The 72,089-nt window shown below is 31.2% G+C and overlaps 2 protein-coding genes across 3 annotated transcripts; both read left to right on the top strand.

The window, feature by feature from the left end:
- Nucleotides 1-818: 818 nt before the first annotated feature.
- Nucleotides 819-9,724, top strand: LOC107899038 (mRNA-capping enzyme). Its single transcript, XM_016824635.2, has 18 exons — nt 819-1,266; nt 1,642-1,802; nt 2,739-2,877; nt 3,296-3,447; nt 3,837-3,920; nt 4,004-4,066; nt 4,445-4,573; nt 4,658-4,861; nt 5,879-5,998; nt 6,395-6,444; nt 7,135-7,297; nt 7,406-7,543; nt 8,066-8,188; nt 8,277-8,375; nt 8,598-8,687; nt 8,797-8,881; nt 8,984-9,117; nt 9,207-9,724. The coding sequence occupies exons 2-18, from the start codon at nt 1,674-1,676 to the stop codon at nt 9,348-9,350; spliced, it is 2,046 nt and encodes a 681-aa protein (XP_016680124.2). The 5' UTR covers nt 819-1,266; nt 1,642-1,673; the 3' UTR covers nt 9,351-9,724.
- A 131-nt stretch (nt 9,725-9,855) lies between these two features.
- On the top strand, nt 9,856-14,953 carry LOC107899039 (protein DEFECTIVE IN EXINE FORMATION 1). 2 transcript variants are annotated; one of them, XM_016824636.2, is made up of 13 exons: nt 9,856-10,422; nt 10,544-10,654; nt 10,819-10,901; nt 11,019-11,136; nt 11,241-11,401; nt 11,637-12,133; nt 12,242-12,312; nt 12,530-12,786; nt 13,137-13,318; nt 13,625-13,908; nt 14,001-14,118; nt 14,202-14,384; nt 14,479-14,953. In XM_016824636.2, the coding sequence occupies exons 1-13, from the start codon at nt 10,286-10,288 to the stop codon at nt 14,794-14,796; spliced, it is 2,520 nt and encodes an 839-aa protein (XP_016680125.2). In that variant the 5' UTR covers nt 9,856-10,285; the 3' UTR covers nt 14,797-14,953. The 2 variants fall into 2 exon arrangements, with proteins under 2 accessions (XP_016680125.2, XP_016680126.2); XM_016824637.2 differs by lacking the exon at nt 9,856-10,422 and having other exon boundaries at nt 10,795-10,901.
- Nucleotides 14,954-72,089: the final 57,136 nt, after the last annotated feature.

Raw genomic sequence — 72,089 nt, forward strand, 5'->3', positions numbered from 1 at the left:
TCTGTCTATTTGTTCTGTAAACTTTGATAATGCTCCGTAACCTTGTTCCGGAGATGGATACAAGTTAGGAGTGTTACAACAAATGCATAAAATAAAGAAAATTCACTAAAAAGATAAATAAATGCAAATTAGATTCAAAACAAGCAATCGAAATTAAAATGCAATATTTTATCTAAGTATCATGTAAAATGCTAAATGTTTGGGTCTAAAATATGTAAAATATATGTACTTATCAAAGCAGAGTTTAAAATATTTTTAATGTATAACAATTTTGACTTATACAAAGCGACTAAATTCACACTAGTATTGTAGTAATAAAAAGGTTAAAATTTGTTGTTGTTGTTTGTAGTTTTATAAAATTTGAAATTTAATTTATGTACTTAAAAATTTAAAAATTAAGTTTTACTTTTTTGTTTAAAAATTTCAGTCTAGTCGTTAAAATCATAAGTATTTTTTTATTAAAATTTATTAACTTAAAATTTTGATTAGTATATCTTAATATGACATGACATATGATTAACATAAAATAAATATGTTAAATTAATAAATTTTGACAGAAATAAATAATTTTTAAATTGAAAAAATAAAAAAAAAATTGAATTTTTAAAATTTTAAAATAAAGAAATCAATACAAATCCATAACATATTTAACCTAATAATAGATTTCATATCCTATCTTTGACATCGGTCGACCACACCAGTAATTATTTAATTTAATTCAAGTGAAAAATATAAATTTAATGACGATATTACCCCTTACCAAATTTTCCATTCCCATCCCAATAATGCCTCTCCCTGGGCATTTCCCTGAATAATTATTTTTTTCATATATTTCTCTAAATTATTTTATAATTTTTTTGAGTAGAATGTTTTATAACAATTTAATTTATCCTCTATATTTATTTGATTTCTTCCAAACTGGAATCTTGACACATTGGTCTTCTCCTCGGTGCATCTTTGTCTCTCACAGCTGACATGGGAGCGATTTTTTTAAATTATTGATCACTACTCTTTCAAAATAACCAACGACTTTCTCTCTCTAGGGTTTCGAAGGGATACTTTCACAGATACATTTCTCTTCTCCTCCGTGTATCTTTGTCTCTCACACCCCATTCTGTACCGTCCCTACAGCTTACAGAACAAGTTTCCGAGTTTATTGGATTCCGTAGGTGACGGAGAAAAGAGGACATCAGTTTATTTTAACCGCTTCAATGGCCTGTTTGATCTTCTTTTAGCTGTAATTTCACCGTAGATTACATGTTTCCGGTGAGTTTGAAGCTAATTTCGTGTTCCATTATTTATTTATTTATTTTGCTGGTCGACGGTTTCGTTTTTTCTGCCTGAAGGATGGCGTTATTTGCGTATAATTAATTTTTTGGTTAGGGTATTTCAAATTGTTTTCTTACTTCGCTCACCAGTTAGACGTAGTTTGTATTTAAAAAAAAATTAAGCACGAGGCAAATAAGAAAAAGAGAAGGGAGGAAAGTCTGAGAGAAAAGAGCAAAAGCTGTTAGGTAGGTTTTGTTCTTAATTTGACGAAGTAGCCATTGTATTTGTGTTTAGCATTATTGATTAGTGAATTTGTTTGCTCAAGAGTGTATAACTTTCACTTGTTTTCATTTTATTTACCTTTTGGTATAGGTTCAAAATTCATGGTGTTTGGTAGATGCTGAATGATTGCTAGTATGGACTTAAATGCTTCCCCATTACCTGAAGATGATGAAGAAATATATGAAAGACATATAGAACATTACTCCGTACCAGAAGAACACGTAGAATCTGCAGTTGAAATTTCAAGGAGGGTACGTCTGGAATTTTCTCTTCTGGCTTTCTTTTGCTTTCTATGTAAAGGATGCATTTAATTGCTCTTGATATGTATCACTGATTGGAAATAATGCCTCCCTATTTATTTTCTCAATCCTGGTGAAATGATGTAGGCACTTCCTGAATGAATTTTTTTAAGGCATTGAGGGATAGACGAGATAGGCTGTAGCTAAGACAAATATTATTGGATTCATGTGCATATGGTGTGTTGAAGTTGTCTGTGTTAATGTAGTTGATTGTCTGGGTAATAGCTACTTATTGGCAAGGTAACATGGATGACTGATAACACACTGAGGCATTATCTCTTGTATATTCATTATACTAGAAAGTGTTTTCTCTTGTGCAAGGCAATTGTTTAGATCTTCTTATATTTAGCAGATTTGTGAGCAATTGTTCCTTGCTTTTTTAAAAAATAGTTGTGTTCATAATTTTCATTGTTATTATACATGCACATTGAGGGATAGACGAGGTAGTGCTGTAGCTAAGACAAATGTTATTGGATTCATGTGCATATGATTTGTTGAAGTTTTCTGTGTTAATGTAGTTGATATTCTGGGTAATAGCTACTTATTGGCTAGGTAACATGGATTACTGATAACACACTGAGGCATTATATCTTGTATATTCATGATACTAGGAAACTTTTTCTCTTGTGCAAGGCAATTGTTTAGATCTTCTTATATTTAGCAGAGTTGTGAGCAATTGTTTCTTGCATTTATGAAAAATCAGTGTGTTCATATTATTATACATGCACATTTGCTTCCTTTTCTTTCTGCATCGTACACTTCTCCCATATGTTTAAGTTGAGCACATCATGCTGTGTTGTATTTGTCTTACTATTGAAAAAGTTTGTAATTGTTATTTCTGTGCATCACTGTTCATTCATGCATGGTTATGGAATATGCTTCTATTAGGAACGTGAGGAAAGACGGAAGAAGTTGAAAAGAGACCGACCAGATGATCACCCAGTACATGTCTCTCAGCCTCAAGTACTTGATCACTTTTATCAAAATAGGAATCCCAAGTTTTATGATAAAAGTAGACTCCCTCCTGGTAAGATCCTTGACATTGCGCAATAATTGCTCTATGTTTTCTTGTTATTGTCTATGTGAATAACATTGGTCTTCCATAACTTCGATTGCCATATACTGTCGTGTTTTTTATTGTGTTAGTTATGCCTCTGTATCTTTTATTTGTGTTTTTAAAAAAAAAAAAAAAGAGATTGCTGTTAGCAATGGTTTTATGTGTCAACAAATTACTGAAATGGTATCTAACAATGTCAATGATCAAGATAACTGTTCGGTCTATTTGAATGATTGTTTCAGGCTCTAAGAAACAACAAAAACTACATACATGGATTTTAACTTTTTACATGTTTCGTTTTTGTGGCCAAACTGACTATCTGAATTTATTTGAAATTTCACATTCATGTTGTTGCTTAAGTCATTGTCTTTTTTTTTTTTTTTTGCAGGTTGGTTGGATTGTCCTTCTGCTGGTCAGGAAATAGGTTGCATCATTCCTTCTAAGGTTCCGCTTGGTGAATCTTATAATGACTGCATTCCTCCTGGTAAAAGATACTCTTTTAAACAAGTGATTCATCAGCAAAGAGTTTTAGGAAGAAAGGTATATAGAAAGTGTTGCATTTCTTTTCTCATTTCAGAGCTAATACCTTGTTGATTTTCCCATCTAATGTAAAGTAGATTTCTTCTGTAATTGTCTTGACCCTGTAAACATCATGTCCAAATCCTTGTGGAATATTCTAGAAAACCTCAGATATGTTGGGTCATCTTAACCTTAGAATTAGAGAATGCATATAGGGACTAAGGTCATTATACATGTAAGGTAATGGAATGGTTATAGATTTTGCTACTGTTTGTTCTAAGGCTTGAACCGGTGCGTTTCTGCATGTCAGACAAACTAGTTAGATATCATTTTCTGTTAGATTAGACCTGTGAAGTAAGATTTTTAATTGGAGAATAATTTTTATGTTACCTGTGATGTTCTGGTTTCAGCTTGGTTTAGTGATTGATTTGACAAACACATCTCGTTACTATCAAACGACAGACCTGAAGAAAGAAGGTATTAAGCATGTAAAGGTGAGCAGATAGTTATTGTTGTTTAATGTTTTTCTTATTGTTTTCTTTGCAGCTCTGGTTTTGATTTTCTGTTTTTGTTCTAGATTCAATGCAGGGGAAGAGATGCTGTACCTGATAACATGTCTGTTAATACTTTTGTTTATGAGGTAGATTTTGCTTTATACTTGTGCATCATTTCTAGAATCTCCAAGAGAATCTGCCTTTATCACTTCTTAAAATGTGATTCCTGGAATAGATTTAGTCCCAACTCCAATGCTGCATTTATCACATGATGACAGAAGTTGTGGTTGGTATTATATGTTTTCTTATCATCATGGCAAAGCCAACAAACTATCATGCTGTAATCTCAAACATAAATTAGACCTTATCTTATAATCAGTACTGTCTCCTTACTTCGTCTCATATTCATCTAATTCTAGTACATTTGATGATCTACAGAGGGCTTGCTCGTTACAAAACATGAGCTAATTGTTCTTAATTTATTGCAACCATTTATGAAAAGTTTCATTTAATTTGTTTATCAGGTGTCACAATTCCTCCTACGTCAGAAATCAAAGAAATATATTCTTGTCCATTGCACACACGGGCATAATCGCACTGGATACATGATTGTTCACTATCTCATGCGATCACAATCAATGTCTGTTTCTCAGGTCAGTTATTTTTATATTTTATCTTTTTCAATATCTTTTTGGTATTCATATTGGAGTAATGTTTTTGTTTTGCCTTTTGTGCAGGCAATAAAATTTTTTTCTGAGGCACGTCCTCCTGGAATTTACAAACCTGACTATATTGATGCCTTGTATACATTTTATCATGAAAGACGGCCTGAAATGGTTATCTGTCCTCCAACTCCTGAGTGGAAGAGGTCTTCTGATCTTGATCTCAATGGTGAAGCAGTCCCAGATGATGATGATGATGGAAGTCCAATTGCATTACCTGTACAAAATTCCTTGCAGTATCTTTTATTTCTCATCTTTTTTGTGTATTATTAATTGTATTAGCAGGAATAAAAATGGAGTCTGGTATTTACAAAAGCTTTTTAATAACCTTTACTTTCTCCTGTTGGACAAAGGTAAGGTTTTGTTTGGTTTTTGAAATATTTTCTAATTTTATTTTCTAATTTTTTCAAGAAATAGTTTTCATTTTTTATTTTTTGAAAATTGAAAATCATGTTTGGAAAATAAAAATAAAATTTGTTTTCAATAATGAAAATATGAAAACATGTACGGTGCGCTATATATTTTATAATAGAAACAGGAAAAATAAAAAAAAAGTTATTACATTTATATGGATTCAAACTAGGGTAAGAGATTTGATGTTAAAAATTGTTGGAAAAAAATAATATTTATGCATTTAAATGTATTTGAGCCAGGGCCAAATTGTTAATAAATTTAAAGTTAAAACCTTTTGTTTTCAATTTTATCAGTTTTACAAAACAATTTTAGTGAAAACAATGAAAACAACTTTTGTTGTTTTCTAATTTTTACATATTCTTGTTTTCATTTTCCAAAAATCATTTTCAAAATTTTCGACCAAACACGTTTTCTTTAGTATTTTTCATTTTTCAAGAAAATGAACACCAAAGTGGTCTCTACTTTTTGAAACCAAATGTAGCCTAAGATTTAACTTTTTAGCAAAGAACAATCTACCCTTACGAAAAATATCATGCATGGGGTTATCATCTTTGATCATATCAATAATCTTTGCTGGTGTTCAGCCATCCTTTTCTTCTTCTTCTTCTTTTTCTTCATGTAAATTGGACAAGTTACTCTGTTGTGTGTTATAGAAGTTATACACATTGTATCAAGTTAAGCTATAGAGCTAAGATATTGCTAATTGATTCTAAGGCAAACTTGTCTATGTTTCTTCTAGTTTCGCATATGATGTTTCAGTTTTGCTCAAAATTCTGGAATTCCTGTTTATATTTGACATTTAATAAGCATTTTTCATTTCAGGAGAATCATGAAACGGATGTAGTGTTGACAAATGATGACATTTTGGGAGATGAAATACCTCAGGACCAGCTGCAATCACTGCGCTTATTCTGCTACCATACATTGAAGTTAAATGCTGGGGTATAACTTTGAAAGCCGATACATTTTCTTTGATATTTAGCTACTTATTCCCATTGTCTAGACTATGAGATTTGGGGACAGCAAGTTTTATTAAATTTGTGACAATTATAGCTTAGCTTTTTTATCCACTTCCTATTTCTTAATTGCTTCTTTGCTTTCTCTGTGATAATTATGTGGAGGACAATTAAGTGATGAGAGCACTTTGAACATGAGAGAATGACTGTTGTAATGATAATATCTGAACAATTATAAGAACATTTTCTCTTAATGGTAACATTAAGATAACTTCTGTTCATAAAACCAAAAATTATTGAAAACTTGAGTACCTTTTTTTTTCCCAATTAACTCCTTATTTTGCTTAACATGAGCTTTGACATGGTCATTTCTTGAAATCAGGTTAGAGGAAATGCGCAGTTTCCCGGATCGCATCCAGTTTCACTCAACAGGTCCTTAATATGTTTTGTTTTATTCTGTTTTCTTGGTTTAAGTGGTACATGTCTTTGTCACATGACTAGTTTACCTATATGCTGGTTTCTGTTTGTTCATTTTGTTGACACGGGCAAGTTATCTCTTGGATCTGAGATCAGGCTTTAAGCTCTCGCTCTCTCTTTTATTTTTTATTTTTTATTTTATCATGCAGGAGTTTCCTTGTTAAATTAGTAGAGTAAAGGTGCACTGAGATGTGCAAGAGGTTATGAAGCATAATTATTTAAAAATTAGTTTAGGAATTTGGTGGTCGCCAGTTTGGTAGTTAGGTTTAATGCAGAGGACATTTATCGAGAATATGCATCTACATTTTAAATAACTTTTTTATGAAAATACTTTCATTTTCCTAAGGTCTTATGCTGACACGTTGTTATTTCTCTTTTTCCATTATTTCTGGGGATTTGCTTGGTCCTTGGTGATAATGGAAGTATTTATATCGTCCATTGTACATAAAAAATAATAGTGAATAAAGATAAGGTAAAGATATGTCTGAAGGTACGCCACTGGTTCGGAAAAGTTCCTGAAGCTTGCATGAAGAACTTACCATTGTAGAGAGTAGTTTTCTTTTACTTTTACTTTTTGATCCTTTTGTGTATATGTTTTCTGCCAGAATGGTATATAAAATTAAGTTATCTATTTTGTGCTTGCAGGGACAATTTACAACTTTTAAGGCAACGCTATTATTATGCCACTTGGAAAGCAGATGGAACACGATATATGATGTTGATAACTGTTGATGGATGTTACTTGATTGATAGGAGCTTTAATTTTCGAAGGGTTCAGATGAGGTTTCCATGCAGACACCCAACTGAAGTATGTATAAGCATATCTTTTTTTCTTTCTTTCTAAGGAACATATTGGGAATTTAGTGTCTCTCCATTCATGATGTTATTAATTCGACACAACTTTCTCACCTGTAAGGGTATAGGGGATGGAACTCATCATTTCACATTGCTTGATGGTGAAATGGTAATTGATACCTTGCCAGACTCTCAGAAGCAAGAGAGAAGATATCTCATTTATGATATGATGGCACTTAACCATACGCCTATCATCGAGGTTGGTTGTGCTTATTTATTACAAGTTCTTTTTCTTAATTGTTTGTCCTCTTTAGCATAATACGAAATTAATGGTATTTTTCGAAACAGTTATCTTATCATACTCTATTGTAGGCTTTTGGAGACTATATTTTGAACATCATGATTAGGCTTGTAGAAATGCTTTAATGATCTCAAGACTTATTTTTGTTTTGGATTTTGATCTCCCTAACCAAAATTTTCAGTAAGCATTATTTGATGTTGGTGGGAACCACTTGTCATCCATTTGGGGGAATGGAAGATAACAGTTACTTAATGGTTGTAAAGTAATTTGTCAAAGGAGTTTGTGTTGGTTGCCGTTATTAGTTTCTGTTTGCTTCTTTTCTAGATTTTTTTTTGGTTTTAGTTTTGTAGATTCAAGAAGGGATTATTAGATGAAAAAGTGCCATTTAATTTTCAGAATCATGTTATATCTCCATTTTCTCTGGTGAAAAGAAAACCCATAAAACATATCTAGTAATCCTATAGATTGAAATTGGTGCAGCGGCCTTTCTATGAGCGATGGAAAATGCTGGAGAAAGAAGTGATTGAGCCTCGAAATTATGAACGGCATAACATCTACCAAAGCAGGAATCCTTATTACCGTTATGACCTTGAACCCTTTAGGGTATGTGTTGAGGAATATCGGTTTGTAATATATTGATCTATTTTTACCTCTGTGAGATGGCCTAAGATTTTGCTTAATCTTTTATCAGGTGCGGAGGAAAGATTTTTGGTTGCTCTCTACTGTAAATAAGGTTTTGAAGGAATTTATCCCCAAGCTCTCTCATGAGGCAGATGGCCTTATTTTTCAGGTGATTGAAGAGGATTATTGGATTAATCTCTAATTTTTCATAGCTTAACTCATACAATCATCCAATATTTATCCTTTTCAGTTTCTTACTCTACATCCTGTTAATTCATGCATCTTTACACTGAAGTTTGGTTCAGTTTCATAGGCCTGCTCTATGGGAAAAGAATGTTATGCATTTAGCTGCACTTGGTTACTGATTTTATTTTATTATATATTTTTTCAGGGCTGGGATGATCCTTATGTACCTCGTACTCATGAAGGTCTTCTGAAGTGGAAATATGCTCGGCTGAACTCTGTTGATTTTCTATTTGAGGTTGTCTTTTCGTTTTCTTTTAATTGGTTTTTGTTGTTAAATTGGCTCTTTTTGGCTTTAAGAATTTGTTGATATTCATCCTTAAACTGAAAGCTTTATGTCTTGACAGATTGGTAGTGACGATCGTGAACAGCTTTTTCTGTTTGAACGGGGGAGAAAGAAGTTGATGGAAGGGAATAAAGTTGAATTTAGAGGTTGCCGTGAAGTGATTGTGTTTATTCCCTTTTTTTTGTTTGTTTTATTTGAGATCAATAATATTGATTTTTATTTTTCTCACTTTTATGAATTACTTGCAGATGCTCCAGATCCCCCTTCTTCTTTCTCTGGGAAAATTATAGAGTGTTCTTGGGATCCTGATGAACATGTGTGGGTCTATATGCGGATCAGGGCAGATAAGTCGACTCCCAATGATATCAATACTTTTAGGAAGGTCCGACTCATTTGCTGATTTGACAATTAGTTAAATTCTTTCCTTATCTAATAGCAGAAAGTAAAAGCTATTTGCTTATGCAAGAACAGGTTATGCGAAGTATCAGGGATAACATCACAGAGGAAATCTTATTAAATGAGATAAATGAGATTATTCAGTTGCCCATGTATGCTGATAGAATAAGGATTGACAGCAAGGCACGCATGCACGCAAATGCAGCGCGACGCAGGTAACCAAACAGCATGCTGGCTGGTGTGTAGTTGATTTGATTGAGGTATTGGATGCTTGGGTGTGCCTTTGATTGCATGCGTGGTCCAAGTTTCTGTTGGTTGCAACTTGAGAGTTATGTGCATACCTAAGCTGGTGAGGGCATCATGTAATTAGCTATCTCTGCTGTTAGTCTTGTAGGGTGAGTTGTATGATCCAGGGTGGTACATTAGTTGAATAGTTGGGCCACATTCAGGTTGGAAACTATTTTTCTTACAGTCGTTCAGATGAAGAGGATTAGAATTAGGGTAACCAATGTATATTAGTGTATTTCTTTTTCTAGTTTCTCCCCTGTACTGGTGATCCCTTGAGTAATATTAGAAGTAGCCATTTTCCTGTCTTCTGTGACTATTTTGCTGGGTTTTAAGTGATACTCTGAGTTGGGCCGAGTGGTAGTAATTGAAAAGAAGTTGATGAGCCGTTAGAAGGTAACTAAACTTGGCTATTCGTTTGGTTAGGTGGGAATTTACGTTTTGAATAACACGTACTTTGGACAAAATCAACTCAATAAGTGTAAATGGCGATTCTGTTAACATATGCTATTTTCACTCTTACTGATACGGTGCCAAACAAATGAAATAACAACTGCCACAATCAGTCACCTTAATTTATTTTCTAATTGAAATGCGATTGATCTTAAAAATTCTTTATAAATTTTTTTAGGGGAATTGAATCAAATCACTTGTTTTTAATTCATTGAACCATCGATTAAACAATAAATAAAAACTAACCAGTTGAATTCACCCCATTCAATCCCTACAACCGGGTTTATAATATTTTCTATCATCTCCTTTTCCCATTTCCAAATTTTCTTTCATCTGCAAAATAATACTCAAATAATTACGCATTTTTTTTTATTCTTTTCCCTCCAAAATTTCTGTAGTGAAAACCATCAGACAGTATGATATCCTTCGACATTAGGGTCGTTTGGTTTCTTTTCCTTTTGATTGCTCGCTGGGGTTTCACTCATGGCCAGGACTCCAAAAATAAATTCCGTGAACGAAGGGCCACGGACGACGAACTTGGTTATCCCGAAATGTATGTTAGTTTCTACCTTCGTCGATCTTAATATTCTTTTTTTTTTCGGATTTGTCAATTGGATTCAATCAGAGGAGAGGAGCTGTTGTTATAAGAAAATTTATCGTGTTTGAATGTGTAGGGATGAAGATGCCTTGTTGAACACACAATGCCCCAGAAATTTAGAACTTAGATGGCAAACAGAGGTCAGCTCTAGCATTTTTGCTACTCCGTTGATCACCGATATCAATAGGTGAAGTTTTACTCTTCCTTTAAATTTCACGTTTTTTTTTTATTGCGTGGTGATCTTTTGATGTACTAAAATTTTTCTTTTCATTTCATTTTCCGAAATCTACTGATTTTATAGTAAATTAATCTTTTGTCATGATTTAGTTGACTCGATTGTGTAATTCTTAGTGACGGGAAGCTTGATATAGTGGTTCCCGCATTTGTTCACTACCTAGAAGTTCTAGAAGGTTCTGATGGCGACAAAATGCCGGGTACTAATCCTTTGTTTTCTTCTGCTCATGTTCGTAAGATAAACTTGTTTATTTAGTTATGCAATCTGTAGTAATTTGATTAAAGTTGATGTGTTTGAGTTTTCAATAATATGGCAGGTTGGCCTGCTTTTCACCAGTCAACCGTGCATTCTAGTCCTCTCTTGTTTGATATTGATAATGATGGTGTCACAGAAATTGCTCTGGCTACCTACAATGGCGAAGTACTTTTTTTCAGGTTATTTAATTGCTCACTATCTAAAATGCTCCTTTCCTAAGTTGCTAGAGGAACTCGTGGTGGTGATGTTTGCTTACTAATTTCTCCAAGTTTCTTACTTTTAGGATTTCAGGCTACATTATGACTGATAAATTGTCAGTACCTCGTAGAAAAGTTCGTAAAGATTGGTATGTGGGATTGCATCCTGATCCAGCGGACCGTTCTCATCCAGATGTTCATGATGATTTACTTTTGGAGGAGGCTTCTAAAATGAATGCAATGAGCCGTATGCTATTCCAAGTTTCAATAATTTATATCCCTCTTACTTCTAATTTTGTACTAGTTTCTATGAAAGCTCCCTTGCCCTCTACCACATAATGGTAGTTTGCTGGCCATAAACCGGCACAAAGCATACAGCACATTTCATCGAGGGATTATATTGTTGTGTTGTTTATACTTTGGAGCATTTTCTTATAATGAATCACACCAATCACATCAAAACATCTTGGTTATCCTTGCAGAAATAAATGGAAATGTACCTGAATCTAACCTTACGGGTTTCGTACCAACAGAAAGTCACTCTAGCAACTATAACTTATCAAATGCAGAGAATGGAAACAAAGTAAATGTAAGTCTAAAAGACAATACAATCAAGCTGCCAACTGGTTACGGTAATTCTTCTTTAAACCCTGAAGCAGTGGGAAGCACTGAAGGACATAATGGAACAAGTCCTCAGAGACGACTTCTAGAAGATAACAACTCAAAAGGTTCCCAGGAAGGTAGTTCTGATTCAAAAGAGAATGTTCAGGAAGCTACTGTGGAAAATGAACAAGGGTTAGAAGCAGATGCAGATTCATCTTTTGAGTTATTCCGTGATACTGAGGAGTTGGGCGATGAGTATACTTATGATTATGATGATTATATTGATGAATCTATGTGGGGAGATGAGTGGACTGAAGGACAACATGAGAAAAGGGAGGATTATGTGAATATTGACTCACACATCTTGTCTACTCCAGTGAGTATAAATTTCAATTAGACAAAGCGTTTCTTTCTAGTGGACTTTGTTGCCAGACACAAGTAATAACTATTAAAGTCAAACATTTTGCTCTCTTATTGTCAATAGGTCATAGCAGACATTGATAAGGACGGGGTGTCAGAAATGATTGTTGCTGTTTCCTACTTCTTTGACCATGAGTAAGTTCTCTCCTTTGCCTTTCAGTCTTACTTGGTAATCTAGGTTCTCTCTCAAGTGCCACTTGAAGTTCATTTAAGGGAAATTATAGCTTCCCCCCGCTTTTATTTTCCTGTCCATTTCACATTTATCCTTTTTCAATAAGTTTTAAGTTAATTTGTTTTCATGGAAGTAGGGTTGCTTTACAGTTGAAGCTGAAAAACAGACATTATATGTTAGGTATTATGACAACCCAAAGCATATGAAGGAACTTGGAGGTATTGACATTGGAAAATACGTTGCTTGTGGAATTGTGGTATTCAATCTTTATACAAGGCAGGTTAAGTGGACAAGAGACTTAGATTTGAGTACAGATACTGCCAACTTCCTAGCACATATATATTCTTCTCCCAATGTTGTTGATTTGGATGGTGATGGAAACTTGGACATCCTTGTTGGAACTTCATTTGGCTTGTTTTATATATTGGATCACCATGGTAATCCCTTTAGACTGATATTATCTTTTTGACCCCTTTTCCTGTATATCGAGTTTATATTTGTGTTATATGAGTCTGCCATACTTCACAACGTAGCTTGATACATGATTTTGATTTTGCCTCGATTATGTGGGTTTTATATCTGAAAGTATTGGAAATGCCCTTAAGTGGTTTGTCATTCTTGCTTCCATTCCATTCTGAACTTTCTGAAGATTTTCTCCTCAGGCCAGTTGTTTTTTTTGGGTATCTTACATTATTGTTTTTTCCAATTTGAACTGACTTTAAATTATAAGAAACTTCCTCGATTCTTTTAACCAATTACCCAACTCAATAATTCATTTCATTCACAGGAAATATCAGAAAAAAGTTCCCTCTTGAAATGGCGGAAATCCAAAGTGTTGTAATTGCAGCTGATATCAATGATGATGGCAAGATCGAGCTAGTCACAACAGATACACATGGAAATGTTGCTGCATGGACTGCACAAGGGGAAGAAATTTGGGAAACTCATGTAAAGAGTCTGGTTCCCCAGGTGAGTTGTGGCCTCCTTTCTGTAGTTTTGCCTATACATGGACTGTACGATCCTTTATTAGGTAGCCAGTTTCGAATATGCATTTATAATTTGATGTTCTGCCAGTGCCCTTTTCTCTTTTCTTTGCATATAAATTCATTATTTCGCTTCTTCTTCTTTTTTGTTCATTTCATTGTTTCATTATTACTACTATCAAATATAGATTATACAATTCAGTGAAGGAAAATGATATGTTAATTGGTCTCTATGATACCCTTTTGAAGTACTTTGTTATCGTTTTATCTGAATATCATCTCATTCTTGCAGGGTCCTGCTGTTGGTGATGTTGATGGAGATGGCCACACAGATCTTGTAGTTCCCACGCTCTCAGGGAATATTTTTGTTCTAAGCGGAAAGGATGGTTCCATTGTTCATCCTTATCCATATAGAACTCATGGGCGAGTGATGAATCAAATTCTTCTAGTTGACTTGAGTAAACGAGGGGAGATAAGCAAGGGACTCACTATTGTTACAACATCCTTTGATGGTTATTTATACCTAATAGATGGACCTACATCGTGTGCTGATGTTGTAGACATTGGTGAAACTTCGTAAGTTATTTGTTATTATGTTTTATGATTCCATATCTTTCCCAATGCTTTTCCAGGTTTCTTTATCTTATGTTTGGACCATTTCTCGGCAGGTATAGCATGGTGTTAGCAGACAATGTTGACGGTGGTGATGATCTAGATCTTATTGTTACAACTATGAACGGAAATGTGTTTTCCTTCTCAACCCCTTCCCCACATCATCCTCTCAAGGCGGGATATAACTGAACCTGTCATATAACCGAGTTCTTATGCATTTGCTAAAAAAATTATCAATTAATTCTAATTTGTTTCAGGCATGGAGATCACTTAACCAAGGAAGAAACAATGGTGCAAACCGGTACAACCGTGAGGGAATATATGTTACACATTCATCAAGAGCTTTCCGCGATGAGGAAGGCAAAAGCTTTTGGCTGGAGATTGAGATTGTGGATAAGCATAGATATCCATCAGGGTTCCAAGCACCTTACAATGTCACAGTAAGCCACCGTTTTGAGCATAAATTACAATTATTAAAGCAATTCAAATGTTCATTTCTTCTCATATTTTGGATATTATGCTGAAATAATGCAGACAACATTGTTAGTCCCTGGTAACTACCAAGGAGAAAGAAGGATAACGCAAAGGCAGATCTTTGAGCGTCCAGGAAAATATAAGATAAAACTTCCAACAGTAGCGGTAAGGACTACAGGGACCGTTATTGTGGAAATGGTGGACAGGAATGGACTCTATTTCTCTGATGACTTTTCCCTTACATTCCATTTGTATTACTATAAACTACTGAAGTGGCTTCTCGTCATCCCAATGCTTGGTATGTTTGGTGTGCTTGTCATCCTTCGTCCGCAGGACGCCGTGCCTCTGCCATCATTCTCCCGAAACACTGACTTGTAACAACCGCAATTCAAGCTACGGTAGATGCATTTTAATTCTTAGATAGATCGAACTAAATTAGACAGCCAAGTTCCAATTGGTTTTCTGCTACTCTAAGAACTTGGCCTTTTCCAACGTTTTGTTTTGAGTTCTTCATAAAAGAGGTCGAAAATTGTAACATAGTCTGAGTTTTTGGGTTTTATTTATTTTTTAAATATTTTTATTTTGAAATTAGATAGGTCGTTCAATTTGGAATTCTGCTAAGAAAACAGGATTTTCAAGATTTTTTTTTTGTATGATGAATACATGTCTTCTCTAAGACACAAACAGGCCCTTAGAAGTAAAATTTTAATAAGGTAGTGAATTAGTCTGCTCCGTGAAACTAATAAACGCTAATCATCAGTGCAATTTTGATGCCTAACTTATCGAAATACCATGTATGATATATAAAATCAGAAATTTCTGTCCCTACCTTTTTTCTCAATGTCAACTGTTTGAGGAAAGAAGCCACAGTCAGATTTGATGGACTTGAAGTTAATGACTTAAAAGAAAGAAATCAAACAAGTATGGACTTAAGGAATTCCGGCTTTGTAGATTTTGAATGGAATGGCCAAATGGATGTTTGAGCCCTAAACTTGTAGATTGAATAAGAAGTCATATTTGAGAATTAATAAGATAATGGAAAAATGAAGTAAATAGAAATACAAAAAATGATAACATTAGCCTATAATCGAGTTCCAACTCCTATAAAGTCTTTAGAAGGATTTCTAAAAATATCGATGATCGAACTTGAAACTTGAGATTTGCAATTCTTTTAAAAACTTCAAACTAAGAAGCTTAAAAAATACAGCAAGAGAAACATCTCTCAATACTCAAAGTAAAAAGAAAATTTCAACTTTATTCATCAAGCAAGATGGGTTGCCTAGATACACTTAACCATCTAACTGAAACTGCAATCAATTAAGCCTATAATCGAATTTAGCATTCAATTGAGCCATTGAAATATAATTTTTCACCGAAGCCCTTGATGGGCTATTATGTATTGGTGTGGAAAAAATGACAAGATGGTGTTTGATGTGAAAAAAGGCTAGTGTGGAAAGTTTAATTTATTTTTTAATTATTTTACGAGAGCTTAATTGACTTTATCAAATTCAGCTTAAAATAATTAAAATATTGTAACAAATTTAGAAAATAAAAAATAGAAAAAAATATAAATATCATTAAAATATTATTAAAATTTTTAAAAATTATAAAATTCATTAGATAGTTTAAAATGTTATGATAAATATGATAATATAAAATATTATAAATATTTTAGAGTTTTTTGAAAAAATAATAAAAACATAGAAATATCATAAAATTATAGATTTATTGAATATTATAAACTAGTATTAAGATATTATGAAAAAAATGAAAGAATTATAAAACTATTATAAAAAAATTATTCTTAGTATTTGTTGATTTTCCAATTAATGAAATAGATATCATTCCCTCTTAGTATTATTTTTAGTATCGTTTCAGGTAGAATCATTTGTCCGATATTTCAAATAATACACTGTTAATTAGGATGAATGGATCCGTAATTGTCCTTTGATTCTAATATCAGGAACAAGTTAACATAGTCTAAGTGGAAAGGCATTTGAGTTATGTTATGAGGAAGAGCAATCTAATTTAAATGACCACACAATTGAGTCAGTTAATTAGTTGAATTTGTCTACATTGTAAAATTGTCAATGGCTTAAATATTAGAAGCATATTTTAAGATTGTTTGATTGGCAATAGTTAATTGTTAAGTTGTTCTCGCAATTGATTGGTAGTTTAAAGTTGTTGTTCAATTATTTTAACCTGTTTACTAGTAATAAGAAAAAATCTACAATCAGTGATCAATTCTAACACCGGAGCCAACATCACTTCCAAGGCTAGAATTATTGTCAAATAGGTTTACTCTATTTTAATTTTGCTTTTTATAATTTTTCAATTTTCATTTATATGATTATTTTCGTTACTATTTAATTCTCCTTTCTTTATCTTACAACATGGCAAAAGTATTACGCATGACTATGCCCATGAAAACACTAGTGTTTGAATACGTTGAGTCTAATTTGCTAAGTCTTTGTGGGATTCAATCCTACTAATTTTTCTACAATTTTAATTCTATTTTAGGGAGTTAGATATTTAAATTGGTGGATTCGATAACCAGTAACAATGCACTTTGCGTTGTCTTATTTTGAGTTCAAAAGTTCAAGTTATGATTTTTTTATTGAAGACAACACAAATATAACTTTTTGTACAATCAAATTTGGGAATGGCGAGTTTTTTTTACTTTTGATAAGCTTCTAAATTATATTGGGTTTAATTTTAAGACTTAATTTTAATTATATACAAGCCTAATAATGTATTTATTAAGCCTTATATTTTGGGAGTCATTTATTCTGAATTTGAGTATTTTAGATTAATGTAACAAAAGAAAAGTTAGTTCCTTATTTTCTAAGTACCTTAGGTCTTTCTGTGTGTGTATCTATCTATCTACACGAGCGCACGCGCACGCGCACGCACGCACACACACGCACACACACATATGACATTTTTTATGCTTTCTCCCTCTAAACAAGCTTTTGCTTCTGCCTTAAGCTGCAGCTGTTTACTTTCTCCTTAAATCCTTCAAGAACCTATAACACCTTGGCCCAATATGACTTAGGGTACCATAAAATATGACACGCAATTTTGTAATTGTTCATGTAATTATTCTTAGAGTAGATAATATCTATGCTTCTTGAAACATTTTGCTTGTTCTGCTTTGCTTTAACATAGGCTATTGGTTAGTTGTTTTGTCTCATTTGTCTACATGCCCTGATCCACCTTTACCAAGTTCTCTTTCCAATAGCAAGGATCTCATCTAACTTTTTACTGCTTACTCTTAGCCTCTTTAGAATAGACTAGGCAGTAGTCAATTCCTTCATCATGGTTTCAAGTTAGGTTGTCTTACTATTCAGGAGAGAATCTTTCTCTTAAATTTTTTTTAGCAAGCTTCTGGTTCTCCTATTTTAGAATGGAGTTCTCATCATTCAATCTCTTATTAATCTTGCACGCTTGATCCCACTTGTCCAATATGGTTTTATAGGTTTCCATAAATTCATAGTAAAACCAGTATCACTATCACTCAAATTATTTGAATCAGTTGAGACTTATGCTACTATTTGGGATTTAAAGGCCACATAATTACTTAGGTGCTCCTTATCTTTTATTCCATTTAATGAGTCTTCATCACTCCAAGTTACAAAGAGAGACTTTTTTTTTTAAAAATTTATTAGCACATTTAGCTTGAATATGTCTGAAACTCTAGCACTCGTGACACTAAATCCCTTTCATTTTCTCATTGGATGATTTTTCACTAGTTGTTACTACCTTGCCTTTTACCTTGATGGAGTTGTGATTCCAACCTTATGCTTTTCTTGGCCAAATTTTTAAATGCCCTGTAGAAATTTTTAGAGAGATAGGCCAACTGCTCCTGCAGATCCTTTATGGTAGTTTCACCCCTACTTGCAACTAGTGATACAACTTGCAATCTAATGTTCTTCTTTACTTTGCCCGTACTCTTCTTAGTCTCTTTAATATTCATCTTGATGGTTTGAACGATCTAATGAGTTCATAAATTCTCATTGTATTTGTAACAGCCCAATTTTGACCGTAATCGGAATAGTGGTTTCGAGACCACAAATTCGAGTCCAAAAAATATTTTAATATTTTTTTTTGTATCTGTGATATTTGAATTTGATTGTGTGAAAATTTCGTAAATTTATTTGGCCGTTTTTGTGTTTAATTTGATAAAAGTACTAAATTTCATAAAATGTAAAAGTTGATACTTAAAGTGTAAAGCACCTATTTGGTAATGGCTTTTTAACTTGAAGTCCTTAAAGGGCAGTAAACCCATTTAAAATATAGTGGACGGCAAGATGGCTAAAAAGCCATGTATTATATGTTTTAAATATTATTTTACAAAGGTTAAAATAGTAAAAGAATAATAATGTATATTATATCATAAATATTATAAAATAAAGTCATTTTCTTCACCTTTTTCCACCGAAAACAAGAGAAAGAAACTTTGTTCTTCAAGCTTTAGCATTCGGCCATCTTAGGGATTTCAATTCAAGGTTAGTTTGATTTTAATTTTTGATAATTTTTACGTTTTTGTGATCGTTGCTTTGAATACTTAAAAACTCATGTATTAATTTTGTGAATTGATGATGATTTTGTGTTTTGCCATTGATGAGTGCTTGAGCTTTTTGATAGTTGTTGATAAAAAATGAAAGATATGTTAAAGATTAATATGTTTTGTATTGGATTTTTTGGTGATTTTGAGTAATTAGGGCTAAATTACAAAAAAATAAATTTTTGAAGGACTAAAATGTGAAATACATGAAATGTATGGACTTATATGGGTACTAGGAAGATTCGGCCCTTAGGGAGTGTGGCCAAATTTTGTGTATTTTGTGTTTTGTGCAATAAGAACTAAATTGTGAAAATGTGAATTATTAGGGGTAAAAATATAATTTGCCCATTTATGTGTTTTAAATGAGATTTATTTGAATATGTTTAGATCAAGAAACCAAGAAATCGGATTTAGATCGGGGGAAATCGAAAGTAGTTGAGTAGCCGATCTATTAGTCGACGACATCGGAGGTAAGTTATTAAGCACATATATAATTGTATCGTTTTAAAATCAGCTTAGTATCTGAGTAATTATGCTGAATTGAATGGTATATATATATATACATGTAGTGATAAAATTATTGAAATAAGATGTATTGAGTTGTTGATTTTCGACACTAAGTGTGCGAATTTAATTGTGAGGCACTAAGTTGCGAGTTTAATTGTAAAACACTAAGTGTGCGAGTTTAATGGTAAAGCACTAAGTGTGTGAGTTTGATTATTGAGCACTAAGTGTGCAAACTTATTAAATATTTTCGAATAACTATTAGTATTGAGTAATTGTCTTATTGAGAAATCATGATTATTAAAATGAGTAAATACTTGGAATTCTTGAGTAATAACCATTATGGTTGTATTTTAAGGTTAAGCTTTGTAGGAATTAAACCTATGTGGTGATTATATTTGGAATCATATATATATAATATGATTCTTTATAATACATGATGAGGAAATGCATAATGTATTTGGTCTTGTGATTAAATTTGAAGAAATGTTTAAGGTTGTGTAATTATATTGATTTTAGTTAAATCATAGTAATAAGTGAATAAGTATTTTATGATATGGTAGGCTAAATGTAAGATGATTTAGTAGTATGAATTGGTTGAATATTATTTGAGATATCGGTTTAAATAGTAGAGTATATTTGCTTATAACCTACTAAGCTAAATTAGCTTACAATGTGTTGGATAATTGTTTTGATGTATAGATTTTGGTGATCGCTACGTGTTCGGGGATCGTCAGCTAAGCTCGTCACACTATCGATATTTTCTTTTGGTATTTTGCTAAATCGTTCTCAAATATATGGCATGTATAGTATAGTTAAAATATTGATTTTGGAACTAATGTGTATATGTATCTAAAAGCCATGCTAAAATGGCTTATCTCTTTTGGTTTGAATTCGGTATTAATGCATATGCTTTAATGGTCTAAAATGTGGTACATGTTCATGAAATTTTTATGCTTAAATGCTGCCCAATTTGTGGTAATTATGCTGCCTAATTTTGGTGAATAAATGCTGCCCAATTTTGCATATACATGCTGTCAAATTTTGTGTATAAGTACTGTCCAAATTGGTATATGTATGCTGCCCAATTTTGGTGAATAAATGCTGTCCAATTTTGTATACACATGCTGTCAAATTTTGGTGAATAAATGCTGTCCAATTTTGCATATACATGCTGTCAAATTTTGTGTATAAGTGCTGTCCAAATTGGTATATGTATGCTGCCCAATTTTGGTGAATAAATGCTGTCCAATTTTACATATACATGCTGTCAAATTTTGTGTATAAGTGCTGTCCAAATTGGTATATGTACGCTGCCCAATTTTGGTGAATAAATGCTGTCCAATTTTGCATATACATGCTATCAAATTTTGTGTATAAGTGCTGTCCAAATTGGTATATGTGTGCTACCCAATTTTGGTGAATAAATGCTGTCCAATTTTGCATATACATGCTGTCAAATTTTGTGTATAAGTGCTGTCCAAATTAGTATATATATGCTGCCTAATTTTGGTGAATAAATGTTGTCCAATTTTGTATATACATGCTGTCAAATTTTGGTGTATAAATGCTGTCCAATTTTGTATATATATATATGCTGCTCAATTTTTGATGTATAAAAGCTGTCCAAACAGGGTAGATTACCTATGTTTGTAATATGTACTATATTTAGTAAATTGAAATGAAATAAATGCTTGGATAAATGTTTGATTTATGATATTAAATTTTGATTAGGTAAATGATAATGATATGGATGAATTGTTGAAACATGGTTAGTATATGAAACTTGATTAAAGATGCATGTTTGATTTTAATTGGTTATGTGATAATATATATATATATATATGGAATGAAATTTCGTGGTTGAATTAAAAAAAATTTGAGTCGGGTTTTGATCGGTAATGCCTCGTAACTCTAATCCGGTGACGGACACGGGTCGGGGTGTTACAGTATTAATGTCTTGGATTGGTCTATTGTATCAACACGATATCGACGATAGGGAGGTTGAATCGGCCTTTGAGAAGTTGTAGTGGAAGCAACAAAAATTGTGCAACGAAGAACACAAGGATTTATAGTGGTTTGGCCCCAATTGTCTATTCTACTACCTTAGCTTTCCACAACTAAGGATTTTCCCAAATTCACTAATTTGACAACCTTTGAGGATAAGGTTTAACCTTACAATCTCTCTTTAGACTTATATCCCAAAATCTTAATATACAACTCCCTTAAGGTTTCTACCAAAACCTTAAGAATAAACCCTCTCTCAAAAGAGATACAAATAAGCAAACAAAGAAAACAATCCTTACAAGATCAAGATGTTTGCCAATCAAACACAAATGCAAAGAAGAACACTTGATCTAAATGAATACAATGAAAGCTCACAAGTGTCTACAAGAAAATGTATGAAAGAATTAAGCTTTAGGTTGTTTTGATTTATCTTTAAGCTTTGCACATTGCTCTTCTTGTTGCTAGACCTTTGAAAGATGGTATTTATACCATCTAATTGGTTTCCAACCGTTGTGGTTGTTGTGGAAGTAAATATAATCATTGGGGATGAAATACTAGGTCATTAACTGCACCTGCAACAACGAGTATCAGTACCTACTAAAAAAGTATCGATATTTTTTGTAATTAATGCATATTTCAGTGACTGTTGGAGCAGGAATATCGATACCTTAGGAAATATATCGATACCATAAGAAAAGTATCGATACTAGATTGATACCTACCAGGGTTTGAAAATGGAATAATGTCAATTTGGCATCGATTATCAGAGGGGTATCGATAGCTTGTAAAATATCAATACTTAGACAAAAAGTATTGATATTTTTTTGTCCTAGAGCAATTCTAACTTGTTTGAAAAAGGTTAAAACATATTTGAAAATGTTTGACTCAATTTAAACTTTTTCAACTTGATTTTATCAAATTGCTCAACTTTACTTTTTATTCAAAAACACTTTAATTGTTATATCAAAACATATGATCCAATAAGATTTAGTTTAACAATCTCCCCCGTTTTGATATAACAAACATTTTGTAAATTTTTTTTGAATAGATTGCTCCTTCTCAATAAAAGTCATTTTCAATTTAAGCTCCCCTATATAAAAATCATTTTCAATTTAAGGCATAAAGATTTAGAGTATAAAAATTTGAAATAAACAGTTTTAATAGAGAAAACCCTTGCTGAAGTACACATCCAAATAATCTTATCCAGCCCCACTGTAGGATGGGAAAGGGGAATGCCCATAATTAGCCTTACCACATCTTCTAAAATCCAAATGCAAAAGAGGTTTAAATACCACATACCATTATTTGTCACCATATCACTAAGAAGACAATTAGGACCAATATTAACATTAGAAAGAATTTGTTTAATCAAAGGCCCTATGCCTGGAACCCAAGAATCCTCCCAACACCGAATGTTATTCCCATTTCCCACAGACCATGCTAAATTTTCACGGAGTAAAGACTATACGTTAGAGGAGAGAGCTTTCCAAAGAAATGAACATATTTCTTACATAATACTCTCAGACAAACTTTCCTTCATGCCATATTTAGAGCAAAGAACCCAAACCCATAAGGTACTCTCCTTTGAAACTATATTGTAACCAAGTTTCATAAAAAAAAAAAGAAAGTGTTTTGGTCCCACAATTGTCTAAGCCCAAGACCTCTATAGGCTCGGGGTTAACAGATTGAATCCCGCCCAACAAGAGACATCTTTTTCCTACCATTTGAGTACCCCGAATAAACTATCGTACCGTGCGCTCAATCTCCTAACAAATGCCTCATCATGGATTGCTTAAAGTAACTAGGGATTGATAAAAGGACCGCTTGTGTCAAGATAGCCCTGCCAGCTAAAGAAAGTTGTTTGACATCCCAACTCTGCAATTTAGTACGAACCTTTTCCACTACGAATCTCAAAGTGCTATCAATGACCTTTTCATGCAACAAAGGGACGCCCAAATAGTATCCAAGATTCTATACTTTTTGAAAACCAAGCAAATTGCTTATTGATTCTGCTAGAAAAGTAAATATTCATTTTTTGAGCATTGATCCTATAACCAGAGAAAGCACAAAAGCGCTCAAAAATTTCTTTATGTAACCGGGCTTGCTTCATATTCGCCTTACTGAAAATAACCAGATCATATGCAAAGAAAATGTGTGATAAGCCTTGACCATTGCGAGATAACTGAACGATGCTCCACTTGTTGGTAGCGATGGCAAAATTAATGTTTTGACCAAGTCATTCCATACACAACACGAAAAGATAAGGAGATAAAGGGCATCTTTGACGAATTCCTCTAGCAGACTTAAATTTTTGAGTTGACACCCTATTCCAAAAAACTTGCATGGTGCAATTTGTGATAGTTGACATAATAACATTTTTTAGCATAACCGAGATACGTGCAGCTTGGAGAGAGGCATAAAAAAATATCCTTAAAATTAACTTGAGTAGGTCTTCATATGAAATAAACAATAGAGCTCTTCTAGGAATAACTTTTTGGAAATTGAACCTTTTCAATTAAGGAAAACTTATCAGATTAAAAGTCTTAAAAAAAGTCATTTCTTGACTTGAATTCAACATGGTCCAATTCAATAAATTTTTGCAAAAAATCTCTAAGATATATATATAAAGTCCAAAATTTTCAATCAGAATGATGTCAACAAATATGGCAAATTGCAACTGGCGTTACATCCGAACATGCAATTAGCGCTAACTCGATGAATGGTATGCAATTTCGTTTCTACATTTAAGAAAATGTGTAGGGATTTCTTCGGCTTAAATGGGTGTTTTCTTCAATATGAATGGATATTTTTGTGCAAACCAAATAAAATCAGAACTCGTTGATTTCACACTTTGATATTTTCTTGAGTGTTTTTAATATGGGAATTTACAAGATGAGGAAGATAAATGGGTAAATATTTTCTTTGAGTGTTTTAAAACAATACTTGGCCCATTTGTTTGTCTCAGGCCCTAAGAGTTCAATTGAATTAAAGTAGAGACCACGGAAAGGTATCTCTAAATTAACAGGCTCAACTTCATTTCTTAAGCATAATATAAATCAGATAAGTTAGAATTAAAATTAATTTAATATAAAATATAATAGATTGAAATTAAGATATATTCATTTTAAAAAATAAAATATATTCAAATTTAAATTAGAATAAAATTTACATATAGACTTAAACCTATAATAATAATCACATCTAATTTGTGTTTGATGCAAAACTTCAATCTTCTAACACAATCAAAGCGGTTGGGCTCCGTTTCTTGAAGGAAAGAAAATGGATAATTCTTGCAAAAACGCCACACATTTTTAAATTTAAAATAATAAATATTTACCCTAAAAATAAGTTGTAAAAATAATTATTTGATTGAATTGGGTTCTTCCAAAATAATCTCCTGCTCTCCCAAGTTTAGCATTAAAGGGAAAAAAGGGAGGGAATTTTTTTGGAGAAAAAGCAAAAGCTCATCTTTGCCTTTTCCCTACCCCTTGGTCCTTGCCCACCTTTTAAAAGCATTTATTTTGTTCTGATGATTTTCATGCCTTACTAACATATAAAGAAACAACAAGAGGGGTGAAAAGCTCTTTTTCTTATTGTAAAATTCAGAGCATGTCAGCTCGCTTAGCTGTTTCTTATAAAAAAAAAAAACCAGAGCAGAGATCTGTTTGGAATATATCTGTAAATCCCTAAGAAGGTTTGCTTCCCTAGAAACTATCCTATATACTTGATAGTCTTGAATGCCTGTCCCCTGGCCCTATGCTCTGCTATGCTATGCTATGCTATGCCATGCCATGCTTTTTTGTCTTGCTTTACTAACCTAACATGCCAAACTCCCAATTCTTTCTTGGGATTCCTTCACTCTGCATGTATAATTACTTACTTGTCGTTTCTTCTTTATTAAAGTAAATGAGTAGCCATATTTATCTGCACGTGGAATTTCAATGGGACTTGCCATGGCCTCCCTTATCATGTTTCACCTAATCGGTTTTTTTCTTTTAACTTTTATATTATACATTACTTTTTAAAACATGTTTTTTTAAGATTATCTTGACACCAAGGATCACTCTAAAATATAAAACTTCAATTTTGACTTTCTAAATTTGATAAAATTTTAATTCAATAAAAGATAAAATTGTATTTATGCATCTTAAAAATGATAAAATTTTGATTTAATTATTTAAAAATAATAGACATTATAAATTAATAAAATTATAAAATTATATTTTAATTCTTATAAAAAAATAATTTAATTTTACAAGCAAAGTTCCCAACATTGCAATGAAATTATGTAGTAAGTAGCCTACCTTGACACAAAAAAGAGTTTTAAGTTTTGAATAATTTCTATTTGACTTTAATCTAACCCTGATAAATGCAGTGTATATAACTTAATACCTATCCACGTCGAGGTCTTTAAGAATTTAAGTTTTCAATAATTACCGTAAACTTAACCATAATAAATACTTTGTATGAATCTCGATATTTATTAATGTGGAGTTTAGGTATAAATTATTTTTTACTGTTAATTGAAATTGCCTGCTATAATTGTCCACTTCTTTAGAAAAAAAAACACTCTCCATAACCTTTCTTTTCACCGTAAATTCAATCTTTGGTATTCTAATATGGCTCTGATGAAGAAAGTGAACCGTATAGCTCTTGTAGCATTGATATGGTAACTTTTTTTTATTAATTTATTACTTAAGCAAGTATTAATTTATTGGGTAAACTATTAAAATAGTAACTTTTGTTTGACTCAGATATTATTTTAGTCACTTATGTTTGAAATATTACGTTTTAGTCACATTATCGTTTTATTACAAATGGTCACTCTGCCGTTAAGATCTGTTACCTCCCAAACGACAATCTAACGTGATAGTTAAATGGGTTTTAAATGCCAACGTGAATGTCCAGCTATATAAATAAATAATTTTTTTAATTAAATAAATTTAATTAATTGAATTTCTAAATTAATTAAAGAAAAATATTAATTTGGTTTCTTGAAATAATCAAAACCAATGCATCAGATTAATCCTTAAACTGAAAAAAAAAACCTTTGGTCTCTTTTCTTTTAGTTTTCGTTTCCATTTTGACTGAAAAAATCATCCATTTTCATAGTCATCTTTATTGAATTGAAACAATAGAAATCAAATTGAGTGCTCTATCAATTGGTTGGATTTTTTTTTCAAAATGGAGAAGCAAAAGATCAGTTCAATGGAGGGTCCAAGCATGGATTACAATAAGTAATGGGTTTTTTGTTCTTTAAAAGGGTTTTGAGTTCAAATATTATGGTTTATTTTTGCAAAAAGGTGGTCCTCGTTTTCATGTTTTTCTGCACATATGACAGACAAAAAGGACATGCTTAATCTATATTTATTAGTGTATTGTGGGCAACCACAATAGCAAGCATGTATAGAGGTTGGTGCGTCTATTTCTTCTTCTTCTTCTCTAGTGTTTTGCTATTTTCTTCTCTGATGGTAAGAAAAAAGACCCAACTGTTGCTTCTTTTTAAACTGGAGAAAATTGGGTTTTACGGCAAAATTTTATATTCTATTTTCATAAAAAAAATTTTAACTTTTCTCATCCTAATTGGACATCCACATTGGCGTTTAAACTCATTTTAATTGTCACGTCGAAATGCCATTTGGGAGGTAATAGATCTTAACGGTAGAGTGACCATTGCGTAACAAAATGATAACGTAAGTGACTAAAGCGTAACATTTCAAATATAAGTGGCTAAAATATAACCGAGGCAAACAAAAGTTACTATTTTGGTAGTTTTCCCTAATTTATTTGCCATTTATATTACATTTTATTTTTATTGATTTTAGAACATTGATTTGTTTTCTTTTATTTACTTACTAGGTTAAGGAACAAAACCTTTAGATTCAGAGTAACTTAAATTATCCAATGCTGGTCGAAGAAGTTGTTTAACTTAAAGGTTGTCTAGATGTAGCGAGCTTTTTTAAGGTGGCTGAAATACCTCCTATTCCATTGTAATCGCCATTGCTCATGGCATTGGTGGAAATGTGGAGACTAGAGACTCTTGCCTTCCACTTTCCCTACAAAAAAAAATGACAATAACTTTGGAATATGTAGCCCTAATCATAGATCTTCCAATTAAATGAGACATTGTCACCAAGGTTGTTGAATTCTAGCTTTAGCCAAAGAAGAGAAGGTTATTCGACCATCATCTCAACAACAAGAAAGATTTAAAGAGTGGTCGAGTAAAATTGACTTGGTTGTATAGATTGGTTGAACATACACCAATGGAAGATGCCAGCAATAAAAAAGTTCGAGCAGTATGTTAGAGCATACATATTGAATGTCATTGATGAATTTTTTATGAAAGGTAAGTTTGAATATCTCTACCGCTTAAAGATCTATCATTGTTGGAAGAGATTACTCGTGGCCGTACATATAACTAAAGGTTCACAGTGTTGACATTCTTATGTTAGGCTCTTAACAATACGACTAATAAAAAAATACATCAATTAAATGATTGTTTCCATTTATAACGTTAATCCATTCTCTTCCATTATCTTTTCTGTTGGTGAGAAGGTAAAAATATATTTAACTTCTAGAATAAATTTTGAGTTATAAGTTTTTACAATATGTCTAATAAATTAGTTAACATATTTGTATATTTAAGACCAATCTAGATCACATAGCGTATTATTGAGAATTTACATAGATCCGAATTTTCATTGACAGATATAAAACTCAAGAGGTTAGTTAACTTAATTGAATTGATTGTTATCACCATTTAATGTTTTGTTAACTTAAAATACTTTTTTTTTGTAGTTTACAATGGACACCTTACTAAGTTGACAACATTTAGGTCATACTCTTAAGGGGCATAACTAAAGAGTTGCAGATATTGGGTAACGTGTACATGGGCATTATATACTTCTACATCATTGAATAGAAACACATTGATTGGATATTGCGCCAATTCGACATGTATTAATCTATCCCAAGGGAGTTGAAGGACCTAAAGAAATTTTAGAATGATGACATGATGGGTTGGCCTAAAAGGGAATAGGGGTCATGAACAAAAAAATTGGATCGAACTCTGGCAAAAATGTTAAGAATTTTTCTTCACAACATATCCAACACCATTAGTTGGACAAGGATCCACAGTATATACATTTGTTTAAGGCCAACAAATTAGAATTCTTTTATCCCAACAAAGAGTATTCAGTTATCTTAAGGGAAACAACATTGAGTAGCCATCGAATTCAAAATCAGTCAGCCCGAGCATAAGCAAGTGCAATATTCAATGATGAACGCAATCTAAAACCAACCCATCTCAAACCCGAAGTTGGCTATAGTCATCACAATCAACAGTGACCATCCTAAGTTGGTAAGGGATAGTTTGTTGTTGATGAGCCTACCAACCTTATGGTTCACAGCTCACAACCTCTTTAAGCATTCCTTTTTAGAGTTTTGCCACAGAGGCAACCTTTTAAGAGGTTCGCCATAAAGGCGTTCCTTTTAATAGAAATTGCCACGAAGGCTTTTCTTGCCCAAAGTTTTGCCACAGAGGCATTCCTTAACATTCAATGCTCACCACAAAGGCTTTCCTGTCCAGAGTTTTGCCACAAAGGCTTTTCTTTTCATATAGTACTTACCATAAAGGCTTTCTTGCCCAAAGTTTTGCCACAAAATCTTTCCTTTTCATATAGTACTTACCACAAAGGCTTTCCTGTCCAAATTTTTTCCACAAAGGGGTTCCTCTCACAGAGATAACCACAAAGGCTTCCTTGTTGGTGTTTTAGACAGTAGGAATTCGTCTAGACTTACATTTTGTGAGGTTTGCTCCTCATTATCCCGAGACACATAGAGAATTACACTTGGTAATAACCGTCCTTTAAGTTTTCCATATGATGCCACAGTCAGTTATAGTCTTACATGATATGGTCATTTCACAGAGGTGCCATGGCCATGCACTTATCATTTTAGAGTTTCATGTTTTTAGTCCCGACGGACCCTTTTAGATGAATCCGCGGAGACAGACACAAACACATTATACATTGACTCATTCACACCAGACTTATTGATGCTTCCAGACACATATACACATGCGTATCATTCAAATTCATATTTTATACCCAGATCATCAGATTTCATGCAATACTTGCTCTCTTGTCCACACTTCTTACATTACCCATCAGAATCATCACATTTTACTTTCTTTGCTTCAGTTTCATAGTTTGTTACATTTTATAGAAGTTTCTAAAACATACTTTATACATACAAGAGTCGATTTAGGGAATCACCGATAACCTTGAAGGCAATTGAAACTTCAGATCTAGCCTTTCCTTGTGAAATCAACAGTTTGGGCTCCAGATTCATCATGCAACCAGATGCTACAACCTCCTCTACTCTCAATGAATAGAGACATTTTGTTAGAACCCATTCTCGTAACCTTTATCATCACTTTAAACCCTAACACATCACTACGCCTTATTTCTTCAAGTATACTAACATATATGTGTTCCTTTAACAAGTATAATCGGGGAATATACCTTAATGGAAGGGAAATTACTAGTACAAATCAAGCTTTCAAACTTATCTTCAGGAGGCATTTCTATCTACCTTTAGCCCTAGTTCTTAAGAAGAAAGATAACCCCCCTTAACTTAACCCAAGTGTCCTTTTAACTTAACCAAAGTCTCTATGGAAACTTGGTAAACGTCACATTAATATTGAGTTGTCCTATCCAAAATCCGTTACTTTTAAGAAACTTATCCGGTTTTTTTAGCCTTTAACTCTTCTAGTTCACATTTGGTTAGTTCCCAACTGACTTACCTTACAAATTAACTGGTACATGACCACATTGGTTATGGAGCGAAGCATGCCTCTGGTGTGGATTGATACCTCATAACCATCCTTTGGGTAACCACCACTTTTGGACGAACTCTACTTCGCCAATCGCTCTTCTTCATGACTGCACTATATTCATATATATATGTATATACAATCTTACCATTATTCCTTGATTCAACATACTTACCTTTCTTCGAAGTTAGCCATAAGCTTCGTTCTTTTAAAATCCACTAGGCCAAGACCTCATTGGTGCACTTAAAAAGTAACTTACACTTAATCAAATCCTAAAATTGGGCACTTAAAACTAATTCTTAAACCTTATTCTTATAAACAATATTTTTAACTTTGAGGGCTTTACCTAGGGGTGTACCCATAAACATTAGTTTCTTAAATAAATCTAAATCTTACTTATTTGAAACTTATTCTGGAATTCTTACTGTTAAAAACAACACCCGAACACTAGGGCTTTACTGAGTGAGATGTTACATGGCATGTTTATATTCAATTTAGACAAGCAATCATATGTGTCATTGGTTTAGCTTGGACTAGTACCCTGACACGAATATATATATTCAGCTCTGACGAGCAATTAGTGTATTAGAGATACCTGTGTATCCGAGGCTATTTACTAGAGTTCATCAAGTTAAGTGGTTAATGTAAAATGAAAAATTAAAATGAAATGATATGATTTTGATGTTTTGAATGGATAAATGTTGAATTGAACATGACCATGATATTGAAATGTTGATTTTAAAAGGAATTGGATTGATATATGTTTGAGATATCATATGGTTTGATTATATGTTAAACTCACTTGGTTGATGTTGTGTTTTGCCATGTCTAGCTAATTATTCCAAATTATTGTAGCATATTATATTTGATGGTATGGTAAGGTAAGTTTTTGTTTAATACCTATGAACTTACTAAAGATCATATATGTTTACCCTATTTGTTTTTCCCATTCCCTTTTAGATCATCACCTTGTGGCATCTATATTTGTGTTTTTGGTATATACCTTAATGAAAAAAGTATCTGGATAAGTTTGGTAACTTAAAATCGTCTGATGTTCTATTATATATATGAAGATGATAATATATGCAATACATGTTTTAATGATGTGGTGATCTATAGTAATAAGAATGTCATATGGAATGTTATGATGTGGTTAAGTTGAAATATGCACCATAATAGTGGATATGAATGTTATGTTGATTTACATGTTTATGTGTTAAATGGATGGCTACTTAGTTCATGGTTAAAATCATGGAAATTTTGATGTTGAATTGTGTATGTATGCAAATGTGAGTTAGGTTAAACATGATTGACATGGTTGAATGGAACACTTGGGATCAAATATGCTTAAATGATGTTTGATAAAGAAATGTAGTCTAATTTGGATAGTTGATGGTTATATTTTGAGGCTTATATGCGATTGATGTGCATAATTTTCCAAAGTGTGTATAAATGAAATGAAAAGGTATGTTTCAAGATGTTAAAGGATAAGTAAAGTTTGATGTTTGGATGATTAGTTGGTATGCCCTAAAGACATTAAAATGTTTAAGTTTAATTGATGTTTAAGTAATGAATGACTTGTTGAAAAGTTGAATATGTGTATTAAGCTTATTTGATATGATTTTGGCATGTTTTAAATCAGGTAAAGTAAATGTTTTGTGCATAAATTGGTATATTTGGTGGAAAGCTTGAAATAGGTACCAAAAGGCTTATTTTTTTTTCCAAAAAACAGAGTTCACATCCCGACAAATAATTTTTCTCGTCACAACATCGGCCGACAGTAAGTGCATCGCAATGGCGAGTGGCCTGACTTAGTGAAGTGATGGTGTTAAGACGTCGACCCTGAAATTTTAAAACTTTGCAATTTAGTTCTAATTTACGCCCGAGTCAACAAAAGAGCTTTTATAAGCTTGATTAAGACTCGATTTTTTATTGTTTAACCATAAATGAATATGTTTGGCATTGAATTACATATGCATATGAATATTTTACTGAAAATTGGTTGTAGTTTCTCCGGTAACGAATGTAGCATCTGTAGCTTGGACTTGACGAACGGGTTAGGCGAGGGGTGTTACAATAAGGCCTTTAAAAAAGGGTCATGGATGGGGAGATCATGGGCCATTTAGACGATGCCACTATTTTTTTGTATGTTTGTGATGATTAAATCATAATTTTTATTTCTTATAATTACTACGATGTTTTATTTTTAAATTTTTTTCTTTATTTATATATATAATTTTTATAATGTTTCTATATTTTTATAAATTTTTTAAATATTTTTTTCTACGTTTTTATATTTTCTATTAATTTTTATAAATTTTTATACTCTTTATTTTTAAATATTATTTAACACTTTTATTAAAAACCAAATTTTTTTCATTTTACGACATGTGTCACAACCACGACTTGTAACGTGGAGGTGATAACTCAAAAAAGAAAATAAAAACAAATAGTTAACTTTAATGGTCAATTGTTAAAGTTAATAATTAAAGGGCCTCTTTGATTCATTTTGGTAGTTTAAGTACTTAATTGAGTGAAAAAGAGGGTCTTAATTGTTTTTTTGGTAAGTTCGAGGACTTTTTACACTCTTAGGAAAAAAATTAACACCATTAGAGGGAGGTACCACTTTGGTAGGTAAAATTAAGTTCATGTACCAAAATTGACATTTTGAAAGTAATGTAGCACATTAGAAAAATTGTTGAAGTACAATGGTCGAATCAACCACATTAGAAAGAAACTTTCGTCAATAGGTTGTCGTTTGAGGTGGTAGCCAGTGAGAATTAAAGTTTGAACTTTGGAAAGTGAACTTGTTGGGAATGTTTTACTTTAAATACTACTAGCTCTACTAGAATTAGTCTCAAATCCAATATAATTTGAGACAACTTGGATTTACACACACAAAATTCTAGCAAAACAAAATTTTCACTTTCAAATACAAAAACTTAAATTCCACATTTTTTTGATATTTTTTAATAGAATCTTTTTGTGTGCATACTAAGAAATTTGATAAAAAGCGATAGCTATTAGCTAGGAATCTATATTCTATATAATAATTTTTAGATTTTGATTGGAAAAAAAACTCAAAATAACATTTAACAAGAAACAAGAAATTGGGTGCATTTATTTTAACATAAATTAAACAATTATAAAAAAAAGATGAGAAAATAATTCTTTCTTTATTGAAGGCTGTGACAAACAAAGTAACCCATAGGTAACTTTTAATGCTGATAGGTCTACAAAATAATTATAATACAAGAGGATGATCCTCTAGATGGAGTCGATATAGAGATGAGTATTTTGGAAGGTGATTATATTGAATTATTAGAAGGGGATTGATGTGATTGATTTTGTTTATGGAATGCCTTCAATAAAATTCCTTGATACGATTCATTGTATTTTAGATCAAAATATGTAGGAAACATTAATCAAGATTGTTGGAGAGAAAAATCAGATTTTGCACATTGCTGAATAAAAAGTATGCTTTGTAGAAGCCTTCATAACCCTTTCAATTAATGACCTAGAAGATGATTACTTTATGGTGAAATTTCAATTATTAGATGATTAGACCAAGCTATTTGTTGAAGACCCTTGGGTGGTTTTGAAAAAAAAATTGGGTTGAAAACGGTTATCTTGCACAACGAAAAATTAAAATTTTGAAAAGCAACCCAGTTTGTGATATTTATAGCAATAAACCTTACACCGAAATCGTACCTGTGTTTTCAGATAAGCGGATCCTTGATGTTTTCCAGCTTTCAACCAAACGTTCTTTTACACTATTATCGTTTCACAAATAGTTTTGAGTGTGGGCTTAAACCAATTGAATCTAAACACAAAACTAGAAAAAAGTTCTTTTCCTTTTGGGTTGAAAACAAAAATTCTCTATTCTTTAATAGAAATCAGGAGAATTGTTATTCTGGAAAAATATATTTAATAGTTGAGAATAAATTCTCTTTATTTTTCGACAGAGTAACAATCTCTTAAAGTTGTGTTAATAGCCCTACCAGTGCCATCTATTTATAGGAAGAGAAGGTAGAACCCTTGTTGAATTGTAGAGGTTTATTTCAACTAAAAAAACAACTTCCTACTTAGAGTGGGAGTAGGGTGGATGACAACTCGTAATTTATCTACATTTGCAAATGAATCATTTCTCATTTTCATTTCTATTTTGAGAAAACCACATTATTTTCCAAATGATTCCGTTTCTCCATTTCGGAGAAAACCATAATCATTCCTGAATGTTTCCCATTCTTTGTTTCTATTCATTCCGTTCATTTTGATTCAAAGACGCAATTCATTTCTGGTTTAGATGAGCTAGCGGAGGAATTGATTGGGCATATGCAATTAGGGTTCAAATAATTTATAATTAAGTTTCGACTTTTTGATTCTTAATTATAAACTCATTTAGTCATGAAGTCATTCCACTATAGTATCATGACTAAGCTCTCCCTAACAATATACCATTTCGAAAGCATCTACTTAGTGCTCGTCCAATGACCTTATCATAAGTGTGTTACCCTCATATGATATCTTTAATCTCTTTAGGATAATATTCACTCTCCCAATTTAATCCTATTTTATCTCTTGGTAACCATTACTCTTCATGAAAAGTCTATTACTATCAAATAGTAATCAAGTCATTCATCACAAAGACGAATGACCCGTGGCCACATTTACTTTTCATCAACCATGTAATACCAATGAGAGGATATCATTTACCCACGTCTCGAGCTATGAATTCCACTATTGTGAATGATGCTACATACTGCAAAAGTCTTACACCCAATGCACTAGCTTTCGGTTTCTTATCTATTCATACTCAACCTTTTACTTACATAAAAGTGTACGAGTCACGCATACATAGTCCGTCATCTACTTAGGATTTAGGTATGCCAAACTATGAACTTTACAATTGAATAAATCCATAAACGGATTTAAGATCTATTCATATTAGGTCCTGTCTAATGTACTGTAAATCCAGTCAGTCACATCTATGTCTCTTTTTTTTAAGAGTCATTTGCTCTGATGAAGAATCTCCCCAACTTGTCTTAATAGATGACATATTAGTCTTTCAATTGGCTTGCTCATTTTCAATTAGACTAAGGGCATGTTTAGGAGTGTATTAGTTTAAACATTAGATAATGAATGAACAACATTTGCTTCCATTTTGCTTTGCTTGCAAAAACCATATTAATGTAATCAATAAATTTATGTTATTAATCAATCTGTTTGAAAAAAAATTCAAGTTTACAAACGAATATATTATACTTAGGGCACCAAATCCAACATGGTTTACGAGCAATACCTCACAATTTAGTTGTGGATGGATTATTTCGCAACTACTAACTCGTATTCAAACAATGTGGTTGCTTTGATTCACTTGCAAGGTTTATCAAGGGCTATGTAAAAATTTTTTTTTTGTATGCAATTGGATACATGATTGGTAAAGTGGTAAATATTGATTACAAGATGGATAGTGTTGGAAAAATTGGTTTGAAAACAGTGATTGTAAGCATAGTGGAATTTTAATTTTTTTAAACCGACTAGTTGTGTTTTTGGATTAGGCGGACTTTGTCGTTCTTGGCTTTTTACTACTCAATCTTCTCCACTAATCTCAATATCAATTTGCTAGAGTGTGGGATATATTCAAAAATCAATGAAAAAATTGTGAACTTTTTAAGGACAACAAACTGAAGACGAACTCTATCAAAATATAAATTTTATTTAGGAAAATAACTTATTATATGTTGAGAAAATATTGATTCAAGTGATTTGCCTTTGACCTACCCTGAGTATCTATTTATAGAGAAGATAACAAAGGTTTCAGTTCAACAGAGTGTAGCTGAAATAGTAATATTTTAATAGAAAGATGAACTTCCTCTAGGAGAGCACATAAGAGGCAGATGTAATGACCTTCTTTTGGACTTAGGTTTGCCACCCCTGCTTCTAAACTAGGCTTATTAGGGCCTTGTCATGTATTGGATCAATTATATGTGTTATCTAGTCTTTAAACCAACTCACATAATTTATCCTACCTAATAAATATATTTCATATGCCCAAAATATTATTTATTCATTTAATTAATTAAACTAATTAAATAAATTCTAATCTAATTAAAGTTCTGATGACTTTACTATACTAGAATCTATGAGTAAATTAATTTAATTAACTTGTTCTCAAGAAACTATGATGATTTAAATTAATATAATTTCCACTTTGAACTTTAATTATTAAATTAAAAATAATAATTAAAATAATAATTCAAAGAAATTAATTTAATTCCCTAGCCATCTCTTGTTTATAGTGAGAAAACATATTTATTATGGATAATGATACATGCTATCTTTTTTTTTTGCCCAGTTGATAGAAATATAATAAAAAGAGAAAGATGTTGGTAAATACCAACTTGAGACATCCAACACCAGCACCAACAAACTAATAGCCAGCGGACATCAATCACCACCAGGCTTTAAATAACGAAGGTATCCTTACTCCTGCTTTTGCTCTTGTAAGTTACTTTTCTATCTATCATGTAATACCAATGAAATGATACCATTTACCCTTTATTGGGTTATGAATTCCACTTTTGGAAGCGAAGTTATGTCATGTAAAAGTCGTATACCCAACATACCAGCTTTCAACTCTATTACCAATTGAATTTAGGTTTTAATACATTAAAGTATACGAGCCACACACACATAGTTCGCCACTTACTTAGGATTGAGGTAAGCCACACTCTGAATGTCATAAGTGAATAAATCTATAAACGAATTTAGGATTTATTTTACTTGGGTCCTATTCGATGTATTATTAGTTTATTCAGTCACATCTATCTCTATCTTCTGGGAGTTATCCGCTTCGATACCCAAGATAATGTATCTCCCCAATTGGACTTAATAGATGACATAATATTATTTTAATTGACTTGCTCTATTTCGATTAGACTACGTACTTATTTGGATTATCTACTAATACAAGTTGTCTACTCCCATTATGATCCGACCATATAATGCAACTTAGTATTAGTTAAGTATTAGATAATCATTGAGCTAATATTGGCTTTTATTTTGCTTTGCTTGTAAAAACTGTTGAGGATATTATACAATAGATATTAAAGATAAAGGTGGAATTTAATAAACCAATTTGTTTGAAAAATTACAAGTACATAAGATGCATAGACATAATCACTACACTAAGGACACTAAATCCCAACAGATAATATGGTTAGAGGAAGGTTCACTTGTATGGTGGTGAGTATCAATCTTAAAAAGCCATTGGTATAAAAATTTCAAATTGAAGATACAATATAATGAGTTGAATATGAGTCTTTAAATGCATATGTTTCAAATGTGGTAGGTATGACCATATGAGGGAGGATGCTTGTTGCTAAAATCTAATGAAAAATGAATTTTATGGAGGAGACGATGCCAATAGAACCAAAAATTGGGAAAAAAAATAGCCACTAAATAGTTTGGTCTATGAATGGTCATAAATAGGAAGTCATAATGAATGGGTAGGAGAAATGTTGGTGTAAAAGAGGGAAGTGACAAAGTGGTTTATGGTAAGACTATATTTGACCATACTGTTGACTTGGATAACAATTTTAATGACAAGGCATTTGATGAGGATGTAACTATCATGAACAATGATAATCTGATAAGGAAAGCCAATGTAGATTATTCTTTCAATAGGTTTAGTCCTAAAATAAATCTTTGGATACGTGGAAGACTAAGGTTGTGGTTGAGTAAAGTAAAGACCCAGATACAACTATAATTATGTTTCTGGCTTTTGAGCTTGTAGCTTGTACGTAGTCTAAAGAGCAAACAAATATTACTATCCATTGCCAAACCCATCGTTTATATTCCGCACTAGATAGATCAATAAATACCATTGTACAGGTGGATGAAAATGCAAACCCTAATTCAAAATCGATTAAATGCTCAAATTAGGGCCCAATTTTTTAGTGGTTGTTTATATAATGGCAAAACTTTTAAAATTGTTCATATAAAGGCCTAACTTTTACAAAAGTGCTTAAATAAGGGCTTTTCACACAGTTCAACCTAGTTTGAGTAAAAATTAGGTGAATGCTAATAAAATACATGATAGATGAATCATACATAGCTTGAAAAGAAAAGAAAATAACAATAAAACATAGTTTTAGACCTAATATGAGACATTTGAGAAGTCTTTATTTGAGTACTTTCAAAAAATTTTGGCCTTATTTGAGCACTTTTATAAAGATTTGACCCTTATTTGACCATTTTGAAAGGTTTGGCATTCATTTTTGCACTTTTGTAAAGGTTAGGCCCTTATATGACCATTTTGAAAGGTTTGACCCTTATGTGAGCAACCCTTAAAAGGTTAGGCCCAATTTGAGCATGTAGGCCTTGAAACCTATGAATGGCAAGAGTGTAGTAGGTGGAAAAAATGAGTTACATTTCCTAACAATAGATCTTCTTCATCAGAACCACCTTCTTCGGGTATAATAAAATGGGTGAAGTGAAAAAAATTTCAATGAAAAATATAAAAGTAAAGCTTAATGGGTTGCAGAAGGTTCCCATTTAGGAAGAAATGCTTGTGATTGTGGCAAATCTTGAAATTGAAAGGAATGACCATGGGATAAAAAAAGAGCCTTTAATGAAGGGAGAAAAAATGGAAGAAAACAACTATGAAGCCTAAAATTTTAGCTACTTTTTTTTCCAATTTTTTTATCATGCAATTAAATATGTTTATTTGGAATTGGCAGGGTTGTAGGAACCTTAAGTTCCATAGAATTATAAGGCAACATGTTCAGGGATATCAGCCTGATATAGTTGCTTTGCTTAAAACCTATATCAGTAAGGTTAAAGTAGACCGAATAATAGTGAAACCTAGCTTTGATTACTTTCATAAGGTTAAAACCAAAAGGTTTTCAAGTGGGATATGGATTTGTTGAAATAATTTCTTATATGTTATGGTAATATATAACCATAGCCAATTAGTATGTTTGAAGATAGAGCATGCAAGTTTGCATATTAGCTTCTTTGTGTCTATTGTTTATTGTATCCCTCAAATCCAAAGATGAAATTAGTTATGGGATTATCTAAATTTTTTTGTTAAAACTATATACAAATTATGGATCCTTGTCGAGGATTTTAATTCTATATAACCTTGTATGAAGAAATAGGGGATCTTTGATGCTTAAAAATGATTGTAAATTGTTTTTAAATTTCATGTTCATGAAAAAATTAAGAATTGAGCTTCAAATATCCATGTTTTGCTTAGCGTTATATTATTTTAGAAGGACTTGATAGATCTCCTACTAATCTTAAGTGGAAAAGCCAATGTCCTAATACCATGGTTTACCATCTTTGAATATTAAAGTTAGATCATATACTATTATTGATACTAGTGGGGTAAAATCAAATATCTAAAGGGGTTAAGCGATTTTGATTTTTCACCGGATGGTTAGATCACTATGATTTCAACGGTTTCTTCAAAAATCCATTGAAGTATTAAAGGAATATTACTAAAACAAAATCTTCTTTTATTAATGATGTGTGTGTATTGAATAAAGATTTTTTTAGGCATTTTATTGGTAGAAAGAAATGGGTTAGTAGAAAATTGAAAAGAATTAAAGCTTCCTTTGAAAGACATTGAAGCTAAGGCCTTGTTAACTTGAATACTATATTGATAATTGAAATAGAAATCGTACTAGACTAAAAAGAACTTTTACGGAAACAAAATTTGTTAAATGAGTGGTTGGAAAATGGATTCAGAAATATTAGGTACTTCGATAATCGTACTTTAACTAGAATAAAACAAAACATAATAATTTTTTTTCCTTTGAATAGAGATGATTGGTGCTATGATCAGGAAACAATAAAATGTAAGACTATCAAGTTTTTTCAAAGTTCATAAATAGCTGAGGGATTACCACTGTCTATATGATATGATTTCTAGGATTTTTTAGCTATGGTTATGAAATATTAAATTCATGTGTTTGCTGAGAGAAGGTACAATGTGTTTTTATTTGATATGACACCATTCAAAGCTTTAGGATGAGATGGTTTAAATGCTCAAAATTTTCAAAATTGGTGGAGTATGGTAAAGGGTTCGATATTTGTAAAATGGTTTGGAAGGTCTTTGAGGGTCAACCTCTTAATCTAGATCTCAAAGGAACTTTGTTAGTATTAATACTAAAGGTGGAAATTTTGTAGTTGATTTGACAATTTCAGCCTGTAACATCTTACCCGGCGAAGCCTTAGAGTTCAGATACTGTTTATAGAAAAAAAGGCTTATAGAATAAAATTTTGAGCAAGATGTTAAAAATTGACTAAGTGTTTGAAGTCTATGGATACGCCCTTGGGCAAAATCTATGTAGGGCGAGCTTGGTGGTTCGGTAGACTCTTTTATAGATTATACGCCACCCTAGATGATAGATGTTAATGTTTATTCCTTAGTGTTAAGTCCTTAGTTTGAAAGAAATATTAGCTTTATTATTATTTTATTATTTTGGTTGAATCATTTAGATGGCCTAAAGATGATTAGTTAGAATGGGACAAGATTTCTAAAATTGAAAGGACGTGCATTTAAGATAAGAGAGAAAGTTATTAGTCACGGGTATCGAAGGAAGGGTAGTAGGGAGGATAAACTTGCCCACTAAGTTTTCCTTTCGTGTGCAATTGTATAAAGTCAACATTGGCTTTCTGAGCAAGTTTTGTGCTTTTTTTTGGCAAACTTTATTTTTTTATCAAAACTTTCTCTGCATTTTCCCAAAAACTTTAGAACTAAGACTTGCCTGAAGGTTTGGGTTTGCTGTATTCAACAAATTCCATCTATGTTGGTACCTGGTAAATATCGATTAAAATTAAGTTATTTTCATGGTTATTTATAAGGCCTTAGGGTTTTATGCTTTAGGGTTAGTAAAAGTGAAAAAGGAGGAAACTTTTAGATTATAGGTTTTCTGTTAAGGTTCTTATTTAGTTTATGGTAAAATGGTCTGATAAGATAACTCTTGATGTTATAGCTCAAGAAACTCCTAAAAGCTCCTGAGGTAAACGCAAGAGTCCTATTGTCTGAACTTTTCTAGTGAGTTCCTTCATACTCCATACGTGTGTAATGCTTTTGTTTTTTTTTTGTTCAAGGCAAGTATGCCTGTTTTGTGAAAGTGAAATATTTGCACAAAAGTAACGAATGTTTATTGTGAAAGGTCTGGTTTGGCATATCTGTATAAACATTATAAGAGCATTGCTTCGTGTTGAGTCAATACCGTTTTTACTCTAAAAGGAACCATATGGTCTGAATAAATGAAATGAATTCATGGCATTGCCTTCAATGAAATGACCATTGAACTGGCAGATCGCGATACATGAAAATGATTATGTAGCCTCGAGTAGGGCAAGTGTTATTGCAAAACAGATTGGCAAAACATGACAAAAAAAATGAACGAATGATATGATCTCTAATCACGAACTAGGGTTTTTGGCTAACATGGAGAAGGTTGTCTGTATGAATGCATGGGCGTAGTGAATGCACCAAAGGAACATAGTCTGTTATAAAGTCTGTGTAAGTTTGGTATTCGCTAATGGGTGAACTGTGTAAATTCTACTTGTGTATGGTATCCGCCAATGGGAGAACTGCATGTCTTACTGAGTTGGAAAGGTTGTTTGTCTTATGTATAGTTATCTTAGAGTCTGCTTTAGAACTTGCTAAGTTCTTTAAACTTACTCTGTTTCCTTTCCTTCTAAGAACCATTAAAAAAGTGAAGGATTCACCCAGGACTATGCCAAAGGATATTTATTGTTGTGATGCTTTTAATGATTATGTATTATGCATGGCAATGAGGGTGGCGTTAAGGCTTAGGATTTTGAAGAGCGATATTTTGTAACTAAAATTGTATTTGCTAAACTATGATTTTTTCTTAACTTTTACAATAAAGCTTATGGCCTTGATTCGTATTGGTTTACTTCTTTTTAGGTCTTCTAAAAATTTTGTTATTTTATGTTTAACTATTAACTGAGTCTAACTTCTCTACAAACACTGTTTTTCAAATGAAAAGGATGAAAGGATGTAACACGCCATTCTTGGGCCCTCCTCAAGGGTTGGGTATAGGGCGTACACAACCAGTTAATTTATGTTCGGTTCTCTATAAGTTATCACAAAGAGTATAGTGAATTGAAAGAAAAGGACTACATCAAGTTTGATTGTACTATTTCATGTGACCTGGCCATAACTGACAATATATTAAATACCATGAAGCTATACATATGATGCAAACAAAAAAAAGCAATGAGGGATGGATGATAATAAAGGTGGATTTGGGAAAGACATGACAAATCAAGGTGGGATATATTAGAATACTCACTTTTGGATGCATGATTCCTATTTAACTTGATACAGGTAATTATGAATCTCGTTATATTTGAATTTATACAAGTTATATGGAATAGGAGTCTAATAGATAAATTTAATTAACACATGGAATTTAGTAAGGGATCCTTATCTCTTTATTTATTTATTATTGGAATAAAGCAACTAAAACATCTTATTGCTGTTGTAATTTATAGAGGCAAGTGGAATCCAATTCGGTTGTCTAGGAATGACCCACCTATTTCACATTTAGTTTTCATTGATCATTTTTTTACATTTAAGAAAAGTTGAGAGGGAAAAAGGTGAGGCTATTCAGAGAAATATACACCAATTTAGTGTGTATTTTGGTCACAAAATAAATGCCTAGAGAACACAATGTTTTTTTCATTGAATACATAAAAGAAACTAGCTACTTTTATTGGTAGCAGTTTTGGGTTTCATAGAATGGAAGATATTGGAAATTACATAGATATTACTTTATTACATAAAAGGGTTACCCGATAGTACTTTTTTTTATCATGGATAAGGTAATGAGTAGACTTAGTGAGTGAAATGCTAAGATTTTATTCTTAGTGGATCAAATTACTCTAGCAAAATTTGTAATCATGGTTATTCTTAACTATTTTATATAGACTGCTTTTATTTTAAGAGGTCTATGTAAGGAAATTGATAAGTTGGAGAAGAGGTTTTGTAGGGTTCCTCATATGGCACACGAGAACCTTTAATAGTGAGCTAGGATGAATAATTCATGTTAAAGCTCGGGAACAATATCTTATTGGAGATAGATGATTTTTGGGTTCAAATAATGAGAATTAAATATAAAATTGGTGGTGGATGCTCGGAAACCATAGAAATATCAAATTGTTCTCACGTGTGAAGGTTTTTATCTAAGATTTGTGGTATGTTGAAAGTAAGTATAAGTTAGTCTATTGGAAACAACAAGAAAACTATAGTTTGGATAGATAAATTACTACTAGAAATTAAGTGAGGTTTGTTATGATAAAAATGATATTGTTCTTAATACTATGTGAAATATATGGTTCACAACCAAGGTAATTGACAATGGAATAAGTTCGTTTATCTTTTTGACAATTCAGTAGTCTTTCAAATATCAAGTATTCTTCCATTGAATGCACAAGTAAGGAATGACGATGAGCATAGAATGGAGGTTTCATGGTTTTAACTGAGCACAACTATCTCTCAAAGGAGAAATGAGATCCATGCCATAGTATTCGGAGAGTGATTTGGAAGTATAAAGGCTCACAAAGAATTAAACAATTCCTTTGATTGGTACTTCATAATACACTATTACAAAATAGTGAAAGGCTAGTAAGAGTATTGCAAATGATTTGTCCTATCAATTATGTGGTTATGGTTTCGAGAGTTGTCTTCGTGTTTTACATGATTGTCAAGTCGCTCATGCAACATGGGCATGATTCATCTTTTTGGCATCCTATAACAAGTTTCGTAATATGCCCATTGATGTGTAGGTTATTGCAAAGATCAACAATGTTTTCAATTTAAGGATGTGAACTAGAAGATGTTCTTTGTTATAATACGCTAGCGTTTGTGAAAACAAAGAAATTATGTTGTATTAAGCAATGAACGCTATTATGTATAAGATGTTTGTGGTGAAGATATAGATTTTGGCTAAATTTGTGAAGATTGCATGGCACAATAAACAAAGACATTCACAAATGGAGCCTACTAAAGTTAGTTGGATCCCACCTCCATCGAATTGGATACATACTAATGTTGAATCAGTCAAGTCTAATACGAAGAGAGAATTGAAAAGTGGGGATGTGGAACCCAAGATCTAATATAAGAAAAGAAGAACAAAAATTAGAATTGAAAGACCTAAACGAGAAATAAAAAGAAAGTGGAAAAGAAAGGAAGGGCTTATTTATGAGTAATCGACTAAGGAATGAAATTGGATTGGATGAATGAATTAAATGCCCAATCAAATGAATCAAATATGAAAATTAGAGTAAGATAAGAAGAATGTCAAATTTGAATAATGGAAATTAAAGAAGATAAAATGAAGAACCAAATAGAAAATTAAATGAAAAAAATTGCCCTATGGAACCCCTGGAAGACTTGCTCCCAAAAATGCTAATGATCAGACGAATTTCCACTGCAAAGTCACTAAGAGAAGGACCTTTATAAATGTCGATAATTGAGCTTTGGAGTTTGAAAACTTTGCTACTCTAAAAGGCTTGGAAAGTAAAAACTTCATAAGAAAGCAATAGTCGAATCACTCCAACTCTGAAAACACTATTTGCATCTCATAAAAAAATAACAAAACTTCACCAATTAAATATTTTTTTTACTGAATTCTATTCGATTCTTAAAAAGGGTGGCCTAAGATCCCTAATTATAGGCCAAAATGCAAGAGTTTAAAATAAATAAATACTCTTAATTAATATCTACTAATTATGTAAATAGAACTCATATAGAGTAATGGAAACCCTCTAAACATTTTAATAATGTGTCATAACAAACAAAAATAGAGGATTGATGTAATAAATACATGAAAATTAAGGATTTAAATGGGGTAAATACTCCTCTAGGTGGCCAACTATGAAGAGTCACAGATCAACCATCCTTATGTGTTATATTTCAACTTAAACTCTTGCTTTCTTCCTGACCAGTAACCCTCTTATGGCGGAATACTCTTTAGGCTCATTGAGACCAAGTTTGACTTGAAAGGTATGCTTCCAAATTGCCCAATATGATCTAAATGTTGATCCCAAGCCTTCACCTAAAATAACCCATAATAAATTTGGCCAAATAATTTGAGCTCATGAATTGATTTGACATGTTTTGAAGTACTTTGTGAAGCTTAAAAACATATCTTTGATTCATATCTTCGATCCATAAAGAAACAGGCTCAACCCAAAGATGCTTAAACCGCATCCAAAAATGTTTTGCAAGTTGACTGATGTTCCAAATTTAACTCAAATGAGTTAATTCCTTCTAGGTTAGTATCAGTTGAGTTTACCCCTCCTAGGTTCTTAGTTTGTGCTTAAATATGAGCATTACAAATGGTTACTGGGGTATAGCCGATTTATTGGTATGTGTATTATAACGCAGGCAAAAGTCTGGGCAGTTTTTGATGGTTTAAACATTGCTTGATCCAATGGATTTTGAAAAGCGAGTGTGGAAAGTGATAATGACGCTCTGGCCGATTTATTGAACACAGTAAATGGAGGTAACAACAGCAACTCTCCGGTCAGGAATATTGTGGAGCTACGCAAAAGGCAAAGGGAAATTCAGATAATCCATGATTGTCCAATATGGAGGAACCTACAATCTGCCAGTATCCTACCGCCTCTGCCGATTGGGTTTAACCCATTCCAGAAACTATCTTGTAAGTATGATTTTTATTTAATAAATCATCTTTTCTTTTCTTTTAGAAAAAAACTATTATGATATATACAAATGATCACAAAATAAAATGTGAACAATGGGTTTTCTCGGAAAGGCATGTTGGGTCCAAATTGAAGGCTTTCCCCCCTTAAAGTGGGTCTATAATTCATTTGTATTTTATAACCATTTTTAAAAAAGGAGGATTGGGAAAATAAAAAAGACACTAATCTGTATGTGCTGTGTGTTCCGTGTGGGTCCAATGGACTCAATTATAGTCCTTTTTGACACTCATAATTCTTTGGTAATGATGAAGAGGTTACCTTTTTCTCTTTATCTACAGTACAAGACATGTATTTGCATCTGAATTGCTCTTTACAGCTTAATTATTTTCCTTGGAAAAATGTTCCAAACATATCAGGAGGAGAATATATGGTTTGTGTAACTACGGCCAATAATGATCTTAGTCCTATAATAAGACACCATTATTGAAGAAAAAGAAAAAAAAAAGCTTGTGGAATCCATAATTCTGATGCATGTTTTACAGTAAAACCTGTTCCCCATTTATAGCAGAATCATTAATCGGTGGATGAATAGATTATAATGAATTTATAATGTTAAAAGGACATGCAAAACATGAACATAAATCATGATAATTTCCATTAATAAGGTTACATTAATTGCCCTACCATGTTGTGTCAAAGGTCATGTTATTATCATTGCAAATATTGGGTATAATTTTACATTATTACTAGAGATTCTAAATGCTGATAAAGATTTGAATTTTCTTCTTCTTTTTCCATTGATTAAAAAAAAAAGAAAAGTGGAAATTTAAAAAAGAAACAAAAGAAAGCTCATTCTCATTCTAACTGTAAAAAAAAGCTTGAGAGAATAAAAACACAAGACTGCAAGAGTCTGAGTCTGATTACCGAATCTTCAGTTGTTCACTAAACAACAGCAAAATAAACTTAAAAAATTGCCCCCCCAATCCAAAAGCTCTTAAAACTCCTAATCTTTGTTTGCATGCCTGAAAAGTAGCCTCACCTGCTTTCCATGTCATCAGCTTTCACCACGTAAATACTGTTTATTTTTTTCAGATGTGAACCCCTCTAATATCTTTGGCCTCCAACTCCATGGACGCAAGAGAAGACCATGCAGCTTAACTTTAGCTTTGTGTCTACGCTTATATCTACCTAAATTCTTTTTTCATTATCAATTTTATTTCATTCTATTTTACAAGTGTATCAGATTAAATAAAATATATCAGCGCGTCGATTGAGTTGGCATCGACACTATTGCCCGTACAAAAGATATGAGTTTGAATGCATTAAAACGAATTATTCTCTTATTAAAGGTTAGAAAGTAATTTTGGATAGTTTTAGGTATTTATATAAAAAAGAAAAAATTAAAAATTATGATACTTCGCTTATATGAAAAGAAATAAATATTTGGAGTAAAAATAATTGATAATTTAAATACTTTTATTTAAAAAAAAGAGCTACTTTAGAGGCTAATTTTACATGTAATCTTTGTGTTTACAGCAGTAATTCTCATGCATAGTTTTTTTTTTCCTTAAACATGGTGGACCACCAATTTTATAAATTAACTGAACTAAATTACAATTTTAAATAAATAACTCTCCCAAGTTGCAATATATATGGTTAAGCCAATGTCAAAAATCTCATGCTTTGAAACTTTATTTTTGAACAAACTTGCACATGTAAACTACAAATTGAGCAATAAAGTTTGAATTATGATATTTGAGGTGCCAACAAAAAATGTTTAATCATTACTCCCTTAAACTGTTTGCCTAAATTGTAATTGTTGATACTACCAAATCAAGACTATAATCTTCATTAGACAAAATTTGGATAATTTGATAATTTATCCACACACATACATATATATGATTGATTGGAGAGAAAACAGACATCGCTTATAGTGGATTGTTGTGTTTTTTTAACTAAATGTTTTATTTTTTAAAATAATTATATTTAATATTTAATATGATATTAAGTAAAATTCTTTAAACATATTTAAAAACTTCATATAAAATACATACATACATATTATTTATTTTTGGAGTTCAAATAAGAAAATCCAATACTGGGCATGTAAGAGCTTTGGTGGGGACTGATCAAATAAGTTGGAGGACTAAAAATTGACACACACATAAACAAATAGGCACAATACCAGATGGATATTGATGAAAAGCAAAATTTGAAAACAACGGGTGAATGTTCCCATAGTGGAGCAAGGATAGGGAATTTGGGATGATGGAAGCCTGGGCCACTGCCTACAAAATTGGAATTTTTGTCCCAAATCTTTGTGTGTGTTAATTTTCCCACAGACCTTGCATACATTTACACATCCACTTTATAAATTGTATATATAATGTCTAGATAATCAACCGATACAAACAAAACTCAAGAAAGACAAAGCCTTAAATAATTCTATCTATAATACATCTATCTATTCATTTGAATAAAAAAAGGGAAAGTAAAGGTGGAGGGGACAACGGATGATCCGTTTATTCCTCATTTGATTTAGAAAGAAAATACTCTCGCTTATAAGTTCGCCACAGGCCCCCACAATCGCTCTCACTCTCGCGTCCATATAAATTTAAGGTTAAGTTGTAATTTTGAATTAATATTAATTTAGATTTTTTTAAAAGAATTTAGTAATTTTATTAACTCGATAATTTTTTTTTGTTTTTTTATAGTGTTAAATATTTTTTTTGCTAAATTTAAATTCATTATAATATATATTTTTTATTATATGACTATTAAATGATTTTTTATTTTAAAATATCATACTAATAAGGGTATAGTTAAGGGGTTGACAAGGGTCCCAGACTCTCTAAAATGAAGAAAACATTTTATTTAGACCCTTTAAAAGTATTTAAATTTTAAATTAGTAAAAATAAAATTATATTTTAACTCCACTAAAAATTATAAAAATTTGATTTAATATTTTAAATGTTATAAATATATAAGCTATTAAAATAATAAAATTATATTTTTACTATCATAAAAATTATAATTTAATTTTGGCCCCTAAAAAAGTTTCTGGTTTTGCCATTGTGTAACAACAAAATTAAAAAGAACTTTAAATGTATTAACAATTGAATCTAAATTTTTAATTCTCAAAAATTAATAAACCAAAATTTTTAAAAATAAAAGTATAACTAAAGTTGAAATGCAGTAAAATACAAAGACTTGGAACATTTCAAACCTCAATTCAAAAATTAAAAAGCATAATTGATATATTAGATATGTCATATTCAAATAATTATGTTTATTTGAATTAAAGGCTCTTAAATTAAGTTAAATACTAATGATTTTTTGGTCGAATTAGATCTCTTAACTTTATTTCTATAACCAATTCATTAAAAAGAGTTCAAACCAATGGAGAAGCACCACATTACCACAACATTAAAATCTAATTAATTAAAAAACTTATAATAATATTTATATTAAATATTCCTCCCTCCCTCTTGCCCTTTCCATCTTCTCCCTTTCAAAGTCCCCCTCCCCGTCCCCTTCTCGCTCCCCTCTGTTTTTTTCTCTGAAGGATTGTTTTTATTGCTATATTTTTTACATAATATTCTGGGAGTTGGATCGGAATTTATTAAAAAAGAAGCCACACATAAAGCTTGAGAAAATTCCTTTTTCTCTTTGATTCCTGGTCAGTCCTTTTCTCGGTCTACTTTTCTAGAGTTCCAAACAGAGCAAAAAAACTTGAGAAGATGGAGAGAGAGGGAGGGGGGACAGTGGGAGGGAGAAGATGGAAAGGGGGAGAGGAATGCGGGTGGGGGAGGTATTGGTTTTATTTTATTTAATATTAATATAAATAAAATTTAAATAAATGAGGTGTTGAAGATTTTATAAAAAAATATATTTATAAAAGATTTATTATCAATTGGAATATTGGTAGAGTGGTGAAAATTTTATATATAATATTTCATTAATTTCGGGTTTGATATTATTTTTAATTATTTTATTTAAAGATTTTATATAAAAATATAAAAAAGATAAAAATAACATTGACACTAATTCATAAAAAAATTTGCAGATTCAATGATTACTAATTAGTTTGTGATGCATAAGTTGAATGTATATTATTGAATTGTTATTTTAAAGAAATTAAATAGATTAAAGAAAATTGCAGCATATATCGTACACTATGATAAATGATCATAAATTAAAAGCCACTAATGTAATTGTGAAATGCATTTTGAGAAGTAGGATTGAATAAAAAAACATTTACTTTTTTTAACTTTTCCATCTACATTTTTATATATATTTTATTTGCCTTGTGCTTTTATTTTATAATAATTCTTGATTCCGTCTTTATTTGATTTTATATAATATTTAGTAACAACATAATTTAAGTTTTACACAGCACAAATAAAATATGATATATCATATTAACAAAACAAAATAAATTGAGTATTTGTTAAATTAAAAAAAAAATTGAAATAGCATCACAATGAAAGTTATCTTTAAATTTAAAATAAAATTAAAAATATATCATAGAAAATGACTTAATTATAATGATGTAAATAAAAAAATATATTAAAACAAAATTACTTCTCTTTTATCTTTTCTCATGTGTAGTTTCATAATCAATCGAGCTTTTAATAGTTTTGACTCCTCTCTTTTTCTTTTAAAATCAAATTGTAATTATTTCCATATTTGGAAGGAAGGGAAAAAAGTAATTTGAATTTAAGGGTTTATGGGAATTATTTTGTTATTTTTTTTCATGGTAACAATTTTATTTAAAATTTTAAAAAAATTTATCAAATTGATTTAAAGGGTTTAATTAATTTTTTCTTCAATGACTGCTATTTTGACCTAAAATTATGACGATTTCATTGTAACGGTAAAAATTAAAAGCTAAAAATATGTTTGTTTATAGTATATATAAAACGTGACATGTGGCAAAAATTAATTTAAATAATATATATTAGGGATTATTTTCATATAAAATCTTTTTTATATAAAATTGTTGTCATATTAAAATTATTATACTCACATTATTCTAATTACAAAATATTATATAATTTCCTTTTTTTATTCTAATCAAATAAAATTTAAATTCTAATTTGGATATATTTTCTTGTAATCAATGTTTAGATAAAATATAGTAGGGGGATTATTATCTTATAAAACCGCTATTCAATATAATGTTGGGGTTTAGAAAAAATTGCTTTGTTTTAAAATCTATGTTGTATGCAAAAAAAATTAATACTTTAAACGTTCATATATGAACTTTCTTAATGGCTTGCATATCAGAATTCGTGTTTATTATCCCAATGGACTTCATCGTATACTACTGCAGTGACCAACTCGCAACTCAACCTCACTACACTCAGGTTCACCCCATTTCCCAAAAAATTACCAATCATATATTTCACATTCATCATAAACACACATTCAGGTTGGCTAACTCATCTTCTTAATTCAAAGCATACTTCATTACATGCTTCACACATATCAACACGATCATATCTCACGGTATTCATTCTAAGCACATACACTTAGTTGCTTATCAAAATCACACACACCTACACACACAATTCATTATATTCTGGCCTCGTAAATACCTATTTCGAACATATATACTTATTTTCAACAATTATTCATGTACTCATTCACTTTTTCTGGAACATCATTTGCAAGAGATTTCTCTAAAAGAACTTATAGGAGTCAATATTAGAGACTCACCTGAAATTCACCTACAACGGCTTCCAACTCCAGACTCAGACATCCAGTTCGAACTAGCAGCAACAATTGCTTAAAGAACATGCATTCACTATTAAACCCATTTACAGACAAATTGTTAACATTTTGATTATAGAGAATCCCCATGCAAGGCTTCTTATTCATATCTTACTACCCATAAACTTCATAGCATTCTTACTCTTAACATGCAAAGTTATCAGGCTTACCAGGAGATAGAACGTCTTTGTATTTTCAAAGAAATTTTTAGCTTCTAGTTTACATATGAAGAGTAACCAGCAATAACATTTAATACTTATGAAAAGAAAGAATTAAAGAATTAAAGAATTACTTTGAAGGAAGAAGAAAACCTTCTCACGAACCTTTCTTACACATCTATACAATTCACTCCCATTTACTGGAATTTGACAAGTGTCCCAAAATTTCAAAACATGCCTTTAATAATGGCCAACTGAATCCAAAAGAAGCATAAATGAAAGTATTTTCCAAATGCCATTGGTCCAATTTGTTTAGTTGGTGTATAACTAAATTTAGTTACTAAGACTTGCCCTTCACAGAGTACTGGAACAAACTAGGCATAATATACATTTGGTGGTTACATACACAAAGCTTACTCTTCCTATATGTCGTCTTCTTTCTTTACTAAAGAACACGTCGAAGATTGAATCCTGATATACTTCATTGGGCGGATACTCAATTCACCCAAAATATTAATTCACTAGAAGTTACTATTTGGCGAACTAACTTTCAGAGTGCGCCAGAACAATCATCTTTTTTTCTACGTGCCTAAAATTCGAGTTATCCAAATTTGGGGTATGACATATTACCTCTATAATTTTTTTTTCAAATTTATTGGTATATTAAAAGTATAACTTATATTCAAATTAAATTAATTGCGGTAATATCTAATATATTTAAATTATTAGACGTGCAAATTTTTAATAATATGAATTTTTTTTTCCCCGTTTATATCAAATCTAAGCTCATATTTTTAGTATACAAAATAGGTGCAATATTTTAATTTTTAATTTAATCAATGATAATGTAGTTGATAAAAATACTTTGAAGAAGTAGGGAATCTCGAAATTTAGAAGTAAAAAAATAGTTTGTTGTTTTTTTAGTTATGAATATTATTACTAAGGAATTTTTTTAATTTTAAAATTTGATATTATATATTAATAAGGAACTTACATTTTCATTTTTTTAAAATACAATAAACAATTACATATGGTAGAATAGTATAGTGACAAATGGCAGATTATAAGCACGCCACATAAGAATTATTATTATTTTTTTGTAACCTACCGTGTATATATTTATAAAAAAGAATCTTTTACATAAAAAAAGAGATAATTTTATTAAAAATAGGTAACTTTTTTAAGCTTATAATTTTGGAAGTTACGTGAATAGATAAGTGAGTAAATTTGCAAGATATGTGAATAGTTGCATTAAACTTATGGTTCCCTAAAATCTTTTAGTTATTCATCTTGTTTAACTTTCCGAAGATCAGATGAGGTCATTTAGGTGGATAATCTCTAGCCTTTCAACCACTTCATTAAGTGGTTTAGTTAAAAGATTTCTTCCGCCCATTGTCATCCATAAAATGTTACCATCTAATCAGGTTCAGTGAAACCGTAATGGATCCCTTGTTTTAGTAATTCCTTAAACCTTTTCATCTTTTAATTGCGTAAAGTATGACACCTCCTCATGAACTTCCAACACTTTTGGCATCCGGAAATACTTCCTCATGAATTTTTAAACAATTTCATCCCAAGTTGTTCCAAGTATATCCTAGCTTCGTGAAAATGGGACTAAGAATAATTGTACTTCATCTTCACCAACCCCTCAAGTTTTAAAAGTTGTGCAAATATTCCTAAAATAATTTAAATGGGTACTTGAGTTTCCGTCCTTGTTACTACTAAATTGACATGAAGATATTATGAGACGAATAATTTCAGGATTTATTTCAAAACAATCTACCCTTATGATTGGTTTATTAATACAAGAGTTCAAGTCCAACTGAAGAGCAAAAATGTGATCCCAAAGGCTTCTATTTCCTCCAACAATCATGTCCATTTTTTTAGAAGAAGAGTTTACACTAAATGTAGAAAATAAAAGAACAACAAAGCAGAGAATAACTAAATTAGGTTCTACAACTAAACTTAGCTAATTATTAAGTCGGTTTTAAAAACAATATTTAAAAAAAAACACCAAGTTATGTAATTTATTAATTTGATTATTGTTCTCCTAGGGAACAATGCTACAAACTTGAAGTGGGAAAAGTGAAGATAGAAATAGTAAAATATGATAAATAATTTTAAAGCTTAAAATAATTGACATTTTCTCCAACTACTTGTAAGTATACAGGATCATTGTGAAGTAATATAACAAAATAATTCTATTAAAAATAATATTTTGAAGATCCAACTCACAGACAAATTGGAATCAAATTGATAAACAAATAAGTAACACAATTTAATTAATTAAACTAACTAATTACTAAATCTAAAACTAAGATTAACCAAAACAAAAAAAAGGGGGGAATTTTTACTCTCTAACTAAATAATAAAAGTAAATAGAAATTATTTGTAACTGAAAATTCATATAGATGTAGCGGGGAAGAAATCTTTAATTAATGAAATTTAATAATTTATATAGGTTATCAATGCATCTAGGGTTCATAACTAAGATGAAATCAATGTGTAGGTTGTTGGATCTAATACTTTAAGTGTAGTATATTCATTTTTTATATTTTTATTTTTTCAAAAAATAAAATGGTTTAATAAAACAATCCATTGTTTACATTAATATTCTTTATATAATGTTCTCAACGGGGGTTTTTCACGCAAAACAAAATGTAATTAAATATTTACTCCATAGTAGTTGTACCATTTCGATACCATCCATACTAACTGGAACTCTCTATTCTGATAGTAAATTGGAACAAAAAAAACTTTAGGTTTCATTCCAGTGCAAATTCCAATAGGTACTGGCCGTATGGGTTGATTTCGCCCGTATCAGTCGGAATATGGTGTACTAGTTGGCACCAAGAAAAATAAATTTAAATATACTTTTAATTTTAATTTTTATTATTTATTTGTACCAAAAATATAATTTATAAATATATTTTTAATTTGTTGAATTATGAATTGTTATATGCATAGAATGAGATAATCTTCTTGTTTAATTTATGCAATAATTTCTTTTACGTGCTTATTTTGAGTTTGTTTAACGATGGATTGTATTTGTGAAACTTATAAAATCTTTTCTTTACAACTCCAACCAGAGTTTTATTTTTATGAGTATTTTATATTTGAGATTTTTTAATCTCATTATTTGATATTTGTAAATACCTTTTATATGCATATATCAAATGTTTTACAAAAATAGCGATAAATTCAAAATGATACACTGAAACAAATTAATACCAGTAGAAAAATGGTACATCCACCGGTACAGTATTGACTACCTTGATTGACTCACTGATTATCTAATGTGCAACTAATACTAAGCGATATTATGTGGTTGGGTCGTAATATGATAAGGCAACTTGTATTAGTAGATAATTTAAACATATCCTTAATTTAATAAAAAACAAGCAAAATGATTAAAAGACTAATATGTTGTCTATCAAGTCCACAAGGGAGATGCTTTGTCTTGAGCATCGGAGTAGATGACATTGAGAAGATAGAGACATAAATGTGACTAACTGGACTGACAATACATCGAATAAAACCTGAGTAGAATATATTTTAGATATGTTTATGGATTTATTAACTTGTCACGCTTATAGTGTGACATATCTTAGTCTTGAGTGGATGATGGACTATGTATGCCTGACTCATGTACTTTGATGTAAGTAAAGGCATATGTTCAAATAGATAAGGAATAAAAAACTGGTGTGTTGTATATATAACTTTTGCAGTATGTAGCATCATTCACAATAGTGGAATTCATACCCAACTAAAGAGTCAATGATATCCTCTCGTTGGCATTACAGGATAGATGAAAAGTAAACGTGATCACGATTCATTTGTCTTTGTGATAAATGACTTGATTACTATTTGATAGTAATTGACTTTTTGTGAAAGAAGATATAATGGTTACCATGAGATAAAATAGAATTATATTGAGAGCACAGATTTATCCCAAAGAGATTAAGGATATCCTATGAGGCTAACATACTTATAACAATGTCATTGGATGAGCACTTAGTAAGTAACTTTCGTAATGGTATGTAATTAGGCAGACTCAGCCAAAATAGTATAGTGGAATGACTTCGTGACTAAATAAATTTATAATTAATAGGCGAAAAATTAGAACTTAATTATATATAATTTGAGCCCTAATTATATATGTCCAATCAGTTCCTCCACTAGCTCATGGAAACCATAAATGAATTCCATTTAGAACCAAATGGAGAGAAAAAAAATGAAAATGATGAAGTAAGAGAAATGAGTCGCATTCACAAATGAAATTATTTTCTAGCTAAGTATAAAAATGAATTAAGAATTAATTTAAGATTTTTGAATTATTATTTAATTAATTATAATTAAATAATTGATATTTTAAAATAGAATTAAATTAATTAGTCATTATGAATTCGTTAAATAAGAAAATTAAATATATTTCCTCATAAATTCTTTTAAGTAAAGTTGTCATGACTTTGGCAGAATTAGAATTGGGAAAATAATTTAATTAATTAATTAAATTAAATAATATTTATTTTAGGAAATAGAAAATAATTATTAGGTTAGATTAAATTATAAAGTGATGAGTCAAAAGTCTAGAAAATACATATAATTGGACTCAATACTTGAGAGACCCAAATTCCCCTCATTAACAAGAGAGGGGGCGACAACCTGATTGGAGTAGGATTGTGTTATCTATTAAATAAATATTATTTGTAAAGGAATTGTTCAACTAGGATTTTACTATCTCTCCCTATAAATAGATGACACTGGATAACCTAAAACACAAACTGCTTAATTATTTAGTTATCGTTATTCTGTTAGAAAATAGTGATGATTTATTAGCAAATAATAAATTCTATTTTTTGGGAATTACGATCTTTGCTGGTTTCTATTGAAAGAAATTACTTTCTTACTAAAAGTAGTTACATCGTTTCTTTTCTGGGTTTGGTTTGTGTTGGTCGAGCCTACACTTAAGCAATTCGAGGTATGATGATAGTAGAGAAGACCGTTTAGTTGAAAGCCAGGATCAACTCAATTCCATCTCACACAAAGCACAAGTACTTTTTCGTAAAAGTTTATTTCTATAAATATCACAAACCAGTTCGATTTTGAAAATTTTAATCTTCTGCAGTAATTGTAAACCGTTTTCTTAACTGGATTTTTCCAACAAAGTGTAGGTATCCTGAGTTGTTGTATAGCTTACAGGCATTTGAGAATTCCTAACTTGGTTTATAGCTTATAGGAATTAACTAAACTATTGACCGTCATTATGATCAATCCCTCACTACCTAAGTTGGCTTATATCTTATATGTAACCTCATAGTTAGTGTATATCTTAGTGAGTTGGGTAACATTTCAATTAGATTACTAAGCTTAAACCAACATCTCGTTGCACTCTCATCCAATTTTTTCCTTAACCCAAATGTTACTTAGGTTAATTATGGATAGCAAATTGAATAATTAATCTAGTCATGAACTGAATTGATCTTTTATCTATTTCAATTATTAATCCATTAACCTACAATATCTTCACCACTTATAAAAAATAGTTTATATTAAAATTCAAATAAACACCAAATTTAAATAAGAACATAATCAAAATAAAAAGAAAAGAAAAGAGAAAAGAATTGTTATTTGATTGAAGCACAAGACTTTTCAATAATCTGATCCAAGAGTTGATTGAATCTACAAGCAAATCTTTGGCACAATCACTCTCGAAAATGAAAAAGAACTAAAATTCTAAGCGACTTCAAAACAAACAAACAAAAAAAGTAAAATATTAGAAACCTAGAATATCTCCATCTTTAGCATACTTAACCTAACCTAAAGTAAGCTATTTATAGGTGTTTGCATGGCTCTTTTAGGGTTACAACTAGTACTTGGTGGCCAAGGATTGAAAAGAGCAAAAACCATGCAAAAACTTAGCCAACTCACTGGCTTAGGCACCGTAGCATCCATGTCCTCATGCTTAGATCTATTTTTCTTTGTTTTTTTCTTTGTTTTGCCTACGTTTTGTGCTTGATTTTGTATTCCAAGCTCGATTTAACCTACAAAAAAAATTTATACAAAACTTATTAAATTTTAAATGCCTAAAAACACATAAAATATAACAAAAATAACGAAAATGTGAATAATGTCGACGATGAAAACTACCTTAATTGACTCTAAATGGTTAACATTTATGTAAGAATTAAAAAAACTAAGTGAAAAGGGCTTAAAAATATAAATATTATAAGAATGGTGGTTCTTATTTATTTATAAATGTTTACATATAGTAATTTTTTTCAAGTGGTTTCCATCCCAAGTATTTCCTGCATGTTTGCTTGTTAGAGTAGTTAACTTTAGGCTTCATGCCTTAGTGCATGTGACACTAGGTATGAGCCTTCCTAATTAGAAAATAACTTATTTCTTTTAGTAGTTGGATTATTTTCAGTGTTGTTGTGCATCACTAAATCTCCGAATTGGAATTGCTTGTGCTTTACTTTTTTATCGTAATATCGAGCTACGTACTTGCCACACTCTTGCTACATTTAAGACCATTGATTCTTATCAAATTTTTTCAAATAGATCTAGATTACACTTTAAATCTTTTTGATTGGAACTCACATCTCCATACTTTGTCCATAGGGAATTAATTCCTATTTTCACAAGTATAACCACTGCATTTCCACATACCACTGTAAATGGCGGATGTCTTGTGGCTTGTGTCACTATAGTTCTTATTGCCCATAGTATTCCTGTAACTTCTTTGACCTAAGCTCCTTTTGCATCGTCTAAAATTTTTCTTTAGGGCGGTAAGAATGTTTTTAGTCTATAAGAACTATATGAAGAGGTTTCGTATACCACCTTAGCAATGTTTCCTATCCCCATGAAGGTTTGTATCACATACCACCCTAATCATTAACCATTTCAATTCCATATACCAATATGATAATATTTCCTACTCGCCTAAATCTTTTTAATGGGAAAGATTTTTTTAACCCTTTTTTCTTAAAAATTAGGGTAAAAAAATAGGATAGCGGGGATGATGACATCTAAAAAAGTATAAGGTGGATTAATATTTATAACAACATCACATTTTATATACAATAAACTATGAGGACAAGAAAATCCTATAGCAACATCTAAAACAAATTGAACCTTAAACCATACACCCGTTTAACTAAACCTTGGAAAAAATTACAAAAGAAAAAAGCACCTTTGTAAAAAAGCTTGCAATAAAACTCATATGGTGTATTATATTATGAGAAATACAACCTGAAATATATTTTTATGTCAAATAGAACAATTAGTTGTTGAGGATCTTCCATTCGAATGAAGATTCTATCTATAAATGAGTTAATCTAATGCTACCACCACATCGATGCGAAGTACAAGTCGAATCGAAAAAATGATGCAAATTACACATAACATCCATTTGCGAAATGTTATATAGGTGTTTGGAAGATTGTTGTCTTGGTACTAAAGCGTGTTACAAATTTGAAATCACTATTAGAATGAATCTATCAAACAACAATATGCCAAATTAGTAACACTAGATGAAAATTGTAACAATAGGAAATAAAACATTTCTTTAAACCCTATAAAATTTGAACCCGACCCTCAACTATAAAATTATTTTAGGTGGGCTTATGAACACTTTTTGATTTGGATGTTTTTTTCAAACAAAATTTCAGAGTGATTTTATCCCTAAACCATAAGCCCTAAATACTAATACTTAAATTAAGAATTTTAAGATGATGGAAGTGGATAAAGCTTTAGGATTTTGATATGAGTGTTGGATGAAGGAGGAGGGATGATTTTAGTAATATTTATAGACTTTTGTATCCAAAAACTTGATAATCATATATGACATTTTTATAGTATTGAACTTGAGAAGGCATAGGTGTTGACTTCCTAACCTTTGGAAAAACACTATGCTCGGCACCCATAGGTGGCAAGTTCTTTTCATTGTAAATCCAGTAGCATTTATCAAATGATTCAATTAATAAGGAATCTCTAACAAGATTAGGTACCTCAATACCAATTGGTGAGGATCCCTAAAACCCTAACCCTAAATTATGGCACTATACTCGCCATAAATAGGTGTCAAGTTTTAGTAACTTTTTTCTTTACCAACAATAATAGAGATTCTTGAAACCTTAAATTATAACCCTATTTCAATATATAAACCTCGATACCTATGGCTGTCAAGTTTTGTGAATGCATTAGACGGTGCATTGAACTTAACACCCGTCAGAGTCGACTTTAGTATTAAATACCTCATTTATGATGTTTGTCAAGTTTGTAAACAATATTACCTTATATGGTCAAAACCCTTATCCATTGGTAGCCATAAGCCTTTAACTCATTACCCTACTAAATTCTAACTCATTTTCCTTGACACTTGACCATAAATCATGTCATTTGATTTATTCCTATCAAAATTATATTTGCTCTAACTTTTTTTACCCTACAATCTTTTGTCCAATCTAATATTTCCCACAAAGAATAACTTCAAATAGACAGAAGCTCTGACTCTCTTGATTTGGATACTTTTCACTACCATGGTCTTCTGTAAGTGCTCAAGCGATGTTGAGGTATCAAGACACTCTATAGCCTAATCGTAAGTAGGGTTTATCATAACCCATAGTTTCAATTTAAATTGAGATTAAAGGATGCTCCATACCTAATTGATGTTTCAATACTTCTAGAAGTCCATTCTCACATAAGGATTTGAAACAAAAAAGTCTAGTTCTTCTTCGATTAAAGTTAGTGGTTGAATTGATAATAGATTGAAGTTATATTATGGAGGAGGAAATTATATGCATTTATCCAATGTTATAATTTAGGATTAGGTGCCTACAAAAATGTTTAATGTTATTTTGAAGGTTTTAAGGACATGGTTAAGGGTTTTTAGTGTCCTACCCCAAATTTGGTAGATTCGAGAAGAAGACAAGTAAATATGAAGTTGTTTGTTTGGCGTATTATGGTGGTTAGTTTGCCAATTTTCAGGTTTTGGTGAATTGATGTTTGGCGCATAGAGTATTCGCACATAGAAATATCTAAAGAGTTATTCTCAATTGAAAAAAGAATACCACAAGCAAAGAGTACGCTTCAGAATGTTGGTTGAGCATGATGCGCCTACTAAGTATATGCTAGATTTGCAAGGGGCTAAGGTGTCTTTAAGTCCTTCAAGCAAGTTAAGGACTTTTGTGTAAAGAGCACTTTGTTATACTATTAATGATAGGGAAGTGGTAGAAAGAAAGAGAAGAAACTGCATGAGAACAGGTTGGGTTTGAGAGAAAATTTTGATAAGTTTTCCAAGTGGTAACTATGTAGTTCTCATGCTTTAAATAATTCTTATTTCTGTATGCTGGTGATCTGCCACAAATTTCTGTGGGAAATTAGGCTTTCCCAGCATATTTAAGGAGCTTATTCTCGAGCAAAATAGTGTCTTTTGCATAGTTTATCGTAATTTTGATATTTTTATTTAGTAAGTGAAAATGTCTCATTTTTGCTCTTTTTGTGACCCAATTTGGGCAATAGCTCCATTAGGGGGACTAACGTGTAATTGAGTGGTGTAGGGACATGTTGAAGGTTGAAAACGAGCGAGAATGACACCAAAGAAAAGGGTATTTCGATATCCCCAACTTGGAATGATGATACATCCAACAATATAGAAGATTGGAGACACCCTTCAGTGGTATCGCGATATCATCTTTGGGTATTGCGATATCCACCAGTCAAATAAGTAGGGTTAACTTAGGAATAGGGTAGTTTTCTTCTTTATAGTTAAGATAGTTTTTGTTGTAGCTTAGTTTTATTTACATGGTAAAGACTTTAAACTTAGTTTTAATCACTCTTTAATCTTTGAGTTAATGTTATTTGAGTTTTCTTTCTTTTCATATGTTAAAGCTTTCATCTTTAGTGTTCTTGTTTCTTTATCTTTGTGTTAGTTGCTTTTCATTTACGTTTATGAAGTTAAAAATCAAAGCTTTCATTTTTTTGTTCAAGTTTATGTTAATGACTTCTATGGTTGTTTCTTTGATGTTTGTAAGCTTTAATATTATAATGGGTAACTAAACCTTAGTTGGTTGATGGAAATGTTTTTTGGTTAGTTTTTTAGTTTGAGGACTAAATCACAAAACTGGACTAAATCAAATAAACCTAAAAACGTGAGATTGACGACCCTAAGGGAAGATCAAGATAAGTTAGAGCAATAGGAGATCTTATCAGGCACTAATTCTTTAGTCTCGGGTGCTGGTGAGATCAAGAGATAAATGAGAGTAATTTATCTAAGTTGGTAAAGTTGAGACTAAGAGGTAAAATGGAGCCAATTTAGGAGTGTGAGCAATTTATATCCCTAATTCGAGGGTTAATTAACAACATGGAAATTAACCAACCTCTACCTGTTATTGTATTTAGTAGTTTTATATTTTACGTTATTTAAAATTTAGTCCTTTTTTTGTCTTAGATAAGTAATTAGTTTTAATTAAATTCATTAATGATTTTTCATACTTTAACAATTTGTGAATAGCTAGCTAGACTTCTTTATTGCATGCACTTTTGAATAGAAAATCGCTAAATTGCCAACTCCTTTAGGTTTGATCCTTGGAATGCTCTGGTGTTTTATTATAACACTACAAATATTACAACTGACCTATACTCTTACAGTAAAATTGCGCTTTAAATTTGTTTTATAGAATCGTTTGTTTTATGCGTATGTAAAAGTCGATCAATTGGTAAGGTTCAATTATTCTAGTTATTAAACCACGTTTTTGTGGTTTAAGAACATTTTATTCTCAATTAGCAACTGTTGTGAGAAGTGAAGAAGAAGAAGAAGAAGAAGAAGAAGAAGAAGAAGAAGAAGAAGAAGAAGAAGAAGAAGAAGAAGAATTGGTAATCAAATGCTTAAATTTGTTGCTGAAAACTACTACCAAATGCTTCTGATATCAACTTGTAAATGCTGAATTAAAACCATCTAAATGGTAAGTGTTGAGGTTTTAACTCCAATTTCCTACCTAAGCCCCTGTCTAATTAGCACGCAACTCTTGGTTATAGAGCATATTGATTCAAGTTCACATTTAATTGGTCATTTTGATTTTAAATTATTTTTTGGTGATGAATGAAGCTGTTGCTATTTGACTTAATGATGTCTAATTATTTTTGCTCAATTATGTTGTAATGCGTTCAAACACGGTTGATAAATTATGTTTCTTAAATGAGTTTAAGGTATTAATTGGGATGTTCAAGTATGATATTAACGTGTGTAAATGTGTTACTTAAATGTGTTTAAAGTGTTATAATTATGTCCCCCAAATGATATTAAAATGTTGCCCACTTTGTACTATTTATGTTTTTCCAAAATGACATTTTGATGCTATCTGTTGGGTATTTTAATGCTGGACTTTCAACATTTAAATTCTCTATTTTAAAGATGTTTCAAGCTTGTTGAAAAATGCTGCATTTGTATACTGTTAAACTAAGCTTTATTTGACAAAATGTTTTAATATAATAAATTGAAGTTTTTTGACTAAAAGTTAAAATTAAACAAAATTGATAAAGTGATCCTTCAAATTGAAGTCTAAGAGAAATTTGAATATATATTTTAAACTCTTTGAAAAATTTAGAAAAAACTTTAAAATCAAGTTAAAATGATTTTAACCAATTTTAAAGTCTTTTAATAAAAGAACTACTTTTAAAACAAGTTAGAATTGCTCTAGGCCAAAAAGTATGAATATCTTTTTGGCCAAGTATCGATATTTTTGGAATATCGATACCCTTCAAATAAACGATACCAAATTGGCATTATGTTTCTCATAAAACCAATTAAGTATTGATCCTGAATCCATACCTTTTTATAAGGTATCGATCTTTAAACTTCAATGGTCACATTGACTACCATAACAAATATCTATATTGTTTTATCTTGTACCGATACTCGCTGTTACAAGTGTATTAAATTCCTTGGTTTTCACATCCCCAACGTCTCTATTAACTACCACAACAACCCCAATGGTTGCACATGAATTAGGGGGAATAAATACCAAATTCAAAAGATCATAAAAAAAAAGAAAGCATATTCAAGCAGAAATCATCAATCAAATAACCTTTGTACTCAATACTTCCATAATTCTCTTATATACACTTATGAGCTCTTATTGTATTTCTTTTGCTCAAGTGTATTCTTGTCTATTTGTGCTTAATTGGCAAACATTCTGATCTTATTAGGATTATCTCTTTGTTTGCTTATTTGTAATTCTTTGAGAGGATTTATCTTAATACTTGGGGTAAAAATATTAAGAGGGTTGCAAGGTTAAACATTGTCCTCAAAGATTGAACAAATTAGTGGATTTGGGAAATCCTTAGTTATGGAAAGCTAAAGTAGTGGAGTAGGCAATTAGGGCCGAACCACTCTAAATTTTTATGTTCATTATTTCATATTTTTAAAGGTCAATTCACCCTCCTCTTGGATATTTTAGTTTAATTGATTGAGCTAAAAATTGGTATCAGAGCTAATCTCTAAAAGACAGTGTAACAACCAAGAGAAGATCCTCAATGTAGCTCAAATTCCATCTATTCAGACCACACAAGATGACGCCTTCTTTCAGCTCCATTATGGTTGGTGAGTCTCAATTCATTAATAAACCTCATTACTTCAATAGTGAAAATTATTCATATTGGAAGACTAGAATCATGTTGCTCATACAAGCCAACGATCTTGTTATATAGGATATTATCATGGATGATTCATCCATACCTCAAAAGCAAGAAGGAGAGATTTCAGTCCTAAAGAGTAAGAAGGAATGAAATGATAAATATAGGAGAAGTATACAACTAAATGCCAAGGCCATCCACACTCTCTTTTGTGCACTTGGTCCGAAAGAGTATACTATGGTATCATCATATGCCCATGCCAAGGATGTTTGGGATAAATTGGAGGTCACTCATGAGGGTACAGATCAAGTCAAGAAATCAAATGTTGAAATCCTCACTCTCAATTATGAGATGTTTATGATTAAGCCCAATGAAGACATCAAATCTATGTCTAATAGATTCACCACCATCATCAATGCACCTATTCCAATGAAGAGGTAGTGAGGAAAATTCTTAAAAGCTTTCCAATGTTATGGGATGCCAAATTTACAGCCATAAATAAAGTTGAAAATTTGGAGAATCTTTCATTAAATGAGCTAATTGGTTCTTTGCTCACTCATGAAATGAGACTCAAATGAGTGAATAAAGGAAAATGAAAAGTTGAAAAGAAGAAGGTTTATGAGGTCAAACAAAAGAAGAAAATTCTAAAAGAAGGAAGGACTCAATATTGAATCTACCATGGAGAAAGACCCTATTATATGATATGAATGCAAGAAACTAGGACACATCAAGTTTGATTGCCTTCAATGGAAGAAAAAAGGGTCAAACAAACAAAAACTCAAGGGTCATGTTGCTACTTTGAGTGATGAAGATTCATCTAATAATAAAGATCAAGAAGTAGCCAACTTTGCTTTTTGGCCATCGACAACTCTAAGATAACTTCTAAATAATCTAATTGAACTTTTTATTCTTTTGATGAGTTAAAATATGCCTATGATGAGTTGGGTTTGGAGTTTGAATTAATGGTTTCAAAATATAGAGAAACTATTTCAAAACTAAAAGATGAAAATAATTCACTCTCTAAAGTCAAGCATGAACCTAAAAGTAAAATAAATGGTATGCAAGCTAGTATAAATGGTTTTGAGAAAAAGAATTTTGACTTACATAATTTGCTTTCTAAAGTTCATGATAATCATTAAAAGCAACTTGAGTTATTTAAGAGTGAAAAATCTCACTCTAACAAAGTTTTACCAAAAAAGATTTCTAAGAGGAGAAAGCTTAAAACAAAACTTTGTTAAAACTAGCTTTAATTTCTATAAACATATATGTCCCCAAAATTTTCACAAAGGAAAACTTATTAAAAGTATATGGGTCCCCAAAAGACTCATAAGTTTTCAAGATAAAAACATCCTTCCAAAATGGATTCCTAAAGAGACTAAAATTATAGGAACTAATGCTTATGGACCCAAAAGAATTTGGGTACAAAAAGTCAAGGTCTAATTGTATGTTTGTAGGAAAAGGAGCATTACTTTAAGGTGGAGAATTCACTCAAAAACTCATGGTACCTTGATAGTGCATGCTTAAAGCACATGACAGGTGACAAGAGCCATTTTGTCAATTTGAAGCCCAAAAATAGAGGTGTAGTTATATTTGGTGACAACTCTAGAGGAAAAGTAAAAAGAATAGGCTCTATTGGTAAAAACTCTTTAAATCTTATTAAAAATGTTCTTTACATCAACGGTCTTAAGCATAATCTATTTAGTATTAGCTAAATTGTGTGATAGTGGTCTAAATGTCATTTTTGTGTCTAATGAGATTATGCTTGTAGGAAATAGGATAAAAATGTTTATATGGTGCATTTTGAAGATTTGCATGATTCTCTCATATACCTTGTTGCTAAAAATGAAATTAATTCTTTATTATGGCATAGAAAACTAGGACATGCTAGTATGAGCATATTGCATAAACTGGTTAAAACTGACCTAGTGAGAGGATTTCCTGAAATTAATTTTGAATTACATAAATTTTGTGATACATGTGTTAAAGGTAACATAAAACAGTTTCCTTTAAAGCTATTAATGGTGTATCAACTAGTAGAGTTCTTCAACTAATTCATATAGACTTGTTTGATCCTATTAGGATAACTTGCTTGGGTGGAAAACAATATGATTTTGTGCTTGTTGATGACTATTCTAGATTTACTTGAGTTCTTTTCTTGAGTACCAAAGACGAAACTTTAGAAAAATTCATCACATTTAAAAAAATGAATCAAAATGAAAAAGGTTACTCTATCACTAGTGTTAAAAGTAACCATAGAACCGAATTTCAAAATCTTCGGTTTTTAATTTTTTGCAACTCAAGTGGAATTAACTATAATTTTTCTGCAACTAGAACCTCTCAACAAAATGGAGTTGTTGAGAGGAAAAATAGAACTTTAGAAGAAATGGCTAGAACCATGCTTTGTGAAAATAATTTACTAAAATATTTTTGGGTGAAAGCCACAAACACCAGTTTCTATGTTGTTAATAGAGTAACGATTAGGCTTATTTTAAAGAAAACTACATATGAACTTTTCAAAAATAAAAAGCCTAACATTACTTATTTTCATCCTTTTGGATTCAAGTGTTTTGTTTTAAACAATCGCAAAGATAATCTTGGTAAATTTGATGCAAAATGTTATAAAGGAAATTTTCTTGGTTATTCTTTAAATTCTAAAGCTTTTCGAGTGTTTAAAAAATGAACTTTAGTAGTAGAAGAGTCTATACATGTTGTTTTTTTATGACTTTAACCCTCCTCCTAGAAAGGATTCTTGTGTTGGTGATGATGATGCATAAATTTTTAATAATAATGATAAAGAGTATCAATCATCAAGTGAGAAGATTCAAGAACAAACACAAGATACTCTAGAAGAGCTTACAATAGAGGTAACTACTATATCTTGGGAGATCCATCAAAATGGGTAACTACTAGATCTTCTCTTATAAATACTTGTAATTTTGTTGCATTTATATCATGCATTGAGCTTAAAAATATCAAAGAAGCATTAAATGATGAATATTGGATATTGGTTATGCAAGAAGAGTTAAATCAATTTAAGGGAAGTAAAGTATGGACTCTAGTTGAAAGATCTAGTGAAAAATCTACTATAGGTACTAAGTGGGTTTTTAGGAATAAGCTTGATGAGAGTGGTAACATAGTGAGGAACAAAGCTAGGCTAGTTGCTCAAGGTTACACTCAAGAGGAAGGAATAGATTATGATGAAACATATGCTCCCGTAGCTCGAATGGAAGCCATTAGGATACTTTTAGCTTTTGCATGCTTTAATGATTTTAAATTATATCAAATGGATGTAAAAAGTGCTTTTCTAAATGGTTTTATAAATGAAGGAGTGTATGTTGAACAACCACCCAGTTTTGAAGATCTAAAATTTCCAAACCATGTTTTCAAACTCTCAAAAGCTTTATATGGTTTGAAACAAGTTCTTAGGGCTTGATATGAAAGGTTATCAAATTTTCTTATTGAAAAAGGTTTTAGTAAAGGGAAAGTTGACACAACACTTTTTATTAAAAGAAGATACAATGATTTATTAGTAGTAGTTCAAATTTATGTTGATGATATTATTTTTAGTTCTACTAATGATTTTTTTTGTCAATAATTTTCTAAGTTAATGTAAGGTGAATTTGAGATGAGCATGATGGAAGAACAGAACTTATTCTTGGAAATCCAAATGAAACAAAGAAATGTTGACATCTTCATCAATCAAGCTAAGTACACGAGGGAAATGCTCAAGAAGTTTGGGTTGGACAATCTCAAAACACAAGCTACACCAATGTGCCATTCTACAAAGCTTGATAAAGATGAGGAAGGTAAATGTATAGATTTAAAATTGTATAGGTCAATGATTGACTCTTTGCTTTATCTTACCACAAGTAGACCCGACATTATGTTTAGTGTATGCTTGTGTTCTAGATATCAATCTTTTCCTAAGGAATCACATTTACAAGCCCTTAAGAGAATCTTTAGATACCTTATAAACACTCCAAATTTAGGTCTTTAGTATCCTAAAGTTTCTTCTTTTAGCTTGCATGTATTCTTGGATGCAGATTTTGGAGGATGAAAATTAGATAGGAAAAGCACATCCTGTACTTGTCAATTCTTAGACAACATGCTTATATCATGGTTTTCAAAGAAACAAAAAGTGTTGCATTGTCCACCACCAAAGCATAATATATTTCTACCGGTAGTTGTTGTACTCAAGTTTTATGGATGAAACAAAAACTTAAGGACTATGGAATTTATATAGATATCATTCCTATCATGTGTGACAATACTTGTGTTATTTTTCTCACTAAAAATCCCATCCAACATTCTAGGACTAAACACGTATAAATAAGAGATCATTTCATTAGAGATCATGTCCAAAAAGGAGAAATAGTTTTAGAGTTTGCTGACACCTTAAATTAATTAGCATATATTTTCACAAAACCTTTAGACAAAGAAAGATTTTGGACAGATAGAAGAGAATTAGGTATTATTACCTTGCCTTAATTTTATGTTCAAATGAATTTTAACACATTGTTGTTTTAAAACTGTTTTACGCCTTAAAATTTATTGCAAAAGCATATATGCACGATTTATATGGCCCTTGTATGCAACAAGTTACGAGGATTTTTCATCATATGGATCACTGTTCTATTTTGACCTCATTAGTCTAGCATGACATTCTTTTTCGCTCTTGAACTTGCTAGAATGGACTAAATTTTATTAACGTAGTCTTTTTATTTTTATTTTTATTTTTCATGACTCATATGCATCATGCTTACATTATGCATTTTCATGCATAAGAAACCATTAGGAATTGTCTTAGAGTCATTTTAGGTCCCTTAGAACCCTTTAGGACCTAAAATTCTTGTTTTTGTAATTTCATTACACTTGGAAAATAGAACTGCAATTTGGTATCGATACCAATTAAAAATTATCGATACTCATTAAAAAAAATATTGATACCACTGGGTTTTAAAGGATCCTGCACTGCTATTTCAAATCAGTTTTGTTGAAAAGCTTAAAACTTTTTTTCCTCTATCTGAAAATACCCTCTCATTTTATAAAAATCTTCAAAACTCTTTTTTTTTTGTTTTGTAAAATCTTGACTTTGGAATCCTTTTAAACATCCTTCCGTCAAGATTTCAACAATATTGCTCAAGGATTTTCACTATTTCAACACTTTTAATGTAAACTCTAAATTTTTCAACTTTTAATTTTGTGCAATATAGATTGAAATATTGATTTTAGATGGTTCATTGGGTTGGTTTGGATTATATTTATTGTGTTTTGATGCAGGGGGTTAGCTTTTCCTAAACATTTTCTTAAATTTTTACTTAAAACCTTGCACACCAAGTGTTTGACAAAATTCCCAAACGAAATTTTTTGGTGCCTTAGTTAAATTTTAGTGATTGCTTCTCTAGTTATGGCTCCTAAGAAAAGACCTAGAATCGATGGATCTTCCTCATGGTGCCTATATCATCTTTTAATGAATTTTTCGTAACGGTGCCTTACGTAAACGTTTTGATAGAAACTATGCCTCTAAGAGAGTTTGAGAGTCTAGCAAATTCGATATATTCATGTTAGAGGGTATTAATTTTGTCTATCTCTTTATTTTGAAAAATTACGGTTGGATGGATTTCTTTAATATTTCCTCGTTGACTTATTATAATCTTGTTTGAGCATTTTTCTCTAGTGCCAACCTCAACCACGATGAGTTGGCGACATCGTAATAGCCATCACTTCATTTTTAATGAAAACCCTTATACGTCTTACCTTAGAAGAGTTTGACAATTATCTTCATTTGCCTTCCGGAGGTAACTTCGATTAGAAAGGTCTTTTTAATCTCGTCCTTTTTAGTCTGTCCGGATTGGCATCTAAACTTACCTTTCATGATTGTGTCCTCCACTTGATCATAACTTGGAACCTTCGCCCTATTAAAAGCCATGCTAAGCTTCGAAACACCGATTATTGGTGGATCAATTCTTTTAAATCTGATAGGTTTCCCGACCTAGCCTTCATCATGTTTAATGACATTACTAAGGCTATCTGGAAGGGGATGAATACAAATATCACCCTTCCTCATGGCACCTGTTTTTCATATCTCTTTAGGAGGTTAGGCATTAGCACTCATTCAGACACCCCTATTACCACTAACCAATCTATTATTTATGGGGCCCTTCATCATGTGGGATATCATTATGATGCCACAAATGGTATGTGGATTAAGAGCGACCATCTAGAGGAAAATTAAGAGGACGACATCGATGCTACTTTTGAAGACATTTTGACACATGAGAAAATTCCTTCACCGAAACATGTTCCTTCTACGACTTTATCCTCTCACGCAACTCTAGCTTCATCCGAGATCAATGGTGCCATCCTCGATGTTATCCATTCTTTGAGCAGATTTCTAGGCTTGCATTTTTCATATAATTATTCATAACATTTTTACCATTACTTTTGTTTATTTCCTATGTCTTGAACCTTCATGTTTTTTATTTGGTATTCTAAGATACTTTATTTGCTAGTTCTTTATTTCTTAATGTTCCTATATTTTTGAACTAACCATATTTTTCTCATAAAGCTTTATTTTTTTATATAACAATAAAGGGGAGAAGAAAAGGTAAGTTAAGGTAAATTGATTGATTACTTTTAATTACTTTTATGCTAACCATATCTATTTCTATAAATTATGTGACCATTTTGCTTAAAGTAAGAATGAATGTCAATTGTATGACAATCTTTTTATTTTAGCCTTAAATTCAAAATGACTTTTATTAAGGGGGAGAAATTATTCAAAAACAAATTTACCAAATGTTTTTATATAAAAAAAAAGAGATAGTTAAACTAAGATTTATTTGACAAAATGTTCTGATATAACAAATTGAAGTATTTTTGAATAAAAGTTAAAATTGAACAAAATTGATAAAATGATTCTTAAAATTGAAGTATAAGAGATAAAATTTTGAATATCTACTTTTGAACTCTTAGAAAATTTTTGAAACAACATTAAAATCAAGTCAAAATGATTTTAGCAAATTTCAAAGTCTTTTAACAAATCAAACTACTTTTCAAACACGTTAGAATACCTTTTTCGCCAAGTATTGATATTTTTAAAATATCGATACCCTTCAAATAAACGATACCAAATTGACATTATGTTTCTCACAAAACCAATTAAGTATCGATCCAGTATCAATTTCTTTTTATAAGGTATCGATAAATTTGTTATGGTATCGATTTTCAAACTTCAGCGGTCACTGAATTTAGTAATTGTTGCAAAAAATATCTATACGATTCTATATGGTATCGATACTCGCTGTTGCAGGTGTATTAAATGCCCTGGTTTTCACATCCCTAATGACTCTATTAACTGCCAGAACAACCCTAACAGTTGGACATGAATTAGGGGGAATAAATACCAGATTCAAAAGATCATAAAACAACAAGAAAACATATTCAAGCAAAAATCATCAGTCAA

This window comes from Gossypium hirsutum, chromosome D04 (genome assembly GCF_007990345.1).
Source record: "Gossypium hirsutum isolate 1008001.06 chromosome D04, Gossypium_hirsutum_v2.1, whole genome shotgun sequence".
Classification (NCBI taxonomy): domain Eukaryota; kingdom Viridiplantae; phylum Streptophyta; class Magnoliopsida; order Malvales; family Malvaceae; genus Gossypium; species Gossypium hirsutum.

Bases quoted from the DNA above. Each gene is read 5' to 3' on its own strand.
- LOC107899038 (XM_016824635.2), top strand. From the start codon at position 1,674: ATGATTGCTAGTATGGACTTAAATGCTTCCCCATTACCTGAAGATGAT. The intron at 8,376-8,597 runs GTGATTGAAGAG...ATATTTTTTCAG, and splicing joins CAGATGGCCTTATTTTTCAG to GGCTGGGATGATCCTTATGT. The intron at 8,688-8,796 runs GTTGTCTTTTCG...ATGTCTTGACAG, and splicing joins CTGTTGATTTTCTATTTGAG to ATTGGTAGTGACGATCGTGA.
- LOC107899039 (XM_016824636.2), top strand. From the start codon at position 10,286: ATGATATCCTTCGACATTAGGGTCGTTTGGTTTCTTTTCCTTTTGATT. The intron at 11,137-11,240 runs GTTATTTAATTG...TCTTACTTTTAG, and splicing joins GGCGAAGTACTTTTTTTCAG to GATTTCAGGCTACATTATGA. The intron at 14,119-14,201 runs GCGGGATATAAC...AATTTGTTTCAG, and splicing joins CCCCACATCATCCTCTCAAG to GCATGGAGATCACTTAACCA.